Source organism: Juglans microcarpa x Juglans regia, chromosome 8S (assembly GCF_004785595.1).
Source record: "Juglans microcarpa x Juglans regia isolate MS1-56 chromosome 8S, Jm3101_v1.0, whole genome shotgun sequence".
NCBI classification, from domain to species: Eukaryota; Viridiplantae; Streptophyta; class Magnoliopsida; order Fagales; family Juglandaceae; genus Juglans; species Juglans microcarpa x Juglans regia.
The window spans coordinates 2914230-2986318 of record NC_054609.1 but is presented as its reverse complement, the minus strand read 5'-3'; the positions used below and the strand labels follow the sequence as shown (position 1 = coordinate 2986318).

The following is a 72089-nucleotide window of genomic DNA, read 5'->3' as shown; positions in this document are numbered from 1 at the left end:
GTTATTAATAATTTAATATATATATATATTATATTTAAAGCATATGATAAATTAAATTTTTATCTTTAAGATTAAACTTTTATTTTATAAATTATAATAACATTATCTTATATATAATTATATTAATAACTTATAATCAAACAAATTACAAATATTCATATTTAAAATTAACATTTTATGTTATAATTTATAAATTATAATATGAAATTATTTCATATATGATATATAATTATATATATTATATATAAAAATTTAATATATAATTATGTATAAAACTTATATATATAAATATTTTATGTAATATATAAAATTAATTTTTATATATATATTTTTTTCCAACCAGTTCGGTCCGGTCTTGAAAACTATGGAACCTAAACCGGACCGGATCCGGCCGATTTTCATAATATAGGAACCGGTTTCAAACCTGACCAGTTCAAAACCAGACCAACCGGTCCAGTCCGGACCGATTTTTCAGCTTAAATTTACACCCCTACCAATATGCAAGTTATTGAAAAATGATGATTATACTACCTATGATCATAAGCTGATGATTGCTATTGAAATTGTTTTACAGAATAGCCCTCAAGTCTGCCTAGATGATAAAGGCTAGCTGAAGTTTTTATGTAATTCAGTAGTTAGTTACTTTTATTCTGACATTTGTTGAGATATATAGCTTTTAGTGGTAGAGTTAGTTATTTTGGCAGAGAGTGAATATTCCTTTTAGATCGTGAGAAAGGCTGTACAGAGTGCTACATATACTGCTTTTGTAAATTCAGTAATTCATTCAATGAAGAAGATACAAAGTTCTTCTACAACCTGAACATTTCCTTTCTAGTTTTCTTTTTTTTATGCCTTACTTTCCTTTTCTTACATGGCATCAGAGTAGTGAAAACAATCAACCATGACTACAAAAAATCCTACCACTAACTCTTCCTCTCCAAATCGATTTCTCAATTTCAACGATATTACAAATCCTTACCGACTTGACCATGGGGACAACCCTTCTGTTTCCCTTGTCCCTACCATTGACAACTACACAACTTGTCTCAGGCTGTGCAGAGAGCTTTTCAAGCCAAGAACAAATTGGGTTTTATCAATGGTGATATTTCTAAACCCACCAACCCAGCAGATCCTTTACTTCAAGCCTGGGAATGCTGCAATGACCTTGTAACTTCTTGGTTACAAAACTCAATCTCTTCATCTATCAAGGTTAGCATTGCTCTTGTGGATGATGTTTTGTGGTCTAGACTGAACTGAAGGAGCATTTTACTCAACAAAGTGGTGCACGCAATTTTCAACTAAAGAAAGCCCTAGCCGGACGACAACAAGACCAAGATTCAGTAAGTATATATTATGGAAAATTGAAAGCTCTTTGGGATGAACTCAATGTGTTTGATCCATTGCCTAATTGTAGTTGTGGAAAACTGAAGATCCTTTCAGATAGATACCATAGGACTGTGTTATTCAATTTCTAATGGGCCTTACTGATTCATATAATAAATCAAGGGACCAAATCATGTTACTCGATCCTATACCATCCATTGGCAGAGTCTTTTCTATGATTCAACAACAGGAGAGGCAACATCTCATGGTAAGTAGTTGTCCTTCTCCTGATTCAATGGCGTTAGCTGTAAATAAATTTTATTATTCTTCCAAACCAGATACCAAATCTACCCAACCCTCTAAAAATCGCCCCTATTGCACCCACTATCATCAACCAGGCCACTCTCTCGACACCTGTTTTAAGGTAGGAAATGCTGAGCCACCACTTGTACACACTGCAATATGAGTGGTCATGTAGCAGAAAAATGCTACAAACTTCACGAGAATCCCCTTGGGCACAAGTTTTTCAACAAAGCAAAATCATCACCTTCTTTTGCTAAATTGATGATTTTGCTAAATCTGTTTCTACTGATCAAGATGAAGAATCGAATTTCAGGGTTGGTTTGACCAAGGAGCAATATCAACAATTACTCAACCTGTTGTAGCCAAAAGAGCCTCTAGTGATATCTTCATCCTCCACCAGCTCCGCCAAGACAGCTTTTCATCCTCTTGCCAATACAGCAAAAGCAACCACCATGTCTGGTATCTCCACAAACTGTTCTATCTCTCCTTCCAAATATGTTTAAACCCCTTGGATAATTTATATATGGTCTGCAACACCTCCCTTTTAACAACCATCACTGATGTAGTTTCTTATTCTGTAAAAATGCCTAATGGTGATGAAGTCCCTGTCACACACATAGGCACAGTCAAGCTTGGAAACCACCTCTTCTCCCAAAATGTCTTATGTGTTCCATCATTCACATTCAATTTAATTTCAACTAAAAGGCTTGCAAACTCAATTGCTTGTTGTTTTCTTTTCTTTTCTGATTCTTGTTTCCTTCAAGACCTTTTGTCTTGGACAATGATTGGGAAGGGTGAGGTGAGGCATGAACTCTATCATCTGCAGCTCAATGAAGTGCCTCCAACAGCTCTTGTTGATCTTCTTTTCAAGCTTTCAGATAAAACCAATTTTGTTTTAACCTCAATGCTTAGCAATTCTTCATTGGCAGATCTTTGGCACTATAGACTTGGTCACACCTCTTTCTCTAGGATGTCTTTAATTAAAGATCCTCTTGTAAGCACTAAGATTTATAATTTCAATAAAGTTCCATGTTGCATCTGTCCAATGACCAAACAACACTGACTCCCTTTGTGGTGCCCACGACCCCCATGTAAGGAGACATGGGAATCGAGACGCCGGGATGATGACAACAGGGTCATACATCCCAATGTTAGTGCCAAATGTGTGTACATGCAACAGTGTACAAAAACTACGCAGCGGATAATTAATACAACTAAGTACCAGAATTGTTAATTCAATTTAAACAATCAGTAAAAAGGTTTAAATATTATACAATCATCCGAAATAAATATTTTACAAGTCTCAAACCAAAACGAGTGATCCCAGATCACTCCTCGGGCGGAGCCGAATCCTCAGGCTCACCCTCAGCCTCATCTGCATCGAAATCTGCGTTACCACAAAATGGTACCGCAGGTAAGTATACACCAAACAACTACAAGATAAAAAATACATTAATGCGACCAACATGCATGCATATGATGAAATATGCCTTAGATCCAAAAATACTATTTTCCCTGAAAATAGATATTTTCAACACACGCCAAAATCCCATTTTGGCCCAAAAATAATACTCCGTATTTTCCCAGAAAATGAATCACATAAAATCATTTTAATCAACATACGCTATTTTCCCAGAAAACAACCCATTATTCCATTAACCAATGCACCATGATCTCCCCTAGGGATCATCAGCACGTCCTGGCTTCGTAGCAATGCTCAGTTCCGCGCCCAGCGCGTTCGTGGCCAAGCACCCACTACGCAACGAGCGATGCCCAGTTCTGCGCCCAGCGCGTTCGTGGCCAAGCATCCTCTAGCCCCCGCCAGCAGAGGGGCCACGGAGTCCGCACGAAACCATCTCGTCCGATCCCATCGTCGGCCAGCGACAATCCAAGGGAAGTCACTCAGTATATTCCGCTCTCGAGTGACCAGAGGAGCTCCACTGAGATAATGCCCCATCTCGGCTTGGGGTCGTGATACACACGCACCCAAAATCCTATAACACATGAAAACCCAGTTTTCATGAAACACATGAACATGAATGCATGTGCACGAAAACTCAGTTTCCTTTACAAACATGATCATGCGTGCAATATGCCATGTATATGAACAACACCATACCAACAACCAACATTTCACAATACCAACCAAATAAACAACTCCATCCACAATCAATCCGACCCCCGAACTCCTCGGACTCAGTCCGGCATGTCCAACCAGATCACAATAATATGAGTTAGTGCAAAAATATATTCAAATCACGATAGTTCTTTGGAAAAATACTTACAGTGCTATATAATAATTTTCGAAGGATCATGGAGCTACAAAAGGTGGCGATACAGCAACGTAACAGTGTAAAATACACTGTGGTCGTGGGTCTCAAATACCCACATTTGAATGGGGACAAACTAAGACCCGAAATTGATAGGGTAGGGCTTAGAGAGGTCGGTGAAGCCAATGGTGGTGGGGGCTTGCCGTGGGTGGCGGCGCAAAGGGTGGTTTTAGGCCAAAGATGTCCAAATCGGAAATGGAGATAGATAGGCTTCACCGGTGACGGATCGGAGCTGGGGTTGGGTCCATTGGGTTGCTAGGAGGTCAAGGATGAAGTGGTGAAGAAATGGTGGCCGGTGGTGGCGCGACGGCGGCGTTGGAGCTCAAGATGCGCCGCGGCTTGGAGGGGCTCGTGGGGGCAAACGGCGGCACGATAGGAGCTGAGAATGGAGGAAAGAAATGAAGTTCAATCCTCGCATCTTGGGTCACAGAAAATGATCCAACGAAAATGATTTTAAAACAGCAAATCAATTAAAATAATTTAAACGTAATGATACAATGAAAATAAAATAATTAAATCACACAATCAATTATTCTAAAAGAAGAACAATTTAAATGTACAACAATAAATAAATATTAAGAAAACATAACAATTTAATTTTTACAATTTAAAGATAATAAAATAACCCATTTAAAATATCCGATAATTATAAAATAAGAGAATAAATTTTGGAATTATTAAAAATAATCATTCAGTGAAAATACACTAAAATGCGGGGTGATACACCCTTTTCCTATCAACACATATACAAGTTCTAAAATATTTGAAATTTTCATTTGTGATATATGGGGATTTTATTCTGTTACTGCCCACGATGGATCTCAATACTTCCTCACTATTGTTGATCATTTTTCTAGAAGTACTTGGATTTATCTTCTTAAAACAAAATCACAAACTCGACCTTGCGTTGAATCCTTTTGTAATCTTGTTGAAACTCAGTTCAATGTTAAAGTTCAAACCCTAAGAAGTGAAAATGATGTAGAATTTAATATGACAAAATTCTTCAATTGCAGAGGCATTATTCATCAAACTAGTTGCATTGAAACTCCCCAACAAAATGCCATTGTACAATGTAAGCACCAGCTTCTTTTAAACATTGCCCGAGCCCTTAGATTTCAAGCTGGTCTTCCTTTTGAAATATTGGTTTGAATGTGTCTTAACTGTTGCATACATTATCAATAGAATTCCTTCCTCTTTGCTACACAACACATCTTATGAGTTACTTTTCAATAGCAAACCCAAATATGTCCATATGAAATTCTTTGGTTGTTTGTGTTTTGCATCCACAATCTCACATGGTCAAACAAAGTTTGATTCAAGAGCTTGAAAATCTGTTTTTCTTGCCATTCAGTATCAAAGGCTATAAGCTGCTCGATCTTGATACCAACACTATTTTTATCTCTAGAGATGTTGTCTTTCATAAAAACACATTTCCTTTTCTTCATTTCAAAAATTCTGAACCAATACCAGATTCTTTTCCCACTGATAGTTGCATTCCATTTCCTTTTCCAACTGCATCTACTCCTCATCACATTCAACCTGCAATTGTTCCCTCAATTCATTTTCAATCTCCCACCCTGCATAGCTCTGATCTCCCTATTCCTCCAAGTCCATCTCCTATTCCTGAGTTGCCTCTTCCTTCACCTTCATCTACATCCACTCCTATAACATAAACACTTGATCCTACTCCTCTCCCTATCCGCAAGTCAACAAGGACTCAAAAGGCACCTCAATAGCTACAAGATTTTATCTATCAATAGGCCCACTTCACCTCTCCACATCAATCTTTGGCCAAGCAATTCTCCTCTTCTAAAGGTACTGCTTTTCCCTTACAGAACTCTTTATCTTACCATAGATTATCTCTGGCTTCTGTTGTTTTCTCCTCTTCAATCTCATTTCAACTTGACCCTCAAACATACAATCAAGCTGTTAAGGAACCGAGATGGTGTGAGGACATGCAAGCTGAATTGGATGCTCTTGAGCTCAACAAGACATGGGTATTGACTGATTTTCCACTTGGAAAAGAATCAATTAATTGTAAGTATGTCTACAAGACTAAGTTTTGTTCAGATGGTACTATAGAGAGGTTAAAGGCACACACAACAGGAGGGGATTGATTACCATGAGACATTTTCTCCAGTGGCCAAGATGGTCACAGTTCGATGTCTTCTAGCTCTTACATCAATGAAAGGTTGGCATTTGCAACAATTTGACGTGCATAATGTCTTCCTTCATGGAGAGCTAGAAGAGGAAATATACATGTGTAAGCCGCCTAGCTAGACCAAAGGAAAACCTGGACATGTTTGCAAACTCCTCAAGAGTTTGTATGGCCTTAAATAAGCATATCGACAATGGTATGCTAAGCTTTTCACTTCACTGATTCATTATGGTTTTCAATAGTCCAAGTCAGATTATAGCCTTTTCATAATGCTTATTAGAGACACTTTCACAGCTTTGTTAGTGTATGTAGATGATATAGCTATTGCTAGCAACTCTCTTGATTGCATCAATTCTCTCAAAAGTTTTTTGAACACTCAATTCAAGATTAAAGACCTTGGTTCACTTCGTTATTTTCTTGGCATTGAAGTGGCTAGATCTGCTCAAGGAATTCATTTGTGTCAAATGAAATATGCCCTTGACATCTTGTCAGATTTGGGCACACTTGGATCCAAACCTGCCAAGCTTCCTATGGATCAAAATCTAAAACTCAGCAAGGACTCAGGTTCCCCTCTTCTTGATCCTAGCATCTACAGGAGACTTGTTGGAAGGCTCTTGTATTTAACCATCACTAGACCCGATATCAATTTTTCAGTTAATGTTTTAAGTCAATATATGTCTCAACCAACTAATGCTTATCTACATGCTGCTTACAAGATTTTGTGCTTAAAGGGCAATCCAGGCCAAGGGATTTTGCTGTCCTTTTCTTCTCCCTAGCAACTGCAAGGGTATTGTGATTCAGAATTGAGCATCATGCCCTAATACCCATTGATCCATTACAAGTATTTGCATCTTCCTTGGGAATTCATTTGTCTCTTGGAAGTCTAAAAACCAATCAATGGTCTCTCGTTCATATGCAGAGGCTGAGTATCGAGCCATGGCAACTGCTTGCTATGAATTCACTTGGATCCAACAGCTCCTAGCTGATATGCACATCTCACACTCCAATGCTGCCATTCTTCATTGTGACAATCAAGCAGCTCTACATATTGCTACTAACCCTGTTTTTCACGAGAGAACTAAGCATATAGCATATTGAAGTCGATTGCCACCTTATTAGAAATAAAATTCAAGAAGGAACCATTGTGACTACACATGTTCCTACTCATTCTTAATTGGCTGATATCTTTACTAAGGCACTCTCCTCTATAGTTCCCAATACTCTTCTTTTCAAGATGAGAATAGTAAATCTCTATTCTCTATCTTCCCGGAAGGGGGGGGAGGGGGTATTGGAAAATGATGATCATACTACCTATGATCATAAGCAAATGATTGCTGATGAAGTTGTTTTACAGAATAACCTTCAAGCCAGCCTAGATGATAAAGGCTAACTGAAGTTTTTTATGTAATTCAGTAGTTAGTTATTTTTATTCTGACATTTGTTGATATGTATAGCTTTTAGTGGTAGAGTTAGTTATTTTGGCAGAGAGTGAATATTCCTTTTGGATCATGAGAAAGGCTGTACGAGTGCTACATATACTGCTTTTGTAAATTCAGTAATTCATTCAATGAAGAAGATACAATGTTCTTCTGCAATCTGAACATTTCCTTTCCAGTTTTCTTCCTTTCATGCCTTACTTTGCTTTTCTTACACAGGTGGATACCAAATTTTTGTCCAACCCATTTTCGCAATGCTTGAGAAAGTTGGTAGGAAAAGATGAAGTCCGGATAATGAATTCATGATCAACAAGGAAATTAAAATCTGGATCCTCATTTTTGGAACCTACACATACAAATTCAAGCTCTTCCAGTTGGTTTCGAGGACATTTTTCGTGATCGTGATTACCACTTTGTTATCAATGTTTTTAGCGGTTTATTTTGACATTCTTGAAGTCATTTGGATTCTGGCATTTTGGGCCATCGTATTTTACTTCCCAGTGAAGATTTTCATCACGGAAAAGAAAATACCAATGTGGAGTATGGAGTGCAAGAGGTTTGGGGCTTTTATTTGCCAACACATTATACCAGATGAGATCTTATTTGCCACAAAAAAAAAAAAAAAAAAAAGTTTTAACTACTGCCACAAATGTCGTGGGAAAAATAAAACTTTTTCTATGCACTTGTGGTTTGGTGGAAAAAGACTATTTTTCCACCAATTATATGCCACGAGTCTCCCACTGAACAAATTGGTAGAAAAAAAATTACTGAGGATATACTTTTTCCTACGACTGTCACTCTTGAAAAAAATCAGTATTTGTTGTAGTGAGATTATGATTTTCAGGGTCCTTATCGTTACCATTAGCTGCAGCGCCTGCTGCCACTATTGTCGATGTTTTTCTCAAGGATTCTTATAATCCAATCGTGCCCGATCGCTATAATAAATATTATATATGTAATTAGGTTGAATACGCTAGCTATGATCTTGCACGCTGCCATTTAATTAAGATTCTGTTCGATTTCTAGAGTAATTTCGTGGTACTAGGAAGTCTAGAAAACGTTGTTCTGCTGCATGCCTTAATTACTTTGTAATGACATCGATTGTTGCAGCCAACCCTGGAATAATATTTACGTACGTAGCTCTGATTCATTTACGCATGCATGCGTGCATGGGTGAAATATATATTAATATAATATTAGGGATTGAGATATTATATATGGGTGAAAATCTATAAATGCACCGTTGTTATATATATATATATATGTATATGTATGTATGTATATACGAAATATATCATATAATTTCAACGGGTTAGTATATAACATGAAAGTAAATCGCTAGCTAGAAACATTATATATTAATTTGCTCGTGGAAAAAATTCAAAATCAATTTCTAGATTTTATTACAAAAACTATCTCATTAATTATTTTCTTGAAAAAAAAGTTAAAAAACTCACGACATGCTGCATGTATGTAGTCTTTATCTACTTGATCGAAAGCATGATCGATTTTTGGTATCATTTTCTACTTCTATAATGCATTTCTGCATTATCCTGATGATAATATATATATGAATATATTTTCATCTTGAACTATATTATATTTAATTTTGTCCTATTACATGCATGAAATAAAATTAATAAGTTATATATGCGTACGCAAACCGAACCACTTTGTGAGTCTTATTTTAATATTTGCACGTACCAAATTTGGAGGCAGCAATTAACGCATGCATATAAAGCTTAAAAGCTGCTAGCAAAGCTTTAAAAAGCTTTATAACCTTACCCTTTGTGTGTTTTATTAGATAATATTATCTTCATTATAAAATATTGATAACATTCGGAAATATTTGATACTCTAAAAAATCTTATAAAATTAAATGAATTTATAAATTATTATAATTTGATGAGAAATGTCATAAAGAAATTTTACACCACACATCTCCGCTTTAAATTTTTAAGTTTCTACTTTGTATTGAGAAGTTCGGAAAGGGAATCTCTTATGTTGTTTTTAGATAGTGTAGTATTCTCGAATATATTATGAATGGTAATGAAAAAATAATAATAAAATATAATAAAATATTAAATAATAATAAAGTAATAAATAATAGTAAAATATTCTAAAATATTTTCATACGACAGTAGACAATGTCCCTCGGTGCCGTTTCAACCGTAATTATTTCAACCGACGTTTCTCTTTCCATGCTGCCGAAGAAGAATCTCCCATGGCCATGGACAACCACCTTAATGTTTTGGCCAGAATTTCATTGACCAAGAAACACCCATTTGGTGCTTTCGTACGCGTAATTAACTTTTGCTTATGTCTCGAACTTTTTGTCCAATCAAAACCCATTTCCTGCTTTCTCTTGATTTCTATGTTCAAGATCGATGAAATCAACGACCTAGTTTGAATCTCACTCTCTTCAGTTTAATCATAATCAACGTCTTCTTCAATCACTAGATTCACATAATTCTAACTACCCACTTCAAACCCTTTAAAGCTTTAAACCCGAAATTCAAATGAGTTTCTTGAGGCCATCTGCATTGTACCAGTTCCTTATCACCTCCCCTTCGCTCCGGTGGATGCCATGCCAGAGTTGGGGGTTTCTTCGGTGGCCGGGGCTGGATGGGTTCCTGAGGCTTTTCGTGGTGCTGCTTTTATGGTCTACTTTTTCGGAGATTCGGCACATACCCTCCTCTTCTATGTTCCCAACTCTTCGTGTTGGCGACAGGATCATTGTCGAAAGGGTTAAGTTTTGACTTTTCTGCTCCATTTATTTCTCATGGCCATTATTAAAAATCATTTTTTGAGGTTTTGCTTTGTCTTCTTGGATATTTTTTGTTGTGGAATGGATATAAACTAAAAACGCCATACCTTAAGAACTTTGATGAAGGATTTAGCTCCATTGCCCTGTAACGCAACGAAACTCTGGTTGTAGACTCGTGGTGCTCAATGAATTACGATGAAAACAAAGAGAAGAGTGGAAATTTCGTTTCCTTGGAATTTACTTATGGTTCTCTTCGTATCTTCTTGCAAAGGTCGTCATTTGAGCTCTTTCTGTGGGAGGGTATTATGATATTCTGTCCAATCTTGCAAGTGATACCCTCTTTCTGAATGGACACATGACTAGATTATATACTAGCAATTCCCTTAATTGATGCCGAGTCTATATTGCTTATTTCTTTGCTATACTTTCCTTTTCTTTGGATCACTTCTATTCCTGCACATTTTGTGATTGCTAAATATATCCATCATCGTATGGTAAATTACCACCATTATCCATATAGACATTCCAACTATGTCTATCTGTAGTTGAGTAAGTAGCAGCACTTCCTAGTTGGAGGCAGAGGACCTGAGAATCATAGAGTGATAATTATCATACATCAAAGTTTTTCTGAAGGGAGTTTTGTCTCATTGCATTTCAGTCTTCTGTGATCAAGGAGTACAGGATTCTTTTGGGATCGATCCTCATAAATTCTGGTTGATCTCTTGCTCTTTGTGTCTTGAGTAATCTTTCCTTCTTCCTAGGTCCTGATCTTAGATCTTATTTATTCTTCTATTCATGTTATCAAAGAAATTCCGAGCATAATCAGCTGTACAAGCAGAAAGAAAAAGTGTTGCTAGTATGGCCAGTGGCTATATTCTTGCATCTCTTACCTGAGATGATGGATACCCATTAAGACATGCTTCAGTATAAGTAAAATCTAAGTTTCACAGAATCACATGCTTTTTCAATTGACCCATATACAATTCATTCTTTTATTCTGTCTTGTAAATGTTATCTACGTCGACAGAAACCATCAGTTCTTGTTTCACTTGGAAAAATAAACAGGCTAATTGTCTGTTGCCAAATAATGTGATCATGATAGTATTAATGATTATTTGGCTGATTATTTTCAGTTTTTCCATCACTATTATCATTCACTTCAAACTTTGACAAACATTATCGTCACTTGATAACTTCTTCAGGCCTCATACTACTTTGTTAGTCCAACTATAAATGATATTGTGACATTCCGAGATCCAACACAGATCTGTAAATTTTGGTACAAAATTGCTACATGCCCCTGCTTTCTGGTTATCTTTTCAATTAAATTCTATTTCTTGGTTTGACTATAGCATCCTGGAGATGAGCAAGGTGTTTTCATAAAAAGAATTGTTGCAAAAGCAGGAGACTCAGTTCAGGTAGAATGGCTTTCTAGACACCTCCTCATGCACATTATGCTTGAGTTATTGCAAAAGCAACTCCTCACACTTTTGCTCTTAGGGAGTTATGTGGTAATATAGGTTAACCACAGATGCATCTGGTTGTTGTTTACTCTGTGGGATGGATTGCTGACAAGTCAATTAGATGATGCATGGATGTTAGATTATGTTAATAATTCAACATATTGAATAGAACCAAAAGAAGCACTAGTAATAATGTTCAGTTCCTAAAACCTTACAGGTCAATCACGGATTGCTCTATGTCAATGGAATTGCTCAAAAGGAAGATTTTATAGCAGAGTGCCCAACATACAAATCAAATTTAACTGTATGTTCCTTATCTATTACCACTTTGTGTTTCCATTTTACTTAAAAGTCTTTCCAGAATTTTGCCATGCCTGCAGAACCAGGGGTGTAACTAGTAATCAGTCATGAGGAAGCTAAGTAACTGATGGAGATCAAATTTAGTGTTGACTTAAATACAAATAGTTTATATGATAATGTTGGCAGTTTTAATGAACTCAAAGGATGGCGTTTTCTGAAAAATGATTTGAAAATATATTATGATCAAAGCTCAACAGATAAAATGTCTTGACATCTTACAAGGGACTCGAGATTGAACCCATCTATATGAGGGGCCAAGGAAATGGAAAGAGTTGCCTCTTCTGTAGTCCATCAGCTTAAAACGGGAAAAGAGAATTTTTGTAACTAAGGATACAACCGTATTACATAACGAATGGGCCTCCTTACCATATAATGCATGTTCTTATTGCTAGCACAGCATTGCGGGGCTGGAACTGTTGGGGCAAATGAGTTTTACAAAACAGCCCAAAGGTCCATGATGATCCATGCAATGTGTTTGACATATCATTAGAGCTCTGGTTCTTGGTCTGCCCAGCTGTGTTGTTGGCTTGTTTCTTCACTTCTGCAAGACTCACGGTAGTTGCCTAATGCCTTGAGTTTATCGATTTTTGGTTTTGCAGTATGTGCCTCAAGGTCATGTCTTTGTCTTGGGTGACTACCGGAACAACAGTTTTGACTCCCATTTTTGGTTAGTATTCTTCAATCCTTTGCCCTTTTTCCTGCCTAGAGGTTTGAAGGCTGCTATATCCAGTGGCCAAGGTGATTGCCTTCAAAGTATTCATACCAAAGAGCAGTTGATATGAAGTATATGCTCTTTAGTTTTCTTTGATAATTAATTCATTCATATCTGATTACCAAACAGGGGCCCCCTTCCCGTTAAAAGCATTCTTGGAAGATATGTTATGCGCTGTTACAGACCAAACAGACGACTCGACAATTTCGGAAGATGGGCTACAGCCAGCCATTCAAAGCAACGCCAGGCTTTGGCAGATTAGACGGGGGGACATGATTTTTAGGAGGAGATGTTGCATACTTGGACTTCACTGCTATTGTGTTTTCCCCAGCTAATTCATGGCTATGGATAAAAGTCATTAAAAGTACACATTCTTATGCTGCATAGGGTAAAGTACTGAATATGTGAGAGTGCTTTTGCTTGGATAGTGTTGTTTCTCATTAACTTATGAATGGTTAAATGCCGAAAAGAAAAGAAAATGAGTAGGGTTTGTGATGACTTCAATGGACCCATCAACCAGATACATGATATAGAAAAGCAAGCGATGTCTAGCTTTTTCATATTGCTTTTGGTAAAGTTTGAGAGTATTACTTGTGACTGGACCAAAACTCTGGCTTGTCGAGAGTTATTGGAGACATGAAAAGCTAAGAAATTGGATGGTTTTGAATATCTTTTGGAGTGGTGTCATCTGCATCAGTTAGGTTGCAAAGGCTTGTACAACTTTTTGGAAGGTAAGCCTGCAAATTAGGTTGGATTATACTTAGAAAAGAACGTGAAAAATCGCCACAGTTGCGCACTTGCCTCCCACCTAAGCATTCCAGACCTCCACTTTCCCTGTCCAAACTTGTGCAAACCCTACAACCCATACAAAAATATCTCTTCTAGTCTCAGTTGAACTTCACTAATTATTTCACTTTCCAGAAATGAGATATTGGAAAAAAAAATTAATAAGCTGAGAAGTTTTCTTTGTTTTTTGTTTTCCCTTAAGAGCAATGACAGTTTTTATTCATAATGTTATCATCTCAAATTATACTTGTTGATGCGACATATTTTATGTGATTTTATACATTACTACTTAAATGAATAATCATTTAAAATGTGATTCATCAACAAATATGGTTAAATATGATAAAATATAGAATGATGAAGAGTATTTCTCTTTCCCTTAATATATGAGAAGTATTTTAGCGACAAAAAGATTACTCAAAAATAAACATGCAAATTGATGTGATTTAATACGATACGTCATACTGTAAAGTTATTTTTATTGTAAAGTAGATCTAGTGGATCATATGAAATTACGTCAATTTATAAGTTTATTTTTATTTAATGTATTTGTATATGTAATACTTCTATTAATATATTGAGTCGAGTCTTGAAATTGTTACGTGACCGCTCTGAAAAGAAAAAAATCTACACAGTCTTCTACTATTCACACAACTTCTACACACCATATTTTTGTTAATTTTTTTTATTTTTTCTTTTATCAAATATTTAATATATGAATAATGAATAAAAGAATTGAATTAATTAAAAAAAAATAAACTCAAAAAAAATTAAAAATATTGAAAATCTTAAAAAATATGGTCTGTAGAGATTAGGAAAGTTGTGTAGCATTGCTCCTCTGAAAATATCTTGTTTGTGGCTAAACTCCATCGTCAGATATGAATGTATCTTATATATACATGGCTTATCCTCCTGTGACTATGGGAAATTGGGAGAAATAAAATCTATTCTTAATCCAAAGAAATTTTGAAAATAATCAATACAAGAATATTTGGAAATTTTAATAAAAGAAAAAAAAAAGATATTTGCAAAGGATTTGAACCTCGTACTTTTATCATAAGAAAAATGCTACTTTATACATTCTATTTGTCTACTCATTTTGACCTCATATATTTAATATATTTTTTTTAATTTCATTTTTACTTAATAGTTAATAAAGTAATTATTAGTGTATTGATATTTTTTTATATTTTTTAAAAATATTTTAAAATGATAACAAATATGAAAAAATAAAATTAAAAATAAAATTTTGAACTAGCAGTCAAAATGATGGTGCCGCCTGACGTTGGGCTGAACTTTCGGTTCTCAACAATAAGGTGATGTTGGGCCCGAATCCATCATGTCTGTTCCAATAAAAAATAAATAAATAAATAAAATAAAGGTAATGAAAATAATAATTATTATACCTCACGTGCATCAAATATTATGAGACACGTGGTGGTGGTCATGGCCATGGCTCGTGTCTCGTGACTCATGGAGTCCAATGACAAAGACAGGCCTTGGGCCTAACTCCACTCGACCAGGCCGGTTCGCCGCGTTGAACAACTGAGTCAATCCCGAGTCTACCTTCTCCCACCAAAAAGCACAAAGAATATCGGCTTGTCTCATGCAGTATATTATATTATATTTTTATTGTAAGAATATGACTGCCAATTTTATCTTTAAATTAATTTTTTAATCTTAAAATAATAAATTCAAAGATGACGGATATACAATATCACTATTTAGAAATAAGAGTGAAATGAGGGTGCAACACATAATATTTTTCTTACTTTAAGACTCCTATATATTTTTTAAATCTATAATTATTAAGTCAATAAACAATATATGACTATCGCAAAAGGGTGGAATATAGTAGACATGATAAATATGAATTTAAACGGATCAAGTAATGCCTATCAAATGGAATGAAACAACTTTAAAAAAAAAAGGAATGAAAGAAATCTATGTGATGTCCCATTCTGATTCGTGATTAGGGTATGTAATGTATGAGATCGATGATCAGTCTCATATTATTTAAAAATGAGGAGTTCTTACTCTCTGTAATGTTCTAATGGAGTTTTAATTATATTATAAATCAGTCATTTTAGAGTATAAATCATGTGACTTAAGCATTACAATCTCAATCATGGAAAGGAAGATCTTTGCTTAAGGAAAAAAAAAAATTCATAGATTAAAGGAAAAAAACATATATTACATCAAGAAGAAAAAGATCAGGCTTAGAGAAGAAAGGAATTGAATTTTTGTAAAATTATAAAGAGAATTTCGATTTCAATCTTGAGAGAATTTTGTTTATTTTCACAACTCAGTTCAACTCATTTAATCTTTACACTTTTTTCAAATTCTCACACAAAATAAAATAAACAATTTAACTTTTTCAAATCTCAAAATAAAAATAATATTAAACAAATATATTCTAACAATATTTTATTCTACTTTTAATTTTAATCTCAACTCATTTCAATTCATCTCATCTCCTCTATGAAAATAAACGAGGCTAATTGATTTTAAAAGATATTAGTTTCTTTTTTTGGTATTTTTAAGTTATATATTACAATAAATAAATATAAAAATAAAAGTTGGAAAAAATATGACAACTTGATCACAAAAAAATCATCCAAATATTTGTATATATTTATATATATATATATATATATATACATAAATGGAATTTAGTCAAACATTTTGTTGAGCTGATTGAGGAGAATATAATTGGGAGGAATTAGAAAATACAGATTACAAGTGCAAGTTGCTATCAATCATTGAGACAATATGTGTAGATGAGTCCCATTCGGCCATTCCTATAAGAGATGCGGAAATTCAACGGTGTATATTTTATAAATGAATAGAGACACCGTAGTTGACCGCCGTATTGTATCATTCAAGCTTTGTCCGTGTGGTCCTCGTGTGGGTCCCACGATTATAAATAGTTTGACATTTTCTTCACCTTTTCTTTATTTTATTTTATTTTTTAAAATTTCGTGTAGAGTATAGAAATTGATTAATTAAAGCTCATTTTTTTTTTTTGCACTCTTATAATTAATTTACATGTTATAGCTCATTATTAATACAATAATTGATTAATTTATGAAATTATTCTAAATCGAAAAATGTTACTTTCTTTTTAATTTATATCATTCACTTTATTTTCTTGACGTGTAATTATAATATGTTGACACGTGTCTTATTAGAAAAATTTTAAAAATATATATTTAAAACAAAATGACGCTCGAATATAAAAAGAATAAGACTAAAATTCTAGCATTACTCATATTATTATAATATGAAATCTCAAATCCCCACATGCACTATTATCTTCACTCTCTCTTTGTTTTTATTTTTAAATCTCTTTATATGATGAATATTAAATAAACTTCTTAATGGTTATGGTACTCTTTTTGAGATGGACTTAGATAAGAATATATATCTTGTCCACTCGTCTCTTTTTATAAAAGCACTTTTCCAACTCTGGGGATTCTCATTCCATATAATGCCTTTAATTTCCTACCAAACACATGTTAAAATACTACTACTTTATTGGATTAGTTGAAGACAATCTCGAGATGATATTTAGTAGCTTTTGGTTTTGAATGTTGTGGTCTTTTTTATATATAAGTTTGGATTTGGGGAATATTTTTTTTCTTTCTAGAAAATTGGTAGTAAATTATTTGTTGATGATTATCGAGAAATCAAGAGTTATTACCAAAAAAATTCAAAGGAATTAGTCCAATCTCGAATGCTTGATAATATATTGAATAAATCTTGTTTGTCTTCACAAAATTTTTCAATTCATTTCGTCTCATTTCCGTTAATCATTATAACTTTATCAAATTCTCACATAAAATAAAATAAACAATTCAATTTTTATAATTTTAAAATAAAAATAATATTAAAAAATAATATTTTAATAATATTTTATTTAATTTTCACCTTTTATCTCAATTCATTTTTTCTCATCTGTTAAAAAAAACGAAATCAATGCAAACTCAAAATCTTTATGAAACTGCATAACCACTTCCCGACCTTTTGGGTATGTTTTAAATAATAATCCCTTTTTCTTTTATGTTCTTTTGCAAAAGAAAAAAAAGAAAGAAAGAAGGTTTTCTTCCTTATTGACCAATTTATCAGATTAAGCTACTTTAAATGATCCTTTATTTGCATAGGCAAAGATCCTCTCCAATCTTTTGCCCCTTTTCGTGGCCAATTAAAGAAAGAAAAATACTAATCATACTTAAGAAAAACTTCTAAAAAAAAATTTATTTCTCCACGTCTCAGTTATTGATATACTAAAAATTATCAAATTTAAAATTTAAAATTTAAATTTCAAAAGAAATTAATAAAATCATGAATTTTGCACGTAAAATTGTAAATATATATAGAATTGCTCTTAAAGAAAATAAAAGAAAAGACCTAAACATAATAATTTCTTATTTAAATTTTTGGAAGGTCATGAGTCTTCATTATTGTCTTTCTGAATTGGATGGTTTAATTTAGAGAGAAATAATCATAATTGTTGATCTTATAGTTGTATTTAATGATATCAATGCAAGAGTACTTTCGAATGTTGTAAACCCAACATGGACATTATTTATAGAGAAATTTTATGCGTCAGCTACTATTCGCTTTCACACCTCTCACCTATAGTTTTTTTTTATAGGATGTAGGGATATTTTTTTGAATTGGACAATCAATGTTGAAAATTATTAGATCATGCATGTGTAGAAGTTTTAGTTGGTCGGGCTATATATAAATTTGAATATAAATATTCATTACTAGGGTCTAACATTGATGGAAGCATGGCATTTTTTGCCTGTACGTGAACAAAAGTCTACACACATGAGCAATGGAGGCGTTGAAATAGATGCAATGGAATAATAGAGCAAAAGGGGGTCCTTGATCTCAAAGTACAACTTGAGAGTAGGGGTGTAAATTTAAACCAGAAAATCGGTCTGGACATTCAAACATGAAAACCTGTTCGGACTGGATCGGATCGGACCGATTTTACCGGTTTTGAACCGGTCCAAACCGATTGATAAAAAAAAAATATAAATAATAATATTTGTATATATAAATTTTATACAAAATATTTTTTATATATATTAATATATATAAGTTTTATATATTATGTAAAATTATAAATTTTTATGTGAAATTTTTATATATAATATATATAATTATTTATATTCATATATGAAATAATTTCATATTATAATTTATAAATTATTACATAAAATGTTAACACTAATATATAAGTTTCTAACTAATACTAATAGTCTAATATAGACTATAGACTATAGTTATAACTTATACTTATAATTAATACTAAAATTTTTTATTAAAAGTTTATAACTAATACTAATATTAAAAATATAGTTTATAACTAATATTAATATATAACTTATAACTATACCAATAATCTAATATTAATTCTATTATATAGTCTAATATATTATTTAGCTATACTAATATATAAGTATATAACTATTTAACTAATACTAATAGTCTAATATAGACTATAGGCTATAGTTATACTTATAATAAATACTAAAAGTTTATAACTAATACTAATATTAAATATATATTTTATAACTAATAGTAATATATAACTATACTAATAGTCTAATATTAATACTATTATATAGTCTAATATATTATTTAGCTATACTAATATATAAGTCTATAACTATTTAACTAATATTAATAGTCTAATGTAGACTATAGTTATACTTATACAATATAGCTATACTAAATCACTAAAATTTTATAACTAATACTATTATATAGTTTATAACTAATTCTATTATATAACTATACTAATAGTCTAGTATTAATACTATTATATAGTCAAATATATTATATAGCTATACTAATATACAAGTCTATAACTATTTAATTAATAGTCTAATACTAATAGTTTAATATAGACTATAGTTATACTAAATCACTATAACTAATACTAATATATAACTATACTAATAGGCTAATATTGATACTATTATATAGTCTAATTTATTATATAGCTATACTAATATATAAGTCTATAACTATTTAACTAATACTAATAGTCTAATATAGACTATAGACTATAGTTATACTTACAATAAATACTAAAAGTTTATAACTAATACTAATATTAAATATATATTTTATAACTAATACTAATATTAAATATATATTTTATAACTAATACTAATATTAAATATATATTTTATAACTAATACTAATATATAACTATACTGATAGTCTAATATTAATACTATTATATAGTCTAATATATTATTTAGCTATACTAATATACAAGTCTATAATTATTTAACTAATATTAATAGTCTAATGTAGACTATAGTTATACTTATACTAATATAACTATACTAAATCACTAAAAGTTTATAACTAATACTAATATATAGTTTATAACTAATACTAATATATAACTATACCAATAAGCTAATATTAATACTATTTTATAGTCTAATATATTATATAGCTATACTAATATACAAGTCTATAACTATTTAATTAATAGTCTAATACTAATTGTTTAGTATAAACTATAGTTATACTAAATCACTATAACTAATACCGATATATAACTATACTAATAGGCTAATATTGATACTATTATATAGTCTAATATATTATATAGCTATATTAATATATAAGTCTATAACTATTTAACTAATATTAATACTTTAATATAGATTATAGTTATAGTTATACTAATATAGTTATACTAAATCACTATAACTAATACTAATATATAACAATACTAGTAGGCTAATATTAATACTATTATACTAGTCTAATATATTATATAGCTATACTAATATATAAATCTATAACTATTTAACTATTTAACTAATACTAATAGTTTTATAGACTATAGTCATACTTATATTAATATAGTTATACTAAATCACTATAACTAATACTAATATATAAGTATACTAATAGACTAATATTGATACTATTAGACTAGTATAATATATTATATAGCCATACTAATAAGTAATATATAACTTATAAGTCTATAACTATTTAACTAATACTAATAGTTTAATATAGACTATAGACTATAGTTATACTTATACTAATATAGTTATACTAAATTACTATAACTAATACTAATATATAACTATACTAATAGGCTAATATTAATACTATTAGACTATATTAAATGTGTATATTAAATGTATTACAAATATATATATATATATATTATATAGTCTAATATATAGTATATTTGACTATAGTATATTAACTGTATTACAAATATATATAAATTTTAATTATCATTTAAAAAAAACACATTGAAATTTGAAAATAATCAAATATTAATTAAATAGAAAATGCCAAACGGTGCTGTTTTTCCTACAACTAAACACTAAAATCATCTGTCTTTAAGCTTCCTCCTCTCGTCTCTCTCTTCTCAGACTACAGCTAGTGCTACTGCTCTCGCCTTTCACTCTCTCGTGCGCTAACTCTCTCGTATCTGACTCTCTACCTCCACCTTGGCTCAATGACTCAATCCCTCGTCTCTCACTCTCAGTCTCAACTCCCCTGTGTCTCACTCTCTCGTCTCTCAACTCTCTCATCTGTTGTCTCTCAACTCTCTCAGCCCCTGTCTCTCTGTCGATCTGCCCCCTCAACGATAAGTTTGTTTTTTTGAAATTACATATTAGGATTTTTGTGATTGGGTTTTGTGATATTAGGATTTTTGTGATTAGGTTTTGTGATATTGGGATTTTTGTGAATCTGTGATTGAGTTTTCAGTTTTGTGATATTAGGATTTTTTAATCCGAAATTTAGGATTTTTTGTGATTATGCTTATTATTGTGTTTGTGATATTAGAATTTTGTGATTGAGTTTGTGAAATTGATTAGAATGTAGTATTATTATGCCCATGATAAACATGTCGTTTGTTTTGCACATAAAACTCGAGAGAATGGAGTAGCCCATCATCTTTTCATGCTTGCATTGACGAAAACATTATATTTCTCTATAAAATTGAAGGCATTGTCTTATGAAAGGAAGGGAAAAAAGAAATTTTGAATTGGACAATCAATTTTGAAAATTATTAGATCATGCATGCGTAGAAGTTTTAGTTGGTCGGGCTATATATAAATTTGAATATAAATATTCATTACTAGGGTCTAACATTGATGGAAGCATGGCACTTTTTGCCTGTAAGTGAACGAAAGTCTACACACATGAGCAATGGAGGCATTGAAATACATGCAATGGAATAATAGAGCAAAAGGGGGCCCTTGATCTCAAAGTACAACGTGAGAGTCATGACCAAAGTCCATAGAAATGATGATGGCCATCCATCTTTGGCAAATCCCCATCCAAAATCTTCAACATGGTCACTACTGCATGCTACTTGATCATGTACATTCATTTGTTTTTATCGGTTGTTATAGCATTTAAATGATTCTTTTCTCATTGTATTTTGAACTAACTTGTAAAACATGGTACGCATCATTCATTTTAGAAGTGAATTAATGATGTTTCCTTACACGAAACCTTGAAAAAGGGTACTCGTTTTTCTTCTATTATTATTTTAGTGTTAAATTATGTAATCATACTACAAATAAATGTGGATTTGTGTGTACCTGTATGTATATATATATATATATATATATATATTTTTTTTTTTCATCTTGTGTTTATTTTTAAAATAATATCAAATACAGTTCTAGAATATATAAACATCGTGCACACTCATTTTAAAAAAAATGGGGTTGAGATTTTTTTATATAGATTTCATAATTATTTACTTATTTAAAAAAAAAATTGTGAAACTTGCTTACTCTAATACTGTATAAATTATTTTCCTTAATTATACTCTTCTAAACAAGATCAAATTCCTCAAAAGGAGTGGTTTCATCGCTAGTCACGTTTGACGGCGTTATGGTATTGAATTAAAGTCAAATTAAAGAAAACAACAATTTCTCTCGAACGATTAATCTAGCCTCACAAACTATACAACCATAATATAATTATATAAATATAATATATAAACCCATCTTCAACATCGAAGCAACACATTTCAACACGAATTACTAGAACAACTTCCATTAAAATCCGTGCATATATGAAAGAATAAACACATCAATTAATGTTGATGTTAACGGAGTACTAGTACTACTCAAACATCAATAAATAAATATGCTAGATAGGAAAAACGACGAGTGGATATTTACAGTACCATGCTTTTCACCTAAAGAATAGAATATTATCAAAAATCGAGAAATAAAAGAGTAGAATTGATGCTTATAATGAACTCAACTTATCTATTAATAAATACATCGAAAAGAGGATACAAACCTTATAATCTATTTACCTAATATTTTGCAACTTTAATATATAGTATTTTTACACATAGAAAAATTATATTATCAAGTATTTACGTGTTATAATTTAATTTAAAAGATAAATTTTAATATTTAAATTTTATAAGTCAAATTTTACAATTTAAATAAGGTAGAAAATATACTCTATACACCGGCTTGAAAATATATATATATATATATATATATATATATATATATAATGAATAGACAGACACATAGTGGGAATATTGGAGGAGATAGAGTTGAAATAATTGACTAATATTTCTTAGGTCGGCAGTTATATACTGGCTTTAATTTAAAATCTTGCTGCAGAACTTTCAAACGGCACGTACATTATTTTGAGGAGAGCAACCACACCTAACACCCTTTTAAGAAGTTGAAAAACTGCAGAGAAATTGCCTCCTTCATAACCTAAATGGCTTAAATATTTGTGGGGTTAATTACCAATTTAATTATAACTTTTTTGTTAGGCTCTTCATCATGATTTTTAGATGCGCAATATGTAGTACAGGGAGTATTATTCTTTTGGAGATTGAGACAAGATCAGGGTCATGCTCTCTTATCGATCGATCTCTTAAGTTCTAAAGCCAATTATTCAAACATTGCTGCTTAAGAATACCTTTTTGACTGATTTGATCCCAACTTGGACGGGTTTTTCTCTCTTTCCAATTAAGTGGTATCTGAACCGATGCTGGTCGAATATCATTGTTACATACACAACGTCTATTTCTATCTTCAATTTTGTTGTTTTTGTCATCTTGCGATCTGGTCTGAATAATTGAGAAATGTTTTAACTATATAAAGATTACATAAAAATAAATTTACAAATTGATATGACTTTATACGGTATATTAGATTGTAAAACTACTTTTATTGTAAACTAGATATAACGTATCATGCGAAATAATATCAATTTGTGAGTTTATTTTTGTGACTGAAACACTTCAAAATTATTTTAGTTCCTCTCTTTGATAATTCATGCATATGTTTTTTATGATAAGAAAGGCTAGAAAATATGAAAAATGCTAAATGCAACTGGCTTGAGGAACCCATGCGTAATCGTGTCCTACGTGGCGGCTTAATGAAATGGTTCGTGTCATTCAAAATTATTCAACGATTCATTTCATTCAAGAAGACAATTCGCCGATAGTCCTTCTGATCTACCACAAAGCTTTTTCCCTTCTCCTTCTCCTTTGCACTTCGCTGTTTCGTCTCCTCTGATCTTCTCCACGTACCCTTCCTCCTCTGATCTTCTCCATCTCCATCTTCCGCAAGATCCTTTGCAATTGATCTTCTCTATCTCCATCTTCGTGAGTTTCGTCTTCTTCTGATCTTCTCCATTTCCACGTTGGTGTCTGATGTTGGGTTGGCACACTCGTCCACTCATTGCCACCTCAACGTGGCAGCTCGCTGACAAAGCCATAGTAGCACAATACTGAATCAACACATCGAGCCTGATCAACCAAATTTTGATTCCAGCAAGCCCCACCCACCATTAACCTAGTGGATTGGACGGCTTCCGTCAAATTGTGCGTTGCTGAGTGGCCAAAGTTTTTTTTTTTCCCCATCAGTTCAAAGTTGATTGAACTCTATAGTCTGTATTACAAAGAACTGCCATTATAGAGAACCTTTTTCCCAAAGTTTTTTTTTCCTCTCCCAAACTGCTATTATAGAGAACCCTTTTTCTTCCTTTTGTGATTTTCACTTCCACCAAACAATTCACTTTTATTTTGTTCTTTGTGTGAGATCTCACTCAGTCTAGCAACAACTTTGTGACTTAAATAAGATCTTTAGACACCCACACGAAGAGACACCCATTGAGACACCCACACGAAGACGACGCAGAGCTCTTCTAGACCCAAAATTTCCCTCCTTCCTGTTTCGGCTGTTCTATGATTTTTTTTTTTTAAATATACGTGGCAAGCCGATTCCCCAGAGTTCCCACCCTAGGTTGCCTGTAGTAGGACTGAGAAAATATATATAGTACGTACGTACTTTGGTACATGTCTCATATACAATTATTATATTCTAAAACTATTTAAAATGAAGTCGTACATGCATGCATTGGTATATATTAAAGTTCACATTATTGGCATGTTTCATGTCAAAATTATTCTATCATCTTTATTCTAAGTTGTAGTCAGTTTGTGACGGGTACATTAATTATCAAGATATAAATGGCTAAATAAATTCCTAATTTCTTAATCGTATTCATGAGAAGAATAATATTTTCAAGAAAATAAAAAACTCTATATATAATTAAAGTCGTTTCTTTTCCCTTTTTGTCTTTTTCATATCTTGATAATTCTTGTATTGCGTGTATATATGCGTCATTCTATACTACCAAATGAACTGAAGAATGGGCATTCGAATTGATCTGCTTGAAGATAGAAAAATTCAGGAGTTTATCAGGCAGAATCATGCTAAGTTTAGCCTAACAACGTGGCTGTATGATGTATATATCTACCTTATTGGCTTGTTTGTTTCGAATATTAATCAGACAAGATATTTTAAGTTAAACGAATTGAGAGCCATAGACACACGATGTAGATAGCTAGCTCATCATTTATCTAATTGAATATTAATATGCCCCTACTGATCTTCTTGGACATATATGGTTGTTGTCTTAGATTTTATTATTCTCGATTACATCAATTAATGTGACGCATTTTAATATATTAAATTTTATATCACTTAAACTATACTACATAAAAATCTAAAATAAAGGATATCATTATTCTTTGTTCTTATAGAATGCGTGTTGGCCAACGGCACAGTACTAATATATATTGAGGAATCCTACCATTCTAAAACATAGTTTCCTTATAAAAATAAAATAAATAAATAAAACATAGTTATTTTCCGGCCAATTATAAAAAAATAAATTACTTCTCAAATGGCTTCTCGCCGTGCTTCATTCTATGAGTGGTGGTTTAACACTCAGGTTTCGTTTGGAAATACTTTACCACTATTTATTATTTTATAATTATTTTTTATCTAATTTTCACTACTATTTAATATTTTGTCCTTATTTTATACTATTTTTTCACTATTATTTGCATAATATTTGAAATAACGTCACTGCCCAAATGTAACTTTATTCGATACTCTTAAAATATATATAGATTACACAGTACTATTCATATTCTATTGGACCGTGCTATTCAGACCGATAATTTAACCAAGGAAATCGACCATAAGTGCAAATGAATTTTTTTCCCCTTTCTTTTTAATCAATTATAAAAATATCAATTTACTAATAGTTACTTCCTTAATTATTAAGTAAAAAATAAAAAATAAAAAACAAAAAATTCAATCGGTCACTTTTATCTATTCAATTAGCATTTTCCTATTCTATTACATTACGCAATGTCATTCAGATTCCTCAAACAAGCACTAGCTTTTTTAATAACATGTCTTATTGTGATAGGATGAGAATATATATCCACATGTACCTATTGTGGAGCTACCATATAATAATAACTCTCGATACTTAAAATTATGTCAATTTATAAATTTATTTTTATAAAATCTTTTTATAGTTATAATACTTTTATTCATAGATATTAGCATGTGTGCTGATTTCCAGCCTAAAAGCAAAATTTTTCCCAATTTGGTGGAAAAATTTAGCACTTCTTACATACTCTTTCAAGAGCAAAGCCCCTTTGTCTAATAACTTTCTTTCCGATTTAGAAAAAAAAATTAAAAAAAGAAGAAGAAGAAGAAGAAAAAACCATTCATTCCTCTGTAATTGGGAGAACCATACAAGAGATGCGAATAGAATACCACTTGTCCACCAATCAATGGCAATGATTTGTTCTAATAGTGATGGTCTAATTCCAACGCACAGAAGACCCATTTTGACTGATACTGATTTCCTTTTCAATGGCTTATATATACTCTCACGTATATGAGTCGTATGCATATTGGGATGAATTGTGAGGGAACCATATTCTCTCTTTTTCTGTAAGGAGGGACGAGGAGTCCCACACGTGACGCTTCTCAATTCTCATATATATTCAAAAGTCCGCTTTTAAATAAAAGAAGTGAAAGATCTTACATGAAAAAATAAATTTAATAATAAGTTAGATCTATTTTATAATAAAATTAGCCTTACAATCTAACATATCATACCGAGTTATGTCAATTTATGAGTTTATTTTTATGAAATCTCTTTGTGATTAAAAATCTTCTCTTTAAATAAATATATTAAGTTCTTATTTTTAGATATTGTGAGTGGATTCATAAGTTTTTATCGAAATTTAAGATCTTTAAGTGAGAGAAAAATAGATATTCTCAAGCAATTTACTTGAGCAATATTTATAAATATTGTCGAATTTAATTCATGTGTATATATTTTTATTTTTACTTGTTGATGTATTTTTTATTTTTTAAATAATAAGAATTGATGGATAATTTCGTGTATACGATGTAGGATGAAAATGAGATGCAGAAATCGTATAAATATAATTTCAATATTAAGTATTGATAACATAATAATGGAAAGCTCCTTTTGGTGGGTTTAAATGCATAAGGTTCTCATTAATTAGATGAAGTCACCAATTAAATACAAATAAATTAAGGTTGGCCTAACCAAAACTTGTCATGATATGTTGATTCCTTGAAATATAAAAGGTAGCATTTCATGCATGTAAAAAAGATATAAAGCACTTTTACTTGATCCTACTAAGCCAAAGTAAAGAAGGTTAAGGAACCTTTACTTTAAACACAAAGCACACTGTAATCTTTATTCCACCATTAAAATAGTATATGCATTGCAAGTGAAGCTAGCTTGATCAGAATTAGCAAATAGGGGTCCAACACCATGTGTAATTATTATAAATTAAAATAAATGACTTAGAGAGAAATATTACTATGTCGTCTGATTGATGTGCCACGTGTTTTATTAATAAATAAATAAATATATTCATAATAAAATGGAGTCTGAGAATATAAAAAGAGAAAGACTGAAACAAAATGGTGCGAAACAAATTTAAGCTCATGCAAATTATTATAAAGTATTTATGATGGAACTAGTGTTTTACTCTTAAAAGAATCTAATAAAGAGTAACTTTGTTTTTTGTTTTTTTTTTTTTAATTATCCGGGTTCTTTTCTATTTTGTAAAGTGCATACATTTATGTATGAGGTCAGTGGATAAAAAAAAGCAATAAAGTGCATCATGTTAAAGTTTCAAATTTTAACTGTCAAGATCCCTTAACACTTAAAAGTGTTGTTCCAATTTTAGAGTCAAAGCCTTTTGATAATAAATATATCTCTCACACTTTAAGTTTTAATTCTAAAATAATGTCTATATGGATTAGTAACCTACTCACAAAGTGATGTAAAATTAAGGATTAAATCCCATTGATACTATCATTTAAACTCAAGTAGAGTACTTATGCACAGTATAAATTGTCGGTTAGGATTTAAGAATCACTCCAACTTATCTTATCTCATCATTTCAAATTTTCTAAATTCTCATACAAAATTTAATAAATAATTCAAAATTTTCAAATCTCAAAATAATAATAATATTAAAAAATAATATTATAACAATATTTTATTCAATTCATCTAAAATCATCTCAACACATCTCATTATTCAAACCGCACATTAACATGTTTATCTCTTTTATTTTATTGTTCTAAAGTTTTGACTAAAAATCTAAGAAATTTAGATTGAGCATCCGCTTTAAACTTCGATGGAGAAATTATATTTCTAAAAATTTATTAAATTTACAACTGAATGACAAACCCCCCATATTTTACGATAAATAGATGCCATCAATTTGAAAAGAAATAAAAAGATTCTAGCATCTATCACAGTACTATTTACTGTAAGATTCATTATAATTATAAATAAAGTTATAAAATATATATAATTTTTATTGTTAATGTTAAAGACTTTCGTGTAAAAAATATATTATATTTGTCAATAAGCCAACTGCACGAAATAAAAAGAAAAGAAAAGAAAAAGAGGAGAGGAGATAAAATTGAAGCTGGTTTGAGTCAAAGAGGTGGCCCTGGGTATTTTGTGTGCGAGGAACGCGGAAAATAGGTGGAAGTCGTGAAATTGTTTTGAAAAATAGTAAAATTTATTATTAAAAAATTAATTTTTTTTACGTAGATCCAAATTTATTTAATTTTTTTAAAATGATTTTACGGCATTTACGTACTACTATAAACATCATTTCTCTTTTATAAAATCTCATCAACCCGATCAACTTCGTGATCTTTTTTCAAACTCAGGGAATGTAAATGTATACCACTTTAATTAGAATACTATGGATTATGTTGATCTACTCATCAACCCTATCAACTTCGTGATCTTTTTTCAAACTCAGGGAATGTAAATGTATATCACTTTAATTAAAATACTATCTAGATTATGTTGATATATATATTAATTTGATTCGAATAATTCCTTATTTCACTTGTTTCACTCTAAATAGACCTCTTACCGTACTATTATTCATTCAATTAATATAGAACTATAGAAGTCTAGTTTATTTTTTTCGCCTACCACACGTAGCAGCAAGCTCCAGGCTCCAGCTATATATAATAATAATTATATATACCCCACTCCCATTCCCCAAAATTCAATTCACTGCTCAACTGCAAGTCTGCAAGAGATCAGTCTGAGACACGACCTCAAATCTCTTCTCTCTTTTGAAACTACACCCCTCTGAAATCTGAAAATCTTTGGATTTCTGTGACTCTTGGGGGGTGTGTCAATCTCAGTATCAGAGATAAAACCATTACATACTGACAATCACAGAAAAGACCCTTTTTTAACTTCGTAGATTTGCATGTTACACGGTGCGCAAACTCAAACGTTCTTAATTCTTTTGGATCTCATAGAAAAAAGGCTCGTCTGTGTTGGCTCCCTTTCCTGAACAAAGATGGCTGGGAACACTGCTACAAAGAACCACCTTCCCAATCCCCACAACCAAGTTTTCAACGTCTCCGTCGACGTAAATCAGCAAGGTGGCTCCAAGTGGTTCGACGACGATGGCCGTATCAAGCGAACTGGTAAATTACTTCAGCATAATCTTTCTATCATTCTTCCATTAAAATTTCAAAACTGCTTTCCCCAAAAATGCTAACCAAAAAGTAGTTTGGAGTTGAATGTGTTTGTCACTAACTCTCTGTTTGTCATGATTCAGGGACTGTTTGGACTGCTAGTGCTCACATAATAACAGCTGTGATCGGGTCTGGGGTTCTGTCCTTGGCCTGGGCCACAGCTCAGTTGGGATGGGTTGCTGGTCCTGCTGTCATGTTCTTGTTCTCCTTCGTGACTTACTACACTTCCACCCTCCTCTCTGCATGTTATCGTTCCGGGGACCCTGCCACTGGCAAGAGAAACTATACCTACACGGATGCTGTGCGATCAAACCTGGGTAATTTTGCTATGTTTTAGTTTCTCCAAATAAATTAATATGGTATGCGGTTGCTTTTGTTGATGTTTTAAATCTTAATCTTTTTGTGGGTTTTGATTTTTTAGGTGGAGCGATGGTTAAGATATGTGGACTAGTCCAGTACTTGAACCTTTTCGGAGTTGCCATTGGCTACACAATAGCATCATCCATAAGCATGATGTAAGTTTGAAATCATATATATACATATATATATATATATATATATATATATATAGATGGGATTTTGGAACTGTCTATGGGACACTAATGGGTATTTTAACTCTTGATGGAACAGGGCAATCAAAAGGTCTAACTGTTTCCACAGTAGTCAAGGCGAGAATCCATGCCAAATTAACAGCAACCCATATATGATTGCATTTGGAGTCGTTGAAATAGTTTTCTCCCAAATTCCCGACTTTGATCAGTTGTGGTGGCTCTCCATCGTCGCAGCTGTGATGTCCTTCACTTATTCAACAATTGGTCTTGGCCTCGGCATCGCAAAAGTAGCAGGTCCATGTTACTGCTTTATGCCTTAAATTTTTTTCATTTTCCTGAATCTTAACTTATTTACCGACTTGGTGTTTTGTTTTTTTGATTGCTCAAACACCAGAAACTGGAAAGTTCAGGGGAACTATGACTGGAATAAGCATTGGCTATGTGACTCAAACACAAAAGATATGGAGGAGCTTCCAAGCACTCGGAGACATCGCTTTTGCATACTCCTACTCCATGATCCTCATCGAAATCCAGGTATATTTCTGTTAGAGATTTATGAGCAACAACGGTCTTTTCTCCTTGTAAACGAGAGGAGTTGTTGGATTTTGAACTAACTTGTACTGGTTTAAAACAGGACACAGTGAAATCCCCACCATCAGAGGCCAAGACAATGAAGAAGGCCACCCTAGTTAGCGTTGGTGTCACAACCCTTTTCTACATGCTTTGTGGCTGCATGGGTTATGCTGCTTTTGGGGATCTCTCCCCTGGAAACCTCCTCACTGGTTTCGGCTTCTATAACCCATATTGGCTGCTGGACATAGCAAATGCTGCCATAGTAATCCACCTTGTTGGTGCATACCAAGTTTTTTGCCAACCCCTTTTTGCCTTCATTGAGAAAAACGCACAAGAGAGATTCCCTGACAGTCAATTCATCACCAAAGAAATCAGAATCCCAATCCCCGGTTTTCATTCCTTCAGGCTCAACCTCTTCCGGCTGGTTTTTAGGACAATTTTTGTTATCATAACCACTGTGATATCAATGCTGCTACCATTCTTTAATGATGTGGTTGCACTTCTTGGGGCTTTAGGATTTTGGCCTCTCACAGTTTACTTCCCTGTGGAGATGTATATAGCCCAAAAGAAGATACCAAAGTGGAGCACAAAATGGCTTTGCCTTCAAATCCTGAGTGTCGCATGCCTCATCATCAGCATAACTGCTGCAGCTGGTTCAATTGCAGGGGTTGTTCTTGATCTTAAGTCTTATAAGCCCTTCTCGACCACCTACTAAGGTTGAAATTTAATGCTGTCACCATTTCTGACCAATTGATCTAAAGCAAGGAAGGAATTGATGTTTGGGATTTCAGTTCTTGTTCATGGTCTTAACAAACTGAAATGGGTGTTGTTAACTATCATGGTTGTTCCTCAGTAGACTTCTGTTTTTTTTTTTTTTCGGAACTGTTATTGAAGAAAAGAAAGGCGGGACCCTATTTATGTATTTGGAATTTAACCCCAGTTTTCTCAATATATATCCACGATGAAGAAGTTAAACAAAGCTTATCATTTCTTCAGACTAGTATCTCAAATGTTGTTCTTTCATCCTCAATATTTTCATTCCCGATTAAACAAGTTGATATAAAAAGCCATTTAAACTGTGCAACATCAAACGATGTAGTATAACAAATTCTGGATGAAAAGTGGCATATCACTTGCACAAGATTATGTTATATTCATATATACATACATGGAAGAATTGGTACCTATGTATGAAAGTGCAAATGTTATATTCACCACTGACAACTAAACAGCGGAACATGGCATCAAGTCCATCCACTCTATACCACCACCAAAATAGCTTGAGACCATAAGCATCACTATGATCCTTTTACAGGAGTATCCAAGACACTGGCTAGTGTTGAACTCCTAGCAGTAAAATAACAATAATAATAATAACAATTATTGAAATCGATCACAATGACCGATTCATGTTATTCATCAAATGTGATAGCATTGAACTTCATCTTAGTAGCTGGTCTTGAAGGGCTTATCAGAATGAAGATAACAACAACCACTGCAATTGAGCCAGCAGAATATCACCACTTATCCCAAAGATTTAAGCGGTTGGGAAGAAAGAGATTTTATCATTTACTTTATATCTTAAGAGAGGTGAACTCAAAAAGCAGAATATCCAATGCAGCATCAAATAAAGCATGTAAAAAAGGGATGTGACTGCAAGTCTGCAACGCCAAGTAGAGTAGCATTTTTTCATTGGCCTAGCCTCTGTTGGTGGGGATTCAACCATGTCGTGGTTTAAACCATATGATGCTAAGTCTTAGTACCAATTGGCAGTGAATGGTGATTAATGAATCTTACTGCAAATCCGACTGCAGTTCAATGTTTACAATATAAAGGTCCCATCAGATGGCCAACGTACATAAATATACAGATACGGCACCTTCATGAGCACCATTGAAGGTGCACCGCTTATTTCTTCACTGATAAATAAAGGGAAGCGGTATAGACAATCAAGACCATCCAATGCACAATTGATCTGATGGTAAGGTATGGGACTAGCTAGATAGAAACCATAAGTAAAGTTATGACAACCCTTGTAGGAGTATCCAAGATGTGGGTTAGAACCACTAACAGTAAGAGACGGATCAGCTTCAGCAGCCATTAACCAACCATCCATCAGAATGAGATGCCCCACCACCACTAAAGAGTAATGGTGGCGGAAAAATACCACTTGAAAATGATATCCATATATGGAAAATAGCACACCTAGAAAACTTTTTTTCCTTTTAGGGATACTACTTTTCCATGGGGACAATGACCTTCTTTTAGTCCCAACTGAACACCCAGAAAGGCAGTGTGTACTAGGAAAGAATTAGAAAGAAATGGCAAACCAAGACAGCCGTTCAAGTGAGTGCTGAATCTTGAAACATGTGCAGCACTACTTACTCAACAGTCAACTCCATGTTCATTGAGTAACTGGTGCAAGTATCTGAGCCACGATGATATAAAGGAAATATACGAAACAGATCATGGTTATGTTTTAAGTTCAAGTAAAGAAATGGAGCATTTGCTGAAAAGGTTTAGCTGTTTAGCACTTAATTTCCTACCACTTTTTCTTCGGGATCATGCTGGAAAAAGAAAAAGAAAAAATCTTATCACCATGCTAAACACTAAACAGCTAAACCTTTTCAGTAAATGAAAAAGAGAAAGTTCTTGGGTTTAAGATCTCAGCCAGCTGGTCTGGTATTTTTTTTTTCCTTTTATTTTTCACATGCTCTAATACTCGCACATACAAACACAATCTCTTGGGGGAAAGAAACTAACGATCGCTACCCTTTAATTTGGCGATTCCTGATCAGTAAGCAGACACCTCAGGCCTTACCACAAAGTGCTCATGACACATTGTTGAAATATTTTCTGCACGTTTCCCATGCACAGCATAAAGAAAAAATCCATTTACAAGTTCGCTTATTGACACCCCCAACATATTATTGATGTATATACACACATGCATGCTTTGATATGTCTGATTGTAGTGGAGTGGGAGGAAAGTGGCCAATCGGCAGCCGGAGGTAAGTGGTAGGCGTTTGGTGGTAACCATCGGATGTGGCTAAAAGAATTCTTTTAGTGCCAAACATGAGTCGTTAATGCTAGAGCAAGACAAGGCACAGATCATGAGTTTTGTATTGTGCCTAACTTTGCCCTTTTGCTTTTAATAAATTAGCAAAGTGAAGCTACATCGAGTATACGTTTGAATTAAACCATGATTTTATATTTTTATTCCATATGAATTTATCATCTTGCCAACTTGTGACCTCACCTCAAGGTGATGCAATATAGTGAGATATGTGCATACATAAGCAGCATATGGATAACACAATAAATCATAAGCTCAATGGCCAGTTTTGGGCTGCTTAAGAATCTTGATACAAGTGACATTCATACTCGCAAATAAAATGTTAAGACTGCAGCTTTACCGTGGGAACAAAAGATTCTAGCATAAGAACAATTGGGATGTTGGATTCAATCTTAATGGGGGCATGTATCCTGTAAACCCTGAGTTTCCTACAAACTTCATGTATCAGCATTATTTTACATGACTTCCCAAAAGACATTTATCTTACATTAGATTCCGAGTATACCTTATCGGGCATCCTGCAGGCAGGGGCAGTGTTTAAAAACTGGCTGAATAGCAATTCTACTGGTAAAGCACTGCCTCTTCCTTGGCCAAAGGGGAACTTGAAACTGCAATCCAATGTGTTACAAAAACACAAAGTGAACAAATCACCAGAGGTATCTAAGAAAGTTCCTCCACATTGAACTTCTTCCAAGCTTCCTGTATTAGAATCAAATCAAATCAAGAATGAAAACCAGCACGTAACAAGATGCAGCAATAGTTGTCGAGGGGAAAAAAGAGGATGATAATTTCTATATGTACTTTCCCACTGAGAATGAAGAATTATTAGATCAGATGAGAAATAGCGCAACAGTAGACATATGGTTAACAAAAGAATCATATTCAGATCATGTGATAGACACTTCATAAATATTTACAAACTTTTCATATGAATTGGCAGATTGTTCCTGGTGATTGAGTTTAATGAAAAACTAATGCAGAATGGTTTCTTTGACTGGTAGACCAGCTAGCACTTTTGTTAGCTATACTACCTCGGGAGATTAAACCACAAACCATTTAATAATACCAAAGACTTGTCATGAGGCATGTGTGGGCATTCAATGAGAAGACTACACCATTTTGTTGCTTGTAGAAATTAGAGAAAAATAAAATACCCAATACCGGATCCTCCTGTATAATTATTTTCTAGTCTACATACGTTGCTTGTATATCCTGGTTTATTAATGAAGTCTATTACTTGCGAAGAAAAAAAATATATAACCAATGCTCGTGAATACGTCGAGCTCTGAAGGCCAAAGCAGTACAGGGAATAGAATGGCAACAAAGTCCCCCGGAATGCACCATTTCAGACTATAAATGAGTAAATGGAAATTGAGGAAATCAATGAACATATTTATATATTGCATTCATAAAAAAATAAGTAAATAGAGAGAAATTAAGCTCATCCATCCCAGAACATAAAATGAAGTTTCACCTAAGGAAGAAAAGTGTATTGAAAAGTGTTGAGGAAATCTCCACTGATACAACTGTCCCTGATTCTAAGGAATAATGCTCTGCCTAGTTTTGGAAACTTGGACCATTATATTCAGGAGCAATCAGTGCAACGGTTATCCGTGTATCTTGTCCATAATATTAGGCTATTGATTTGTAGTTTACTTTTTGATATTTGCCTTGTATAGAATATGTTATATATAAAAAGGTGACACTCAACTCTGCTGCATTATGCAGAATTACTCCCAGTTTTAGCCTCTTGTTTCATGGTATTAGAGAATTAAAGTGACCTCTATCTTTTTTTTTTCCCTCTCAAATGGCTTCCACTACAGTCACTCTTGTTAGTATTCACAGCCTTGTCACCATTAAACTTACCAAAGACAATTATCTATTGTGGAAAGCTCAAATTGAACCTTACTTACTTGGGCAAAGGCTTTTCGGCTATGTTGATGGTTCCATAACCCAGCCACCCACTCATATTACCAACCCTGCGACAGCAACGTCTGAAGCTGTCCCTTCCCAAATACCCAACCCCAATTACACTATCTGGTTTGATCAAGATCAAGTGGTGCTAAGCACACTGGTCTCTTCCTTGTCTGAAAATATTCTGGCTCAAATGGTGGGGATCTCCACCTCCAGAGAAGTTTGGGTCGCCTTGGAGACTATTTTCTCCTCCCATTCCCGTGCCCGTGCAATGCAAACCAGACAAATCCTCTCTGTCATAAAAAAAAGGAAATCAATCAATCTCTGATTATTTTCAGAAGATCAAGACTCTTGCCGACACTTTAGCTACTATTGGTGAGTCATTGCTACCTCATGAATTTCAATCCTATTTACTGGGTGGACTCGACTCCACCTATGATGCAATTGTCACTGCTATCATTACTCGGTCAGACCCGATGAGCAAAGAAGATCTCTTCAGTCATCTTCTCAATTTTGAGTTGCGGCTGGAACATCACAACTCAGCTCTTGAATCAACTATTGGTTCTGTTAATACTGCTACACGTTCTGACGGCTTTCGACCTCGAGGAGGCAAACAGTTTTCTCAGCAGCAATCTTTCTCTCCACAGCAGCAACATTCTAGTCATCTTCGACCTCCACAACAGCCTTATCAGCAAAATAATTTTCGGGGTTGTGGACGCACTGGACGTAACAAAGGCGGACCTGGCCAACAAACCTCCTCTCGACCACTCTGCCAAGTTTGTGGTAAAACAGGCCATACTGCCATCCAGTGTTACCATCGTTTTGATCAGGCATATCAAGGAACTCCTCCCACCATGACAGCGTACTTTGACTAATCAGCAATCCACTTCTGATGCAAACTGGTATCCTGACACTGGGTCTACCAATCATCTCACCAATGAATTTTAGCATCTCAATATTCATTCTGAGCCGTATACAGGTGGTGACCAGATACAAGTTGGAGATGGGGCAGGTTTAAAAATCCAAAACATTGGTTCATGCAAATTGCATACTGCTTCACACTCATTTAATTTACCACATCTCTTACATGTGCCTCATATTCAAAAGAACCTCATTTCTGTTAGTCAATTTACTAATGACAATAATGTTTTTATTGAGTTTCACTCCTCTTATTTTTTGGTGAAGGACGAAACCAGCGGGAACATTTTACTACACGGCAAGACTAAGAACGGACTTTATCCCTTCCCATCTGATGTCTCATCTTCCACTCAACGACAATCCTTCACTTGTCAACGTGTTCCTCTTGAAATGTGGCACTCTCGAATGGGACATCCGTCATACCAAATTGTTCGTCATCTTGTTTCTCAGTTCTTTCTTCCAGTATCAACAAATAAAACTCCTACCATTTGCTCCAACTGTCAACAGGGAAAAAGTCACCGCCTTCCATTTCCAGTTTCTACTTCCTCTTCAACCTCTCCTCTTGAACTAATTTTCTCAGATGTTTGGGGTCTTTCCCCCGTTATGTCGACTAGTGGAAATAAATTTTATGTGTCTTTCTTTGATCATTACAGCAAATACACTTGGCTTTATCCTATTCCACAAAAATCTGATGTTTACAAAGTATTTTGTTCTTTTCAAAAACTTGTTGAAAGACAACTTAACTGCAAAATCAAGTCTGTTCAAACCGATTGGGGAGGTGAATATCGTTCTCTTCATAGACATTTTGAAGCCAACGGTATCCAACATCGTGTCTCTTGCCCTCACACGTCTCAAGAAAACGGTTCTATCGAACGAAAACACCGTCATATTGTCGAAATTGGTTTGTCAATTCTAGCTCACAGTTCGGTTCCCCTTTCTTTTTGGGATCATGCGTTTTTAATGGCCACTTACCTCATAAATCGACTACCCACCACTCCTCTGGATACGACACCTCTGCAACAATTGTTTGCTCGTGATCCAGATTTTTCCCTTATGCATGTTTTCGGCTGTGCATGCTACCCATTTCTTCGTCCCTTTAATAATCATAAGCTCGACTTCCGCTCCAAACAATGTGTTTCTGGGCCTCAGCAATATGCATAGAGGATATAAATGTCTTCATCCATCCACAGGCAGAATCATTGTGTCTCAACACGTGGTCTTTGATGAACACGTATTCCCTTTTGCTCAACTACCACCTGCATCCCTTTAGACCAATTCATCCCAAGCCGACACGACATACTTACCTTTTCTCATTAACCCCCAATCGGGACCACACACAAACACTTATTCACCTCTCATCCCAGATCATGCCATGATATCATCCCCACCTACTCTCTCTAACTTACACTCTGCGACTACCCCTCCCTCTTCTCCAACCGATTGCTCCTCTTCACCTACAGCTCATGGTCCTTCTACTCTTGCCGTTGCTGTTGAAGTTCCCGCGGCTCGCCCTCATCAAATGACGACTCGTTCAGAGAATTAAATTGTCAAGCCGAAATCCTTCATAAATGGTACAGTCCGTTATCCTCTTCCAAAAACTTTACTCACTGTGTGTTCTGTGCCTGAAGCTCCTTCTAGTTACATTGAGGCTAGCAAATATGCTGAATGGAGGTCTGCCATGGATGAAGAGTTCTCTGCTCTAATGAAAAATGGCACTTGGTCGCTGGTCCCTGCTCGTCCCGACATGAATGTTGTTGGCTCTCTGTGGGTTCTTAAAACTAAAAAGAGATCAGACGGCACTCTTGACAGACGAAAGGCCCGATTAGTGGCTAAGGGATACCACCAACAGCAAGGTATTGACTTCAATGACACCTTCAGCCCGGTTGTCAAGCCTCCAACAATCAGACTAGTTCTCAGCATTGCCGTGTCTCACAACTGGGAAATACATCAAATTGACATCTAAAATGCATTCCTTCACGGACTGCTTGCTAAGGATGTTTACATGCACCAACCCATCGGCTACGTGGACACCAACTTCCCAACTCACGTTTGCAAGCTTCATAAAGCTCTTTATGGTTTGAAGCAGGCACCGCGTGCCTGGTATTCCAGACTTAGTGACTATCTTCTCACCTTGAGTTTTATCACTTCAGGCTCAGACACGTCACTCTTCATCTATACCACAGACTCGGTTCAATTGTTCCTACTTGTCTATGTTGACGATATTGTGATCACAGGCTCCAGTTCACAGGCCATATCTCACCTCATCCAAAATCTTAGTAGTGAGTTTGCAGTGAAAGACTTAGGCCCCATCAGCTTCTTCTTGGGTATTGAAGCCTCCAGAACTTTTTCTGGTCTTTTTCTCTCCCAAAGACAATATATTTATAACATTCTCCAGCGCACAAATATGGTAGCAGCAAAGCCTGTGTTGTCGCCAATGTCATCCTCGCAGCAACTTTCTTTGTTTGATGGTGCCCCCTGTGCAGACCCTTCACAATATCGCAGTGTGGTTGGTGCTTTACAATACTTATCACTGACTCGTCCGGACATCTCTTATGCAGTTAACAAAGTTTGCCAGTTCATGCATAAACCCACTGAGATACACTGGTCGGCTGTGAAGCGAATTCTCTGCTATCTGAAATTTTTCATCGACTTTGGTCTACAAATCAGACCTGACTCATCCACCCAGCTCTCCATTTATTGTGACGCTGATTGGGCCTGTTGCCCCAATGACCGTCGCTCCACATCTGGCTACTGCATCTACTTTGGTTCCAATTTGATTTCTTGGAACTCCAAGAAACAACCGACCGTTGCTCGCTCCAGTACGGAAGCAGAGCTGTTGCTCATGCCACGGCTGAGTCACTTTGGCTTGAGTCCCTTTTGCATGAGTTTGGTGTTTTTATTTCCTCAAGACTGGTTGTTTGGTGTGATAACATAGGGGCAACTTATCTCTCCGCGAACCCAGTTTTCCATGCCCGCACTAAACATGTGGAAATTGATTACCACTTCATCCGAGAGAAAGTCCAACAAAAATCACTTGAAGTTCGTTTCATATCAAGCCGTGATCAACTTGCTGATGGATTTACGAAGCCTTTAGTCTCAGCCAAATTCTCAGTAATGCGCGACAAACTCAATGTGGTTCTCTCCCCATTGAGTTTGCAGGGGCGTGTTAAGGAAATCTCCACTGATACAACTGTCCCTGATTCTAAGGGATAATGCTCTGCCTAGTTTTGGAAACTTGGACCATTATATTCAGGAGCAATCAGTGCAACGGTTATCCGTGTATCTTGTCCATAATATTAGGCTATTGATTTGTAGTTTACTTTTTGATATTTGCCTTGTATAAAATCTGTTATATATAAAAAGGTGACACTCAACTCTGCTGCATTATGCAGAATTACTCCCATTTTTAGCCTCTTTTTTCAAAAAGGACGGGTGAAAACACACACTGCACGATCCTGAGTCCTTCAATGGCGGCCCAATCTGGCCTTTTGTCTTTCTTCACCTTTCTCCTTCAACTTCCTGGAAATGAAACATGCACATCAATAAGACATTACCTCCAAAAATCGAAGTAAGCTCATCAACCATGAATGGTGCAGAAGAAGACTTCTTAATGCTGGCTGAGGCCTCAGATGGCATCCTTTGGGGCACTTCAGGACTTACTCTTGTGAACTGGTGCATCAAGTAGAGTACCCTAAAAAGTGCAAGAGAAAGTGAAAAATATAATCCGATTAGTGCTAAAATAAGAATGGTGATGATTTTCACTGTTCACATCCATGGTTCTCACCAAAGCAGTAGGTAGCCCTTGATCTTGGTACACTGTTTAATCTAGAACCCACACTGAAAAAGGATTCTAGATCATCTCCACCCTGTTGTATAGTGCAGCTTGAGGCATATTCAGCTTCATTATGCAAACTAGATTTGGTGTCTGATGTCTTTACTACCTTTTCCACTAGTGTGTACATCTGATTGTTTGCCGGCTTTAATTCGCACTCTACTCATGGCAAAGTTCTGAAGTTCGTCAATTGAAGATGCGTGAGAGCTTTTGACTGCTTCAAACAAACCATCTTGCAACTATAAAGGTTATGAGGGAACTGAAAGAAAAAGAAGAATTTCATAAGTTCAAGGAAAAACCTTTTTGCGCATCCAAAACTTGCATTGGTTTTGGAGGGGACCTCAATATAGGGATTGCACCAAGTTTTGTGCCCTCAGATTTATTCGGCCTACTAAGCTGTTCAAGGGGATCGGAGAACAATTCTTTCGAAGAAATAGAGGCTGATTTATGATTTAGTCAAGTGAACAGGTGATTGCTAAGGCTGACTAGTCCTGCTCCCGACGTTTATCATGTGAAAAACATTGGAAAATCCTCTGATCACAAAGGATGTAGGAATCCAAATCACATTGTCTATATTTTAGAAGAATTAGTCAATGATATAATTAGAGTTCTATTAAAACTTTATTGCAAGCAAGAACTTCTCCTTCCTAAACAATGTGAGATCTCATACATCACATACCCTTATTCTTATCATGTGGGGTAATATAAAGGAATTACATAAAAATAATTCCACAAACTGACGTAACTTGATGTGGTACGCCAGATTATAAAGTTACTTTTATTGTAAATTAGATTTAACGAATCAGATGAAGTCACTTCAATTTGTGAGATTGTTTTTGTAAAATTCTTTTCTCAATGTAACCGTACTTGGAAAAATTTATCAAACTAGGAATAACAATACAGATAGGTTGAAGCTGCTATATTTGATAGAGGAAAAGGGTCGCATAAGGTATGCTTCATATTCATAGACAGGTACAGATCTGGACCTGATTATCCCTTCAAATACATAGAAATAAACAGAGAAAGCACAATCACCTCCTATGATTCAAGCATTGCTAATTAATACTCCAGCCAACAATCAAAACTATTCTCGCAAGGCCCACCTGTACATGCATGATATCAGGAATTCTCTCTGTTTCCATGACAGTAGAAACCATGCACAGACCCATTCTAATGGCAATATATACCAAGAAATTCATGAATATAAGGAATACAATACCTTCTCTCTATCTCAACCTGAGATAGCATTTCTCAATGTGAGATACAATCAAGCGTCACTCTATATCACAGAAAATCCAGTTTTTCATGAACGCATTAAGCATATTGAAATTGACTGCCACATCGTCCGAGAAAAATTACACGTTCACCACATCTCCAAGGCTCATGTTCCCACTACTTCTCAACTTCCGATGTCTTCACGAAGGCCTTGGATCGTGAACAACTTCTTTATCTCATTGGCAAGTTGGGCATTCGGAACCTTCATGCTTCAACTCGAGGGCGAGTAATACTGAATATACTCATCTTCTTGTAAAGTATGCTGACCCTATTTCCATGTATAGATTCATATAGATTCCTTAGCTGTGTAGGTTTCTTGTGTTGATTTTCTCCATGTTGTACAAGATAATACATATAGTTTTCTGTAAATGATACATAGAAGTTTATCCATCATTCGCTTCTCTTATTTTAAAAATAACTCTGCTTTAGATCCATCACAGAAAAGACCCTTTTCTTGAACTCTCCGTTTATAACTTCTTAGATTTGCATGTTACCCGGTGCGCATACTCAACTTTCGTGATTCTTTTGGATCTCATACAAAAAAAGGCTCGCCTGTGTTGGCTCCCTTTCCTGAACAAAGATGTCTGGTAACACTACTACAAAGAACAATATTCCCCACAACCAAGTTTTCAACGTCTCCGTCGACGTAAATCCACAAGGCAGCTCCAACTGCTTCGACGACGATGGCCGTCTAAAGCGAACTGGTAAATTACTTCAGCATAATCTTTCTATCATTCTTCCATTAGCATTTTAAAACTGCTTTCCCCATAAATGCTAACCTAAAATAGTTTCGAGTTGAATGTGTTTGTTACTGACTCTCTGTTTGTTTTCCGTGTGACTTGTTCATGATTCAGGGACTGTTTGGACTGCTAGCGCTCACATAATAACAGCTGTGATAGGGTCTGGGGTTCTGTCCTTGGCCTGGGCCACAGCTCAGTTGGGATGGGTTGCTGGTCCTGTTTTCATGTTCTTGTTCTCCCTCGTGACTTACTACACTTCCACGCTCCTCTCTGCATGTTATCGTTCCGGGGACCCTGCCACTTGCAAGAGAAACTATACCTACATGGATGCTGTGCGATCAAACCTGGGTAAATCTTGCTAGATTTTTAGTTTCTGCAAATAAATTAATATGGTATGTGGTTGCTTTTGTTGAAGTTTTAAATCTCAATCTGTTTGTGGGTTTTGATTTTCTAGGTGGAGCGAAGGTTAAGATATGTGGACTAGTCCAGTACTTAAACCTTTTTGGATCTGGCATTGGCTACACAATAGCATCATCCATAAGCATGATGTAAGTTTGAAATCATATAGATGGGATTTTGGAACTCTGTGTATGGGAGACTAATGGGTCTTTTAGCTTTTGATCAAACAGGGCAATCAAAAGGTCCAACTGTTTCCACAGCAGTCAAGGCAAAAATCCATGCCAAATAAACAGCAACCCATATATGATTGCATTTGGAGTCATTGAAATAGTTTTCTCCCAAATTCCCGACTTTGATCAGTTGTGGTGGCTCTCCATCGTCGCAGCTGTGATGTCCTTCACTTATTCAACAATTGGTATTGGCCTCGGCATCGCAAAAGTAGCAGGTCCATGTTAATGTTTTTTGTCTTACTTTTTTCATTTTCCTGAGTCTCAACTTATGCACTGACTTGGTGTTTTGTTTCTTGATTGCTCAAACACCAGAAACGGGAAAGCTCAGGGGAAGTCTGACTGGAATAAGCATTGGCTATGTGACTCAAACGCAAAAGATATGGAGGAGGTTCCAAGCACTCGGAGACATAGCTTTTGCATACTCCTACTCCATGATCCTCATCGAAATCCAGGTATATTTCTGTTAGAGATTTATGAGCAACAACGGTCTTTTCTCCTTGTAAACGAGAGTAGTATTTTGAACTAACATATACTGGTTAAAAACAGGACACAGTGAAATCCCCACCATCAGAGGCCAAGACAATGAATAAGGCCACCCTAATTAGCGTTGCTGTCACCACCCTTTTCTACATGCTATGTGGCTGCATGGGTTATGCTGCTTTTGGGGATCTCTCTCCTGGAAACCTCCTCACTGGTTTCGGCTTCTATAACCCATATTGGCTGCTGGACATAGCAAATGCTGCCCTAGTAATCCACCTTGTTGGTACATACCAAGTTTATTGCCAACCCCTTTTCGCCTTCATTGAGAAAAACGCACAAGAGAGATTCCCGGACAGTGAATTCATCACCAAAGAAATAAGAATCCCAATCCCCGGTTTTCATTCCTACAGACTCAACCTCTTCCGGTTGATTTGGAGGACAATCTTTGTTATCATAACCACTGTGATATCAATGCTGCTACCTTTCTTTAATGATGTTGTTGGACTTCTTGAGGCTTTGGGATTTTGGCCTCTCACAGTTTACTTCCCTGTGGAGATGTATATTGGGCAAAAGAAGATACCAAAGTGGAGCACAAAATGGCTTTGCCTACAAATCCTGAGCCTCGCATGCCTCATCATCACAATAGCTGCTGCAGCTGGCTCAATTGCAGGGGTTGTTCTTGATCTCAAGTCTTATAAGCCCTTCTCGACCACCTACTAAGGTTGAAATTTAATGCTGTCACCATTTCTGAACAATTGATCTAAAGCAAGGAAAGAATTGATCTTTGGGATTTCAGTTCTTGTTCATGGTCTTAACAAGCTGAAATGGGTGTTGTTAACCCTAGCAGGAGTAAAGGTATGACAATCCTTGTAGGGGTATCCAAGATGTGGTTAGAATCTCTAAAAGTAAGAGACGGGTCAGCTTCGGCAGCCATTAACCAACCATCCACCTGAATGAGATGCCCCACCAATACTAAAGAGTAATGGTGGTGGAAAAATACCACTTGAAAATGATATCCATATATGGAAAATAGCACACCTAGAAAACTTTTTTTCCTTTTATACTAGTTTCCATGGGGACAATGACCTTCTTTTAGTCCCAACTGAACAGCCAGAAAGGCAGTGTGTACTAAGAAAGAATTAGAAAGAAATGGCAAACCAAGACAGCCGTTCAAGTGAGTGCTGGATCTTGAAACATGTGCAGCACTAACTCAACAGTCAAACTCCATGTTCATTAACTGGTGTAAGTACCCGAGCCGTGATGATATAAAGGAAATATACAAAACAGAAGGTTATGTTTTGATTTCATCTAGTAAAGAAATGGAGCATTTGCTGAAAAGGTGTAGCTGTTTAGCACTTTTCCTGCCACTTTTTCTTCGACATCATGCTGGAAAAAGAGAAAAAGTTTTCTTTTTTATTTTATTTTTCACATGCTCTAATACATTCACATACAAACACAAGGAAATCTATTTGGGGAAAGAAACTAACGATCGCTACCCTTTAATTTGGAGATTCCTGAAAAGTAAGCAGACACCTCAGGCCTTACAACAAAGTGCTCATGACAGGTTGTTGAAATACTTTCTGCACGTTTCCCATGCACAGCATAAGGATAGATATGTGGACATGGAAGTAAGGTACTTTCCAATAAAAAAAGTTATAAACACGAGGATAGAGAGAGAAATGTTAATGGTGGGGTGGGTTTTCCATGGAAGTACGAGTACCCCTCTTTGCCTGTAATGATGGAAAAATGTTTTATCGGTTCTTTTTGTGTATTATAAAATATTTAAGTATTTAAAATGTTTTTTTTTTATTTTTTGAATATATTTAAATACCACCTATCGTCAAGTCAATATCGGAGTTTTTCCACTTGTCTACCATAAATTTAAAGAATACTACTTTTTCTTATGATTTATAACATCCAAGGGATCGGTCAAACTTCGAAATTTGGGAAGCAAACATAGACAATTTGCTTGCTCTTGTAAATGCCGTTGAGAGCAAACATAGACACTTGTGCACAAAAAAGCCATATTTTGTCAATCTTTCCTGCAATTAAGAACACTAAATAAAATTACGTGATATCGTCCACTTTGTTAAAAGAAAAAAAAAATCTTGCTTGGAATCAAGTCGATTATTGTAGAATATGATAAATTAGACCATAAAACCAGGTAAAATGAATTGTATCATAATTCATAGGCTACTTATAACCCTTCCGATCATTTTTTATCATACTCGGCATCGTGCTCGCTCGAGTATCTGTCGATATCTTGATTTTTTTCAGAAATATGATCCATGAAAAATTGTCATATGCAAATTAAATCATAAGCTCAATGGCCAATTAGGGGCTGTATAAAAATCTGGATACAAGTGACATGCATACTTGCAAACAAAATCAACAACTTTGTGAACACTGTAAAAAAGGCGCCCAAATCAAATGTTACGACTGTAGCAATTACCGTGGGAACTGGGAACAAAAGATTCTGGTATAAGAACAATTGGGATGGTTGATGGAATGATAATTGGTTGATTCAATCTGAATTTCCTACGAACTTCATGTATCAACATTACTTTACATGACTTCCCAAAAGACATTTATCTTACATTATATTCGAGTATACCTTATCGGGCAACCGGCAGGCAGCGGCAGTATTTTAAAACCGGCAGAAAAGCAATTCTACTGGTAAAGAACTGCCTCTTCCATGGTGAAAGGGGAACTTGAAACTGCAATCCAATATGTTCCAAAAACACAAAATGAACAAATCACCAGCGGTATCTAAGAAAGTTCCTCCACATTGAACTTCTTCCAAGCTTCCTGTATTAGAATCAAATCAATCAAGAATAAAAACCAGCACGTAACAAGATGCAGCAATAGTTGTCGAAGGGAAAAACGAGGATGATAATTTCTATATGTAGTTTCCCACTGAGAATGAAGAATTATTAGATCAGATGAGCAATAGCGCAACAGTAGACATATGGTTACAAAAGAATCATATTCAGATCATGTAATAGGCACTTCATATATATTTACAAATTTTTCATATGAATTCGCAGGTTATTCCTGGTGATTGTATTTAATTAAAAACTAGTACGGAATGGTTTCTTTGACTGGTAGACCTGCTAGCACTTTTGTTAGCTAAACTACCTCAGGATGTTATATCCACTCTATACAAATGATTGAAATCACTAAAACGCACATGGGGTCATGTTAATTGAACAAGGACTATGCTGGACAATTAATAAAATTAGTATTCAGTAGAAATAATTAATTAGCAATGTCCTAAAGAACCATTATTGTACACCACTTTTTCATTGTCAAGTAAACCACAAACCATTTTATAATACCAAAGACTTGTCATGAGGCATGTGTGGCAATTTAATGAGAAGACTACACCATTTTGTTGCTAGTAGAAATTAGAGAACAGTAAAATATCCATTACCTACAATCCATCACCTAGGGTAGAGCCCAAATGACGGTAGGAACTTTTCTCTTCAAGACCAGTTACGGAAACGTCACAGACTTGAATCATCATCAAGGGGTCAAGTTGGGGAAAGCATTAGTGGTTATCTTTTTTTCTACTAACTGTTTTAGATCCTTTTATAACTGCAGGGTTCATCCATTGACAGCAGAAAGGGGAAGACACTTGAGATAATCACACTTGTACCAGATTTATGAAACATCATTCAACAGTAACATAATCGCATTCTGCGGTTGAGGGTGACTAATGTGAACATTACTGGTTGTAAGTTCCAACAAACATACCAATAAGATCACCATATGCTAAAAATATACATTAATGGGAAAAGGTCATATCTATAGAATGAAGAAATGTAAAGACTAATGCATCTCAGATACATGAATTACCAATATCAGGTCTTTCTTTTAAATATCTGTGAAATGCCAATAAGGTACCTTAAGGATATCAAAAACTTTCTCTGCTGTATATTTTTGCTCGAGAGTAGCACCTTTCTGCTGAACCTTATCAGGATGGATAAATAATGTCGCCTTTCTATAAACCTTTTTAACTGAGGCAGAGGTGATCATATCTGTCAGAGACACGGGCTGCCAATCGCATTCAGGCCAAAGCACCTGTTATCATTCCAAAGATGAAGAATTTAGTTATCTTCAAAAAATGTGTAGGCATATGTGTGTATAAATATATATATATGTATATATTGTATTTATGGTTATTATAGTTAAAAGGATCAAATACCACACTTGCAAGGATTCAGTAGTTGAATAGATCAGCCTCATTCAAGCAAAAAACAACTGATGGTTTCCTACAGAGAGAATACTGTTCAGCTACTGTTCTGTACGGGAACCTTTAGAGACTCTTTTATGAACTTTACTTAATATAATAGTTTTGAAAGAGATTCTTGGTCCACACAGAGATCTTACAAAGGCAAACTTACAAAATGATCAAGGATGTGAAAAAACCAACCTCTTTAGGAAGCTACAGTAGATTGTGAGGAGTAAAATTGAGCATCAATAGTTTATTCTTGACAAGTAAAAAAATAACTGTTTATATGTTGGCAAACGCACAGATTGCAATGATGATAACAATGCACGCATATTGCCTTCCCTCCCTGCTGCCCACCGCTTTACTTGAATGTCCACAGTCTCAGCAATCCTCTGCCAACATTATGATTGTAAAATACTAAGTAGCTATATGGTAGAGCACAGATAAGCATTGCTTGTAAACTAAATGCCACCCCACCTAACAGGGGAGGAAAACGTAAATAAATTTAAAAAATGTGATAAAAAGATTTGTCGATGAATAATTTTAGCAACCATGCTGTAACAGATCTTAGATGAATAAATAAAACAAATGGCTCAACACAACAAACACTCACACGCCTCTCTTCTTGCTCCCACTGTGTTTGAAGGTCACGCTGGTTCATATCAGCCACTGCTTGTGCCTGAAAACACAAATGCCACAAATTATCAGACCATCCCACTAATGCGTATAGACATATAGCACAAAAACTCAATAATAGATAGTGTCACGCTCATACACAAGGGAAATTGGCTATCAGTAGCAAATCTAACATCAAGGCCATGAAGCTAAGTCTTGAAGCTGAAAGGCTAGGTAATTAAATTGCCTAATAATTAACCAATGATCGTAGATATGTCAAGCTCTGAAGGCCAAAGCAGTACAGGGAATAGAATGGCAACAAATCCTCTGGAATGCACCATTTCAGACTATAAATGAATAAATGGAAATTGAGGAAATCAATGAACATATTTATATATTGCATTTAGAAAAAATAAGTACAGAGAGACAAAATAAGCTCATCCATCCCAGAATATAAAATGTAGTGTCACCAAAGGAAGAAAAGTGTATAGAAAGGACAAGGGTGAAAACACACACCGCACGATCCTGAGTCCTTTGATGACGGCCATATCTGGCTCTTCGTCTTTCTTCACTTTCTCCTTCAACGTCCTGAAATTCTCCAAATAATGGAGCAGCTTTTGCAAACATAAAACATTAAAGAAATTGACTTTAGAAGAGATACCAACAAAATTTACCATGCTGGAAATGAAAACAGCACATCAATAAGAAATTACCTCCAAACATCGAAGAAAGGTCATCAACCATGAATGGTGCAGAAGAAGACTTCTTTATGCTGGCTGAGGCCTCAGACGGCATCCTCTGGGGCACTTCAGGACTTCTCTTGTGAACTGGTGCATCAAATAGAGTGTCCTAAAAAGTGCAAGAGAAAGTGAATAATATAATCTGATTAGTGTTATAATAAGAATGGCGATGATTGTCACATCCATGGTTCTCACCAAAGTAGTAGCCCTTGATCTTGGTACACTGTTTGATCTAGAACCTACACTGAAAAAGGATTCTAGATCATCTCCACCCTGCAGCATGGTGTGGCTTGAAGCATATTCAGCTGCTTTATGCAAACTAGATTTGGTGTCTGATGTCTTTACAGGCTTTTCACTAGTGTGTACATCTGATTGTTTGCCAGCTTTATTTCGCACTCTACTCATGGCAAAGTCCTCAAGTTCGTCAATTGAAGATGTGTGAGAGCTTTTAACTGCATCAAACAAACCATCTTGTAACTATTAAGGTTATGAGGGAACTGAAAAAAAAGAAGAGGAATTTCATTAGGGAAAAGCTAAGAACCTTTTTGTGCATTCAAAACTTGCATTGGTTTTGGAGGGGGCCTCAATATAGGGATAGCACCAAGTTTTGTGCCCTCAGATTTATTCGGCCTACTAAGTAGTTCAAGGGGATCGGAGAATAGTTCCGAGGAGGTATATGCTGGCTTTGAGATTGTTTCTAATACAGTGAAAGGGTCTTCTGAATAAATAAAGGTTGATTTAGTTGAATGAACACGTGATTGCTGAGGCTGACTAGTCCTGCTCCTAAGATTTTTCATGTGAAAAAATTATCAAAATAAGAATAATGGATTTGTTGAACAAATTAACAAAAAAAAATAGGTTGAAGTAGCTATATTTGAGACAGAAAAAGGGCCACATAAGGTATGTTTCATATTCATAGAAAGATACAGATCTCTCTTTTTTTTTTTTGATTGGCCCTGGGTGTCTGAGAACAAAGTCTCGACTAATCCCGGGGATTGGCAAGAAGTTTCCTATAAGTGCACCTCGGGTAATTCAAGGGGAAGTTCCCCCAGTCCGATGACCCCTAAAAACTGTTTGCACCCAAGAGGATTCGAACCTTATACCTAGAGGGAGCATAACACCAAGACCAAGGCCTTTACCACGTCAGCCAACCCCTAGGGGTTCATAGACAGATACAGATCTGAACCTGGTTATCCGGTCTAATAAATAGAAATAACAACAATGGTAACAATGACAAGAAAAATAATACCTATAATGAAAGACACTTAAAAAAAGTAATAGCACCACATTCAAAAGAAGAATTAGAAATTAATCGGAAGGATAAACTTAAAATAAGATGCAAATGATCCCTCCCAGCACAGCACCTCTTTTCAATCAGAGCTGCAAGGTCATGCTCTTCATTCCATCAGGGTACTGCTGAGATTGTATTAGCCTAAAAATTTTGGGTAATCCATGCAACAAGTGGGTAAGTGGGATTTTCTTACCCCCAAACCAAAAAATGTATATTTTTCTTGCACATGTTCCATAGAATCTTCTTGTCTAAAAATATGTAGACAGAGGAATTTTGCATTACCATAGGCTTTTCCAACCATAGCTGTTCAGTGAGGACTGCTAGTAATGCAAAAAAAAAAAAAAAAAAAAAAAAAAAAAAAAAAAAAAAAAAACCAACCACAAAGTGATAATTATGACAACCACCAGTTAATAACCCGTAGTTTACTGTTATCTATACTCTTTAACAATTATCCCACAAGTCCATACAGCTCACTTATGTACACTGCTATCTTCCACTCTCAGAGAAATAATCAAATTGAGGGGAGGGTTTACAATTTATATGCACTACTAATCAGAAAAGAATCTAAATTTGGTGATCTTTAGAAGTGACAAATGCCACTGCTCAGGAACAAAGAACAACAGTACTACTTGCATAAGCTAATACCAGCTGAACCATAACTACAGAAGGGTAAATGAAGAGCATGACTAATTACTTCCTTCTACATAACTAATATCTGTCTACCAAAATTGAGGGAATTTTATGAGACACTTATGATATGAAACAATCTCTGGTTATGACATGAAAATGATAGGCAATAATCAGTAAACGTAATCTCCACTAAATATGAACATTTCAATTAACCCAGTTTGAAATGCCTACAGAATTTTGGAAACACTTTTTATTATAAAGATTTTCACTTTTATTCATGTTCTTCTCAAACACTCCTGGCTATCAATAAAATTCATTATTCACAGAGAAAAATTTCCCCAACATATCTAGCAAATTGAACAACTTTTACAAGAACCAAAATTACGTCGTGAGTTCATACTAAACCCGGTACTATTATTTTTATTGGCATTATGGGTATGGGCATTCTACCAAAGTCTATATAATACTTTTACATACCCACTATTTGGTGTACTGCTTCCACCAAACCCAGGTATCAAGTCATTGAAATCACTCTCATTCTTCACTGATCCATTCTGGTTCCGACTCTTCGATCTTGCCTCTCCTCCACCGAAATTACCCAACAGATCATCAATCGAAGCACTCTGCTTCGGTGGCGAAGCAAAAGACGTAAACACATCGTCATTATTCGCAGAAACCGAGCTCTTCAACCCGGGCATTCCTCCAAATATATCGTCACCATTATAAATAGGCAACGACGAAGGAACGCCACTAGAATTATTCGAAAATATGGAATCGTAATCAAATGAAGTATCAGATTGCTTCGTGGACTTATTGGGTCCCCGGAATAATAAATCACCGTAATCATCAAATCCTCCATAGTTCTGGGTTCTCGTATTTGAAAGCGAGGAAGATCTGGATGAATAGGCGGACGGGTTGGGGTTAAAGCCAGAATCAAATCCCAAATTGCTGCTATGGAAATTGCTTGAGCTGGTGGGTAGTTTTGATTCCTTCGACGCTGCCATTGGAGCAGCTTTCCCTTGCGGTTTCAAGCCGAACTGCTCTGTTAGGACGTCAAATTCGTCCATTTTTGCGCTTATGAATCGAAATCTCGAGAAATGGATTCTAAAGTTGAGGCTAAATTGCAACCAACCGAGGTTGGTTTACAGGAACTTGAAATATGGGATGTGGAAAAACTGTGAGGTTTTGTATATGGAATGAAAAAAGTTGAATAACGGGAGTGAGTAATCTTTGCGCTGAGGATCAGAAAACGAAGCGCAATTTTCGATGAATTTCCAGACGAATGGCAGGGAGAGAGAGTTTTGGGTCTCAAGTGGTCTGGCGGGAATTGGGTAACGAAGAGAGATAGGGAAAGGAGATTTTTACAGGAGAGATTTGGATCAGAGATTCCTCTCGCTCTCTTACTAGAGTCTCGGCACAGGTCTCTGTTTCTTGTCTTGGTCCCTTTTCTCTCGGAGGCAAAGGCAAAAGCTTGGGAAACGACGACGTGGATTCTACTCTACAACGTTGTGCGGTGCGCACAATATGATGAAGCCTTCAGAATTTCAATTTTTCCAAATATTTTCTTTGTCGGTGACTCTGATAACCTCTATGTTTTCTTATTTCTAATATATTTTGTCAATTCCATAAACTAATTATAGGTTAATTTTTATAATTTGATAAAAATAATAAAATTTATTTTATAAATTAAAATAAATCTGAATTAATCTCATGACTTATTAAATAATGTAAGATTCATTTTATATTACTATCTTTTTTTTTTTCACCCAAAGTTTTAATTTTAAACAAAAAAATTAAAAGCATTTTAATCCAAAGTTTCTTATCTTAAATTTGCACTAGGTTAAACATTTTTATTACTACAGAAAAAAAAAAAACTAGACATATATAATCATTCTTTCAAATTCTAATACTTATTATTTCTTACGCACACAAATTAGATAATAATTAAAGGATGGTGTTAACGGACTATCCAGTGTTTACTGTTGGGTGTACCACTACTTATAAATTTTTTTTTTTTGACCTTTTCAAGTATTTTTTTAATATTTTTAATTTTAAAAAAATATATAATTTTACTAATAATCACTTATTTAATTATTAAGTAAAAAATAAGAGAAATGATTTGTATAAGCCTCAAATAGATAAGTCACATATAAGCCTTTGTAAAAAAGTAGACTCTACTTTAAAAAAGTGTAAAAAAAAATTATTATTTATTAATAGGACCCATTATTTTATAAAAGATTTGTATGAGACTTGTCTATTTAAAACTTGTATCTAACAGTACTCAAAAAATAAAAAGTCGGGATTGACTTGCCTTTTGTGTATTTGAAATTTTTGTTTTTTTTATTATTATTTTATTTTAAGTATTTTTTTAATATTCTTAATTATTAAGAAAAAATTAAAAAAATATATACAACTTCACTAATAGTCACTTCTTTAACTATTAAGTAAATAAAAAAATTTAAAAAAAATAAAAAGAATAGTAAAAGAGTGGTAAGAATGTAAGAAGCTATCATTATTCATTATTTTCTCAAATTTTTCCTTTTTATGGGAAATTCTTTTCTCAGTTACCAGTAAGCGCACACATAAGACGAAATCATTTATTATCCACTTTTATGAATTTTTAGTATTAGAAAACAAATGTGGACGCGTAAATTTTGTACAAATTTTTTTAAAATTGCGACCCACCTGAATAACTGTCTTTTTTTTTTTTTTTTTTTAATGGTGGATTATATTTTTATAAGAAAAACTTTACACGTTATTGACTTGTAGTCTTGTATATTGCTCGATTTTTACTTTGCGGGCCGGAAGTGTGTGGTTGATCACCATATGGATGTGGGCTAAAAGTGTTTAATTCATCACTGATTGTGGGCTTGTCTCTCCTCTGAAGAAAAAAAAAAACCTTAATCAAAACGATAATTGATCCAGCAACTAAAACATGTACAACTACCACAAAAAAGGGGCGCTCCCTATATTGTTTCTTTATGGAAAAGATGAGTTTTTTAATAAAAACCATAAATTATTGAATATTTGTAATGTTAGATAAACTTGTAAAGTGTATAAGCGTTACGCATTTTTTTTTTTAAAAAAAGTGAGATTCACTGCAAATACCATTTCTCATTAAATATATATAATTGTTTTGTATTATCTTAAAGAAAACCTCTTTATAATATTTTTAACGTCATTCTCTCAACATTTTATTTTTGATGTGATATTTAAAAAATTTATTTATAAATAAAATATAATAAATAGTCTTCAATCATTAAAAATTTAAATATCACATCATGTAATAGCATGAAAGTGATAATAAAAAAGAAGGTATAGGTAACACTACTCTATCTTAATAATCATATGTGGATTATTAATATGTGGATTAATGTATGGATTTAACACGCAAATTTTGCAGCATAATTTTTTTAATAATTTTCAAGGAATCATCGTGACTTTTTTGAATTTTCTAGAAAGAAATATCAATGGTTATTGGCCAAATATCATTTTATGCCCAAGTATTTTTCGTGCACCAAAGTTGTCCCAAGTATAGTTCAAATTGAACACGGAGTAAGAATAGTTTATTTAACAAAGCAGTTTGCGGCCTTTGAACCAATTCCAAAAACCATATTTAAAATATGAACTTAGGTGTTCATGCCACCGACCGTATCGTGGAAGCTTCCTCCTGCCTTGGTGGCCGGTGGTTATGGTATTATACGATGTAAAAGCTTGACCAAAATGAAGAGTGTGAAAACAAAGCTGTCACTGCTCAACAAACAGCAGCTTGACTTTTTGAAAACAAGAAAACGCAATAACTTGATATAGTATGATAAATTATAAAATTATTTTTATTATAAAATAAATTTAATGTATTATATATATTATGTTAATTTATAAATTTATTTTTATAAAACCTTTTTATGATTAAAATATCTTTTTTTTTTGAATAAAAAAGTATACGAATCCTAAAAATAATCGTAAAATAATTGTAAATTGTTGTGTTTATATTAGTTCTATTTTTTGGATAATGCCCATGCAAAGATCTAACTCGGCTTTTTCAAATGTTGGACCACCAACAGACAGTGTACTTATTTAAGAAATGTCAAATCCCACATGCCTGGCCTTTTGACTACAGCCATCCAAGCCAGTCAATTTTGATGGTTTGCTCCCCAAAATCCAATTCTGTAATACATGTATTCCATGTGGTTCTAACACTTTGTTTTGCATCAACACAGAGAGTTTGGGGGATATGGGAGCGTCCAGCTTCTCTTTCCTTTCTGTACTTTTTCTCTTATCCTTCTCCATTTTTGGTTCAACCAATTCCTCATGTCCCATAGATCTCAGCTATGTCGAAACCTTCCCATGGAACACTACACTGTGTCAAGAACCAGATGTGAAGCACTGCTGCCAGACCCTTCTCAGCCTTTTTGGCATGGGACTTGCGCAACACCTCAAAGACACCTCCATGTTCCAACTCCCAGATGCTGCAGCTTCATCTTCCTGCCTTTCCGATCTCCAAACCAAGCTCGTTTCCTTGTCAATCCAACCCTCTCTGGTCCCCATCTGCTTTGAGAATTCAACTCAGTTCGTTGCTAATCATTCCAGTTGTGCTGGAATCATGACAACCCAAGATTGGACTGAAAAGCTTGGTTCAATGACTCCATTGGACGAGTATTGCCAGGGAGACTTGAAAGGACTAACTCGATGTAGCTCCTGCGTGGATGCTGGCATGAGGGTTACTTCCCAGTTGGCAGGCCTAGACCCAAATGGCACAAAATGCTTTTACTTCACAATCTTATATGCTGCAGGAATTGTTAATGAGTTCGGTCCAAAAGATGCTAGGACTGCTTCTTGCATCATGGGCTTATCTTTGTCTAGCTCAGCAGACAAATCATCGAGCCATTGGAGCAAAAAGACTTCAACCAAGTTGATTTTTGGATGCTTGGGTGCTGTTCTTGGTGTTTTGCTTGCTTTGGGAGTGGTCATCCTGTACAGGAAATGGGAAAAGAAAAAAAGGCAAAATGCTTTGCATGAAGAATATGTGAGCAGTTTCAGAGCTAGTGTGTTACCTAACTCAGGGGCAAAGTGGTTTCATGTATCGGAGCTTGAACAAGCAACAAATGGATTTTCTCAGAGGAATTTGATTGGTCAAGGCTCATTTGGGGTTGTGTACAAAGGAACTCTTGCAGATGGCACCTTGGTTGCTGTGAAACAAATTCTTGATCTAGACTCGAAAGGGGATGAAGAGTTCTGCAATGAAGTTGAGATCATTAGCAAAATAAGGCACAGAAACCTTCTTTCTCTTCGAGGTTGCTGCGTTACAAGCGATAACCTGAAAGGTAAGAGGAGGTTTTTGGTTTATGATTTCATGTCAAATGGCAGTCTCAACGACCAATTGTATACTTCTGGCTCCTATGAGCATACCAGAAAGAAACTAACATGGCCTCAGCGCAAGAACATAATCCTTGATGTGGCCAAAGGGCTTGGTTACTTACATTATGGAATCCAACCAGCCATTTATCACCGAGACATAAAGACAACCAACATACTTTTGGACTCGGAAATGAAGGCTAAAGTTGCAGATTTCGGGTTAGCAAAGCAAAACAATGCAGGCCAATCTCATCTTACCACCAGAGTTGCAGGCACACATGGATATTTGGCACCTGAGTACGCACTCTATGGACAACTAACAGAGAAGAGCGATGTCTACAGCTTTGGGATTGTGATTCTTGAGATTATGAGTGGAAGGAAAGTGCTGGACACATCAAACTCCTCAGTGCTGCTGATCACTGATTGGGCTTGGATGCTTGCAAAATCAGGACATTTGAAGGAAATCTTTGATGAATCAATAAGGGAAGAAGGGCCAAAAGGTGTGATGGAGAGGTTTGTGCTTGTGGGGATGCTTTGTGCCCATGTTATGGTGGCTTTTAGGCCTACCATTGCAGAGGCACTCAAAATGTTGGAGGGTGACATTGATATTCCTAAATTACCAGACAGGCCATTGCCACTTAGTCACGAGTCCTTTAGATCTTCCCTGCTGAATAGTGTGTCAACACCAAGAAGTGAGATATCAAGGCTCAGCTCAAGCATTGGCAGTGTGTAGATTTGATTTCTTTGCATGAGACTCTGAAAAACTTGGTAGTGAGAAAATTTTTTGGGTTTGTATTTTATTGGGTAAACATCCAAACCCACCAGCCAACTTTTGAATATTCAAATCAGATCTTCAAAGATGGCTGTTGTTGATATGTACTAAAGCTTTTTATTTTCCTATTTTTATTTTTCATTTTTCCAGTTTATAGTACTAGTCAACTCTGAAATCACATGAACAGAATGCAATGAAAGATAGAAGTTGATAGCTTTGTCATCTAAAATATATATACATATATATATATATATATATTTTTTGTGAACACATGACATTCATTAAAAATACAAGGAGGGTGAGGAAATCAATTATGATTTTCATATCTATTAAAATTTCACATCTTCATTTGCATTCTCACCAATAAATAATACACAATTAGAACCACTTTCACAAAAAAGTCAAACTATATTTTGGGGAATTATTTTTTAAAACATATTTTGATATCACTTATTATTTTTAGAGTAATATTGGATACAGTTTTAACGTGTGCAAATTTTATGCACTTTATTTAAAAAAAATAAGATCTATTATTTAAAAAAAATAATTTTTTTGAATAGATCCAAGATTTATTTATTTTTTTAAAGAATACTCGAGACTTATACATCTCAAAACTATATAAATAAATAATTTCTCTTATTTTCATAAGCATAAAAAGAAGTTTTCTCTGTTTTTTTTTAACCAACCCAACTTACCCATCAGTTTTAATTTTCCGTAACGCCAAAAAATCTCCCGACAAGTTCTGCGCGAAAACAAAAGCAGATGCACGAGTGAGTTTTAGAGCCGAGTCCTATGCTCCAGGCCCCGATCTCAATCGAGCGTGCGTAATTTCTCCGACATAAACAAAAGTACGAGAAAGTAAATAAATTTGGGGTTTTGCAGCGTACCTATAGAAAAGTACGATGCGGTTAATTGATCACAGACAAGTTCTCTCTGGAAGTGCTTCACTTCTCTGAGCTCCACCATAGTCAATGCCCAATAGGTAATTCCAATACTCTCTTGAAGCTTGGCCTTGTCGTCGTGGGTCCATTGGCAAGATTTAGAGAAGCTCTGTGAGAACAATCTAATAACTTTATTTATGGCAGACCAAGTGTTTGACTAAATTTCTCTGTAGCAGTGAAACTGCATCTCAGTGACGACAGCACATTTTTTTTTTTTAATCTTGCAAGCGTTCGATTGAAAAAATGGGTTGCATATTCTGGATCACTGCATTGAATCCAATCCCATGGAGATAAATTTTCCAAGAAATGGAAAGAGTACCTTTTGTGTCCCATTAAACACATTATTTTTGCTTTCCAGTTGATTTTGGGAAATCACAATGAAGCATGGTTGCCCCTTTTGGTAAGAATTTGATTGGCTTGGCTTTGCTTGCTTTCCACTTTAAAAGGTCCAGAACATAATGCTAAGAAGTGGTTTTCACATTTCCAAAAGAACCTTGCGCCTGCTGTGTCCTTTAGTTAGTTTCATACTGATAGCGTGGCATTGCTCCTTCAAAGTTTAAAATAAATATAAACATTGGGTGGAGTCATTGGAAATCTATGTTTTCCTCAATTCTAGCTGAGGTTACACATTGTTATTGTCGTTCTTGTTACTGTTATTTTGTTGCTATGCAGGTAGCGAGGGGCGGAATTGATACTGAATTTCTGTCTTTTCTTTCCTGCAGTTCACCCGAAATGGCCTAGTCAGAACTTTTTTATGACATTTGATGGGGGATTCTGCGTTGCCGTGTTGAAAGCTCTCTCATTTCTTCCAAGTGCTTTAGAACGGCTCCTCCTGTTTGAGAAATTAAATCCGTCTACTTTCAGGTAGTGCTTTAGATATGGGTGCATGAACCTTTCCCATCCATGCTATTGTAAACACTCTTATTGTGTATTTGAGTGTTTGGGAAATCGGTCCTTTTCCTACAAATAGGTAGTAATATCACAATATCAGCATGTTTATCTGTAGTGAAAAAGGAATTCTATCTGTAATGACTAATGTTAAGATAATTCCACTCTTCCATTGTGTTGCACATAATCAGGACGAAATACCCAGAAGGTTGAGTGTTGTTTCCTTCGAATATTCAACCATGATATTTATTATCCTCTACTTGTCAGGGCTTCTGCTGAATTGTGATACTCTGTTCAGATCAACAATATGAGTATGATTTACAGCTTCTGCAACAAATTACTTTATAGAGGGATTATGTCCAAGAGAATGTACAGTTCAAGTGAACTAAGAGCAGAGGTTTCAGATCCCCCGAAAAGAATTTGTGAAATTATGATGTCTTGCCCGGCATTAGTTCTTGATACTGCTCTTAACCAAAGTGGTGTTAAGGTTGCTCCAGATATAGTTGAGGATGTCCTCAAGAGATTTGAGAATGCCGGTATGTTGGCGTATCGGTTCTTTGAATGGGCTGGGAAACAACAAAATTATGTGCACAGTGTCAGGGCTTTCCACACCATGATCAATTCCCTGGCCAAGATAAGGCAGTATCAGATAATGTGGGACCTTGTGAATACTATGAAGAACATGGGGATGCTAAATGTTGAGACATTTTGCATTATGATGAGGAAGTATGCCAGATCTCAGAAGGTGGAGGAGGCAGTTTACACATTTAATGTCATGGAGAAATATAACATCCCCCCAATCTAGCTGCATTCAATGGCCTTCTAAGTGCTTTGTGCAAGTCCAAGAATATAAGGAAGGCACAGGAGATCTTTGACAGTATGAAGGATCGATTTATTCCCGACTCAAAGACTTACAGTATATTACTTGAGGGATGGGGAAAGGCTCCAAATCTGCCGAAGGCGAGGGAGATTTTCCAGGAAATGGTTGACGTGGGATGCAACCCTGATATAGTTACTTATGGCATCATGGTTGACGTTCTTTGCAAGGCAGGGAGAGTTGACGAAGCCATTGGAATTGTTAAGAACATGGATACTAGAGCTTGCAAGCCAACATCTTTAATTTATACTGTTTTGATTCATACGTATGGGATAGAAAACCGCATTGAAGATGCTGTAGATACGTTCTTAGAGATGGAAAGAAATGGGATTAAGCCTGATGTGGGAGTGTACAATGCCTTGATCAGTGCTTTCTGTAACGTAAAAAAGTTAAAGAATGTGTATAGGGTCTTAAATGATATGAATTCCAAGGGCATTACACCCAATTCTAGAACTTGCAACATTATTCTAAATAGTTTGATCATTGGTGGGGAGACGGATGAGGCATTTAGAATCTTTCGTAGGATGATCAAGGTATGTGAACCGGATGCAGACACATACACAATGATGATAAAGATGTTTTGTGAGAGAGATGAGCTAGATATGGCTCTTAAAGTGTGGAAGTACATGAGATTGAAGCGTTTTGTCCCAAGCATGCACACATTTTCGGTTCTTATTAATGGACTGTGCCAGAAGGGGAATGCTACTAAAGCTTGTGTCTTATTGGAAGAAATGATAGAGAAGGGAATCCGACCATCAAGGTGGACATTTGAGAGGTTGCGACAATTGCTTCTAAAGGAAGGTAGAGAAGATGTACTCAAATTTCTTCAAGAAAAAATGGATCTTCTTGTTAAGGAGCCTTTATGTGATTGAGAAGCTATGTTTAAGCTATAGCAACTTATTGATGTGATTTGATGTGGCACATTAGATTATAAAACTCTTTAACATAAAGTGCTCTGCCGTTTTACATTCAGGCTTATCAGTTTGCAAGTTTATTTTTATATAACCTCTTTATAGACCAAACATTTCTCTTGCTTTAATGCTTTAATTATTTAACTTCAACATTAGGGATTTATCCCTTTAGTGCCAGATGATGATGCTCTGTTCCAAATATCAGGCTGTTTGTAATGATAATGGGCAATGGCTCAAAATGTTCTGTAACATGTAACAGTTTGTCGTTCTAATCTAGCCAGTGCTGCTAATGCTTTCAATATATTCCTACACCTGCGTTGATACGAATTTATGGGGAAAAAGTTGTATAACCCTATCTTATGTTTAATTGCATGCCATGTTGTGATACAAATGCAAAGGACCTTGCTAGTCAGCCATAAGAGCAACTGCTTCTGCTGTCGTGACTGCCAAAGAGAGGTAAACAGAACTGCTCGATAATCCCAAGAGAAACTTATGAGAAGCCTATTACAAGTTAGAGTTGATCATACACAATGATCCATTTTTTTAGTTCAAGATAACAATTCTATTGAACTAAAGGATTGTTATGATGCGTGCTCTGTAAATGATTCCTGTAAGTTGGCTGTTGTAAAACACCAGCTTTACATTTCCGGATCGAGTAGCGTGTGGATTTTCTGTTGGAGAAATACTGTTCTTTGTCCTATATTTTTCATATCCAATAATCCCAATCATGCAACATATTTTTATTGACAATCGTTTAGTTTAATGGTTCACATATGAAATTATTTAAAATGTATTACATCATAACTAGAGATGAAAACATTTACAAAGAAGGGTAGCATTGTTTTACCTATTTTTGACTTAGTCGAGAGTAAAAGTTGACGACGTTAATGATTTCAATAATGGATTGGGACATTCTGATTGTTAAAAGAGTATTAGCATTGGCTTCATTGAAGTCATCTTTAAAATTTAAAAAAAAAATACATATTTTTTATAAATTCAAAACCTCTCTGACCATAATCTTATATTGGATTAGTGAAAATAATAATATAATATTATTTTTTAATAATATATATATTCTTTTTCATATTTTATAATTATATTAACTATATCTTAATTAATAATATATTTCTTCCTTTACATATTTCAAAACTGAACACAAAAATGAAAGTGAAGAAGCGTTCGAGAGAAGTGAAAATCGTGAAAAATGAAAATTAAAAAAGCAAAGCAGTTGAGATAATTTTTATAATAAAATATTACTTTTAAAGATGAATAATATATCTTTAAATTTGAAGATATACTTAAAATTATTATAGCTCATAGTTCAAATTTTTACTTTTTGAAGTAGTCAATATAGATCATTTTATTTATATTTCTTCAAATTTTGAAGAAACTAATACCTGTGCTCTCAATCTCTTTTATTAATAAAGAGAAATTTAATAATAAGAGAGTTTTTTTAGAATAAATCTGCTGGTACCTCCTTTTATATGTAGTCACTATTTTTCAATGCTAGTCACGTGTTGGACTTGGAGTTGTCAAGAAGTTATTCCTAAAAGGAAAAGAAAAGGAATTGGCTACTTTATTTTCCTTCTATGAGTTTTGGGAGTAGGACCTGGTGGATATTTTTGTCCGAATCTGTTACATCTCGTCACTTTTGTATACTATTTATGCAATTTATTATATTATTAGTTAAAATAATTATTTTATATTAAAAAAATAATATAATCTAGAATATATAAAAAATACATAAAAATAACTGCACTGCACAAAGAATTTTTCTTTTTGTATATATGCTGTGTTTGAAGTGCTGGGATGCTCGGCAAGGACAGTCTATCCCGACATATACTTGGATGAAGTGCATGGTACATATTCCACTTAAAAATTCAACAATAAGTTATGTACTACTGACTACTGAGGAAAACACGTTGAAGTACAAAAAAAAAAGCTAAAAACTATTAAGAAATCCGATTTTTATTTTAAAAAGAAAAATTATAAAATTAAACTCTTTTTAAAAGAAAATGAAAAAAATAATAATAATGAAGAAACCGCCTGGGGGAATTTTTGGATCAGTATGTCAAAGTGTTTTCTTCTGTCTTCTAATTTAAGCATTAATGTTGTCATTGCAATAGATTCCTTACTTGTTTAATGTCTTAACACTGTGTAATGGTACTACTGGATGTTAATTTATATATAATTAACCCCTCCATTTCCTTTGAGGTCTCGCAGTCAGCTCTCTGAAGCTCAATTTCAAACTGCAGGTATAGAATTAGTAAGTGATGTCTACCACCTCCATTAATAAATCTTTAGCACAATTTTTCTCTTTTTAGGGTAATACTGAATGCTAGACTCAAATCTCATTGAATAAAATGTGGTACTTTTTTCACACTTGGATCATCCCTTATTTTTTTTTTTTTTAAAAAAAAAAAAACAATTGAAAGGTTGTGGGTAATGCCACTACATTTCATGTATTTGTACTAAACCATGTCAGTTTGTAAGTTTACTTTCGTAAGAATATTGCTTTGTAGACCTGACACTACTCTCTGTTTCTTTTTTTTTTTTTCAGGCAATTGTTCCCCTTTTGTGTATTTACCTGATTTAGCATCGGCATACGTACGTACACATATATACTAACGTATTAATTTTTGTATTTTCAAACTTACGAAAGATGGAAAAAATGGAAGAGGGTGAGAGCTGCAAATTATCTCGAATTGAATCTCGTGCCAGAAATGCTCCACTCCTCCTAGCTGCCCTAGCAGATGATTGGAAATCTGCTAAAACTTTTATTGAAAAAAATCCAAATTGTGTTAGAGCTGCCATAACGGAAGAGCAAGGGACAGCTCTTCACAGTGCTGTATCTGCAAAAAACAGGAGTTTTGTAAAAGAACTTGTGAAATTGATGAAACCAGAAGACTTAGAATTGCAAGACAACTTAGATTGCACGGCCCTTTATTATGCTGCTCAATCAGGAATTGTAGCAATTGCAGAGGAGATGGTGAAAAAGAACCACAAACTGCCGGCGATTCCCAAGAATGACGTCGAGCGCTTACCGCTTTACGCGGCAGTGAAGACCGGAAATAGGGACATGGTGTCCTATTTATACTTTGTCACTCCTCATGGTCAAGAGGACATGAATTCTAAGGATCGCATTGAGCTTCTTAATGCTGCTATTTCCACAGAATTGTATGGTATGTTTTGCAACGTCTCTTTTATAGCTATTTTATAATTCTATTTAAAATGAACGGTAGTAATATAAAATTGAAATTATTTTTAATGAAATGACACAATTATATATATTGGTTGATTGCTAACGTTGGATCTTAAAATATATAAAAGAAAAGAATCTGATTAATTAATGCCTCGTTTAGATAGTGAGGTGAGATGTGATGAGATGATCTGTGAACAATAGTGAAATGGTTTGTGAATAGTAATGAAATGTTTTTAGTTAAAATTTTTTATCGGATTTTGAGAAACGAGAAGAAAAGTTGAATAAAATTATTATGAAATTAAAATATTGTTAGAATATAATTTTTTAAAATTATTTTTGTATTGAGATTTTGAATTATTTTTTATGCTTTGTTTGGAAGTTTGAAAAAATTATAATAATTAGGTAATGATTAGATAAAAAAGTTAAAAATTTAAAATTAAAAAGTATTTATATTTATAGTGTTTAGGTATGAGATGAGGGAATTTTGCTATCTCAGGCCTAAGTTGTTTTTATGGACAGATACGGCATTAAAAATTCTGAAAACTCTCAAGTTAGAAAGTCCTGAAGAGAAGGGACAACTTCAAGGTCCACTGGAAATGTTGGCCAGAAAACCTTCGGCAATGGGCAGCAAAAGTACGTCTGCTGCTGGCATCAATACCATGGGAAAGATGCTTAGCTCCTGTTAGTTTACTTCCAACCCAAACTCACTTTATTTTAATTCATGCATGTCGAGACACACATACATATACATACATACATATATATATGTATGCATATATATAAATGTTTTATTCACAAAAATATCTCACAGAAATAAATTCACAAATTACTAGTACGAAGATATGATATAGATCCACTTCTTAATAAAAAAGAACATTACAATCTAATATACCCTATTAAGTCACGCTAACTTGTGAGTTTGTATTTTTAAAATTTCTTTATGGAGGTAGCACTCTGTGCGAGTGTGGACATAGTTTTTTTTATAACACCATTTGTAAGAACTCAATGATGTGTGCGTGTGTGTGTGGATATAGTCTTTTTTATAACACCATTTGTAAGAACTCAATGATGCATTAATTGTCTCAAAATTAACATAAACGATTTTACATAATAGATGCAAAATCATCTTTGCGGTTTTTATGTTGATCTTTCAATAAATTATTTTCTCCCAAAAGCTTACTTAGTTGATGAAAAAAATTAGTTTAATCATTTATATAGCTTATATAATTCTAAGAGTACTATGGAGAGAATTAATATTTTTTTTTAACCAAATTAAAGTACTTCTTCTGATATTCTTAATTTCCTAGCTAGGCTTCAAAGGGTTGATGAGCAACAAAGTATTAGCCAATGAATTAGTGGAAACCCTCTGGAAAGATTTTGGAGACAAGAATTTCTCGTCAACGTCCACGACTCAACATCATATGAAAATACTTGTTGAAGCTGCAAAACTAGGGAACGTTGAATTTATAAATGTATTTATACGTTCTTATCCAGACCTGATATGGCAAATTGACGACGAATATGGAAGTTTATTTCACGTTGCTGTTAAACATCGACAAGAGAGTGTATTCAATCTGATATATGAGACAGGTGTTATGAAGACTAACCTTGCGACCTATAGTGACAAAGAAGGAAACAATATGCTTCACTTGGCTGCAGAATTGCCTTCTCCAAATCGACTGAATATCGTATCCGGAGCAGCTCTTCAAATGCAACGAGAGATGCTCTGGTTTCAGGTACAAGCGGGTGGAGTCAAACACGTAGAATAGTTAATTAATAGAATGAATCGATCATGCATGGTTCAAACTTAATATCTCTGATATATTTGATACGTACTATATATATATATATATATATAACGACTGAAAATAGCTAGCTTGGTAGATTCTATTATTTGTATCATATCTTAATACACATGTATTGGTTATTGCAGGAGATAAAAAATATCATGCCAAACTCATACGTGAATGAGATAAATGCAGAAGGACAAACACCTAAGGAGATATTTATGAAGAGTCACGAAGACCTGCAGAAGAAAGGTGAAAAGTGGATGAAGGACACAGCAAACTCTTGCATGCTCGTGGCAGCACTGATTGCCACTGTGGTATTTCCAGCTGCCTTTACAGTACCGGGTGGCAACAATCAAGAAACAGGCATTCCAATCTTTCTGGAAACCAATTGGTTTAGGGTATTTTTCATATCAGATGCAGTAGCAATGCTATTCTCTTCGTCTTCTATATTGGTTTTCCTGTCAGTTCTTACGTCACGCTACACAGAAAAGGATTTCATGAAAACATTACCTCGGAGGTTGGCGTTGGGACTAGGTACGCTCTTAATATCAATAGTGGCCATGCTTTTAGCCTTTGCCGCAGCCAGTTTTTTGGTGTTTCAATGCAAAACACCAAGTGTTCCGATCGGAATAATTGTCGCGGCGCCTGCTATCCCAATTAGTTTGTTTGTTATGCTGCATTATGCTCTTTGGGTTGATATTTTCCGATCAGCATTTATTTCTAATCTTCTTTTCCGGTCACAGCATAGGCTTTTTGAAGCTAGGAAATAATGGCAATCTCGAGTCAAGCAATTACGTCTCGTTACAAAATTTAAGCAAATGATCAGTACTAGGCCTCCAGTTTGATCTTTCATTAATTAGCTAGCTAGCTAGCCAGGAATGTTGCTTTTTTATGTGTGTGTGCAGCATCTATGTGTTTCTCGTTATCATGCATTCCTTTGTAAAACCGGCCACGTACGGGTTGGCTCATGATTGTATGAAAGCTGCTATATATTAATTATAAAGAAGAACTCTCGAAACTAGATCTCTTACAAGATTTCTATGATATTTGTAATTTTTCCCATTTGTCATGTAATATGTTGTTGAATACTCTCATTTTTTAATATTAACCAGACAAAAAGGAGAAAATATATTTTAAACATGAATTTGATGCAATTAGAATCCATGAAAACCATTAAACAGTACTCTATAATATTGTCTATTTGGCAACTCACTCAATATGCGCTCAGTAAAACCTTGAATCATATTAGAGCAGCATGGCATCAGTCCTTCCATTAGTCCAGATCATGTGGATGCAGCTGCTCATGACAGCATCAAAGATCCTGAAATGCAGTCACATTCTCCATCGAGTGAACCTGCTTCTTGTAACAATCCTTCAGTCAAATTACTAAATAGCCCTTCTCATAGATGAGCTGTAATGTATCTTTATGTAAATTTAGAGGTAGTTATTTGTGGTGTACAGAATAGAGGTAGTACGAATATTCCTTAGTCTGTTAGTAATGTCTGTCCTTTCTAGTATAAAGCAATGGTACTGTGTAAGCAAAAATGCAGAGCATGAATAAGAAGTTTTCGTGCATTCCTTTCAATTCTCTGTTCTCAACCTTGCTTTCTCATTCTTTTTGCTATTCTCACATGGTATCAAGAGCCTCAGGTTGAGAATTTTTTTTTTCTTTCTCATGGCTACTGAAAAACCCAAATCCCCCACCAAATCCCCCTTTCTCGACTTCAATAATATTATCAATCCATACAGATTGGATCATGGTGATAACCCTTCCATTCCCTTAGTTCCTGACCTCCTCACCACTGAGAACTATACAACCTGGTCAAGAGCTATGTGTCGAGCTCTTCGTGCCAAAAACAAGCTTGGTTTCATCAATGGAACCTTGTCAAAACCTCAATCCAACTCTGACCCTCTTTATGATGCGTGGGAAAGGTGCAATGACTTAGTTGTGTCCTGGCTCCACAATTCTATTAACCCATCACTCAAATCCAACATTGCTTTGGTGGATAATGCTGCACAAATCTGGGATGAACTCAAAGACAGATTTACTCAACAAAATGGCCATAGAATCTTTCAACTTAAAAAGGCATTATCAGGTTTGCAACAAGACACTGACTCTGTTAGTATTTACTTTGGTAAGCTTAAAACTCTGTGGGATGAACTTGGTATTTATGATCCCATGCCTGACTGCACTTGTGGAAAGTTGGCTGTATTGTTTGACAGATATCAAAGAGATTGTGTAATACAATTTCTCATGGGTTTAAATGACTCATTTCAAGTTACCCGTGACCAGATCATGCTTCTTGACCCTTTGCCTCCCTTAAATAAAATTTTCTCAATGATTCAGCAACAAGAGATGCAACACCTCATGCTGTCTGGTCTTCCTTCAGCAGACTCAATGGCCCTCTCTGTCAAAAATACCTCATATAAATCCTTTTCTAAACATTTTTCCCAACCCAAACGAGACAGACTCTTTTGCACTCACTGCAAAATTCAAGGCCATGCATTAGAGACTTGTTTTAAGGCAGGCAATGCTCCAGCCCCCATCTGTAATCATTGTCATATGACAGGTCATATAGCAGAAAAGTGCTATAAGTTACATGGCTATCCACCCGGGCACAAACTTCATGGTAAAGCTAAACCACAGTGGTTTTCTTCTGCAAACATGACCTCACTTGAGCCAGCTGACCCCTCAGATGACAAATTAACCTTCACCAAAGACCAATATCACAAACTGTTATCTCTGTTGCAGCCAAAAGAAGTATCCATTGCCAACCAATCAGTCAATAATGTTCAGGGAGATTGTACACATCATTCCACCATGAATGGTATTGTTTCTTGTCTCAATTCTTTCACTTCAACACACACCTCCACACAATCACCTTGGATCATTGACACTGGTGCTACAGATCACATGATCTGCAACACCACCTTCTTTTCATCTATCAGCTCTCAAGTTTATTTTCTAGTTAAACTCCCAAATGGCCACACTGCACCTGTCACTCACATTGGCACTATCCACATTACCAACACATTAACATTACACAATGTGTTATGTGTTCCTTCATTTCATTTCAATTTAATTTCTGTAAAACAGCTAACCAATTCACTCTCTTGCTGTTTTATCTTTCTTTCACAACTCTGTTTTATCCAGGACCTTTTGTCATGGACCACGATTGGCATGGGTGAGATGAAGAATGGTCTTTACCATTTGCTTGCTGCACAAGTGTCCCCAACAGCTCTCTTAGACCAATTTTCCATTTCCTTACATAAAAATATTTCTGTTTCAACTACTTTCAAGAATGTTGATCTTGTTTCAGATCTTTGGCATTGTCGTATGGGACATACACCTTTTTCCACATTACATGTAATACAAGATCCTTTAATAAAAAATCATGTTCCTCTCATTTCCAATCTCAATCCTTGTCTTATATGTCCAATTGCAAAGCACCATAGACTTCCTTTTTCTGTTAGTTCTCACAAAAGCAGAACCATTTTTTAACTTATCCACTGTGACATATGGGGACCTAATCCAATAACAGCATATGATGGTACAAAATACTTCTTGACCATTGTAGATGATTATTCTAGGAGCACTTGGATTTACTTACTCAAAGCTAAGTCAAACACTAGACCATGTATTGAAGCCTTCTGCAATCTGGTTGAAACCCAATTCCAAACCAAAGTTCAAACCCTTCGAAGTGATAATGGCCTTGAGTTTCAAATGCCAGACTTTTTCAACAAAAGAGGAATTATTCACCATAGAACTTGTGTGGAAACCCCACAACAAAATGGGATTGCAGAAAGGAAGCATCAACATTTGTTGAATATAGCTAGAGCACTTAAAATCCAAGCCAATCTTCCCAACTTATATTGGAATGACTGCATACTAACTGCAGCCTACATAATCAATAGGATTCCCACCCCCTTGCTGTCTAATAAAACACCTTTTGAGATACTTTTCAACAAATCTCCTACATATTCTCACATGAGAATCTTAGGATGTCTCTGTTTTGCTTCTACCATATCTCAACATAGACATAAATTTGACCCTCGAGGTAGACATTGTGTCTTTCTTGGTTATCCCTTTGGGGTAAAAAGATATAAACTTCTTGACCTAAACACCCAATCAGTGTTTATTTCTCGAGATGTTACCTTCCATGAACATGTGTTTCCTTTCCATCAACCCAAATTCACTTCACTCTCTTCATTGCCAACTCCTTCTGCTTCAACTCAGCCTCTATCTTCTTCTAGCTTAACTCCTTCACCTTCATTTAGCTCCATCTTGCCAATCACTTCAGAACCACAAACACCATCACCCATATCATCTGTTCTTCCTGAAAATTCCCCTCCCACTTCCCCCATTCCACCAATGTCAAATTCCCAATCCCCTCCCCCTCTTAGAAGATCCACTAGAACCAGAAAAGCCCCTCAATACCTCCAGGATTTCCACTGCCAGCAAGCAACTTCAATCTCATTCCCTCAATCCGTGAGCATGGCATCAGTTCCCACAGGTATACCTTTTCCTCTAACTTCTTCCATTTCTTATCACAACTTATCTCCTGTCTTCTCTATTTTTTCTGCTACTATCTCCTCTCATAATGATCCACGCACTTACACACAAGCTTCCAAGGATCCTGACTGGTGTAAGGCAATGGATACAGAAATTGAAGCATTAGAGCTTAACCATACATGGACCCTCACAGACTTACCCCTTGGCAAAACTGCCATTGCCTGCAAATATGTATACAAAACTAAGTACCATTCTAATGGTACCATTGAGAGGAGGAAAGCAAGGTTAGTTGCTAAGGGTTTTACTCAACAAGAAGGGGTGGATTACCATGAAACTTTTTCCCCAGTAGTAAAGATTGTAACTGTTAGAACTATCTTGTCTTTGGCCGCAATCAAAGGGTGGCATCTCCACCAATTCGATGTTCACAATGCTTTCCTTAATGGAGAGCTAAATGAAGAAATATACATGCAAAGGCCACCTGGATACACCAAAGGACAACCTGGCCAGGTCTGCAAGCTACACAAAAGTCTCTATGGGCTTAAACAGGCCTCACGACAATGGTATGATAAATTCTCCACTTCCTTGGTTCAATTTGGTTTCACTCAATCCAAGGCTGATTATAGCCTTTTTACCCTCATTACTGCTACCAGTTTTACTGCATTACTTGTCTATGTCGATGACATAGTGGTTGCTAGCAATTCTCTTGATTCAATTTCAATACTCAAGACCTTCTTGAACACACACTTCAGAATTAAAGACCTTGGCACATTAAGATATTTCCTTGGCATTGAGGTTGCTAGATCCCCCAAAGGAATTCACCTCTGTCAAAGGAAATATACTCTAGATATCCTTGCTGATTCAGGCCTCTTAGCTTGCAAACCCTTAAAGCTTCCCATGGATCAAAACCACAAGTTAAGCAAATCTTCTGGAACACCTTTACCTGATCCTACTCCATACAGACAACTTATTGGAAGGTTACTTTATCTAACCTTAACAAGACCTGATCTCAGTTACCCCATTCAAGTCTTAAGTCAGTTTATGGACCACCCCTCATCCTCCCACCTTGCAGCAGCTCACAAGGTATTAAGATACCTAAAAAATGCACCTGGCCAAGGCATTCTACTCTCCTCTACATCTTCCATTCATCTTAAAGGTTATTGTGATTCAGATTGGGCTTCTTGCCCAGACACCCGAAAGTCCATCACTGGATTTTGCATTTTTTTGGGTCATTCTCTCATTTCTTGGAGATCCAAGAAACAAACAGT

General features: G+C 35.0%; 6 protein-coding genes across 7 annotated transcripts; 5 read left to right on the top strand and 1 right to left on the bottom strand.

The window, feature by feature from the left end:
• Positions 1-29551: 29551 nt before the first annotated feature.
• LOC121244394 (amino acid permease 3-like) lies at positions 29552-32186 on the top strand. Its single transcript, XM_041142458.1, has 6 exons — positions 29552-30026; positions 30161-30394; positions 30499-30592; positions 30708-30922; positions 31023-31162; positions 31263-32186. The coding sequence occupies exons 1-6, from the start codon at positions 29897-29899 to the stop codon at positions 31914-31916; spliced, it is 1467 nt and encodes a 488-aa protein (XP_040998392.1). The 5' UTR covers positions 29552-29896; the 3' UTR covers positions 31917-32186.
• A 10610-nt stretch (positions 32187-42796) lies between these two features.
• LOC121244395 (amino acid permease 3-like) lies at positions 42797-44904 on the top strand. The gene is made up of 6 exons (XM_041142459.1): positions 42797-42920; positions 43071-43304; positions 43411-43504; positions 43586-43800; positions 43898-44037; positions 44132-44904. The coding sequence occupies exons 1-6, from the start codon at positions 42797-42799 to the stop codon at positions 44783-44785; spliced, it is 1461 nt and encodes a 486-aa protein (XP_040998393.1). The 3' UTR covers positions 44786-44904.
• A 1450-nt stretch (positions 44905-46354) lies between these two features.
• LOC121244392 (auxilin-related protein 2) lies at positions 46355-53115 on the bottom strand. 2 transcript variants are annotated; one of them, XM_041142457.1, is made up of 9 exons: positions 52053-53115; positions 50196-50431; positions 49850-50106; positions 49628-49763; positions 49431-49528; positions 48913-48978; positions 48602-48691; positions 47972-48148; positions 46355-46873 (listed from the first exon to the last, which is right to left on the bottom strand). In XM_041142457.1, the coding sequence occupies exons 1-9, from the start codon at positions 52640-52642 to the stop codon at positions 46835-46837; spliced, it is 1689 nt and encodes a 562-aa protein (XP_040998391.1). In that variant the 5' UTR covers positions 52643-53115; the 3' UTR covers positions 46355-46834. The 2 variants fall into 2 exon arrangements, with proteins under 2 accessions (XP_040998391.1, XP_040998390.1); XM_041142456.1 differs by having other exon boundaries at positions 50196-50437; positions 52053-53113.
• A 2616-nt stretch (positions 53116-55731) lies between these two features.
• LOC121243849 (probable receptor-like protein kinase At1g11050) lies at positions 55732-57931 on the top strand. The gene has a single exon (XM_041141916.1). The coding sequence runs from the start codon at positions 55810-55812 to the stop codon at positions 57661-57663; it is 1854 nt and encodes a 617-aa protein (XP_040997850.1). The 5' UTR covers positions 55732-55809; the 3' UTR covers positions 57664-57931.
• A 482-nt stretch (positions 57932-58413) lies between these two features.
• On the top strand, positions 58414-61408 carry LOC121244907 (pentatricopeptide repeat-containing protein At1g77360, mitochondrial-like). Its single transcript, XM_041143149.1, is given in 4 exon segments — positions 58414-58684; positions 59366-59507; positions 59799-60319; positions 60322-61408. Coding segments are annotated over 2 exon segments (1440 nt in total). The 5' UTR covers positions 58414-58684; positions 59366-59507; positions 59799-59838; the 3' UTR covers positions 61281-61408.
• A 2573-nt stretch (positions 61409-63981) lies between these two features.
• Positions 63982-67090, top strand: LOC121244812 (ankyrin repeat-containing protein At5g02620-like). Its single transcript, XM_041143022.1, has 4 exons — positions 63982-64501; positions 65041-65202; positions 65833-66257; positions 66455-67090. The coding sequence occupies exons 1-4, from the start codon at positions 63982-63984 to the stop codon at positions 67079-67081; spliced, it is 1734 nt and encodes a 577-aa protein (XP_040998956.1). The 3' UTR covers positions 67082-67090.
• Positions 67091-72089: the final 4999 nt, after the last annotated feature.

Excerpts from the sequence above, each read along its gene's own strand:
- LOC121244394 (XM_041142458.1), top strand. The coding sequence starts at position 29,897 with ATGGCTGGGAACACTGCTACAAAGAACCACCTTCCCAATCCCCACAAC. Across the intron at positions 30,027-30,160 it reads TGGCCGTATCAAGCGAACTG|GGACTGTTTGGACTGCTAGT; the intron begins GTAAATTACTTC and ends GTCATGATTCAG. Across the intron at positions 31,163-31,262 it reads TGATCCTCATCGAAATCCAG|GACACAGTGAAATCCCCACC; the intron begins GTATATTTCTGT and ends GGTTTAAAACAG.
- LOC121244395 (XM_041142459.1), top strand. The coding sequence starts at position 42,797 with ATGTCTGGTAACACTACTACAAAGAACAATATTCCCCACAACCAAGTT. Across the intron at positions 43,305-43,410 it reads TGCTGTGCGATCAAACCTGG|GTGGAGCGAAGGTTAAGATA; the intron begins GTAAATCTTGCT and ends TTGATTTTCTAG. Across the intron at positions 43,801-43,897 it reads CGGCATCGCAAAAGTAGCAG|AAACGGGAAAGCTCAGGGGA; the intron begins GTCCATGTTAAT and ends CTCAAACACCAG.
- LOC121244392 (XM_041142456.1), bottom strand. The coding sequence starts at position 52,642 with ATGGACGAATTTGACGTCCTAACAGAGCAGTTCGGCTTGAAACCGCAA. Across the intron at positions 49,764-49,849 it reads GATCAAGGGCTACTACTTTG|GACACTCTATTTGATGCACC; the intron begins GTGAGAACCATG and ends TGCACTTTTTAG. Across the intron at positions 49,529-49,627 it reads CCTTTCTTCGATGTTTGGAG|CTGCTCCATTATTTGGAGAA; the intron begins GTAATTTCTTAT and ends TGTTTGCAAAAG.
- LOC121243849 (XM_041141916.1), top strand. The coding sequence starts at position 55,810 with ATGGGAGCGTCCAGCTTCTCTTTCCTTTCTGTACTTTTTCTCTTATCC.
- LOC121244812 (XM_041143022.1), top strand. The coding sequence starts at position 63,982 with ATGGAAAAAATGGAAGAGGGTGAGAGCTGCAAATTATCTCGAATTGAA. Across the intron at positions 64,502-65,040 it reads TATTTCCACAGAATTGTATG|ATACGGCATTAAAAATTCTG; the intron begins GTATGTTTTGCA and ends TTTTATGGACAG. Across the intron at positions 66,258-66,454 it reads GAGAGATGCTCTGGTTTCAG|GAGATAAAAAATATCATGCC; the intron begins GTACAAGCGGGT and ends TGGTTATTGCAG.